Source organism: Chanos chanos, chromosome 4 (assembly GCF_902362185.1).
Source record: "Chanos chanos chromosome 4, fChaCha1.1, whole genome shotgun sequence".
Classification (NCBI taxonomy): domain Eukaryota; kingdom Metazoa; phylum Chordata; class Actinopteri; order Gonorynchiformes; family Chanidae; genus Chanos; species Chanos chanos.
The window spans coordinates 50,038,829-50,099,776 of NC_044498.1; the positions used below are offsets into that span (position 1 = coordinate 50,038,829).

Genomic DNA, 60,948 nt, shown 5'->3' on the forward strand with positions numbered 1-60,948 from the left:
AAGGATTATCAGTGTGAGTGAGTTGAATGGCAAGTGAAATCATTGGCAAAAGTTTCCTTAGGGATTGCAAATAGGTGTAATAGGTTGAGTTTACTGTGTCATTTTTTTTTGGTATTTGTGATCTGTATTGAAAATGTACTGTGTACTGTGGTATGTACAGTGCTGCTTGACTCCTAAGCATCTCTTCAGAAGTGTGCTACTTCAGTGGCACCTGTCTTCAATCTTTTTAAAAATACTTCGTGGCAGTACTCATGCTGCTCGTGTTCTCTGTTTTGTCGGGTTGATTGGGGGCTCTCATATGAGGTGTGGTAAAATTATTTGACCTTCATTTGCCCTTACAGTGATGAGATACGGTATGATTTGCTAGTTATGGGGTTTTAGTTTTAGTTTAGTTTTAATTCTAGCTTTAACACAGAGCTCTAATATTTAACATCACACAAGACTTCCACCACACAACTGAACCAGTATTTACAAAGTCACAAACAAATGTAGTTAAAGCCAAACTTAAAGTTGACAAAGATAAGAGAATGCAAGTAACAGTAATTGTTAGTTGTCTCTAATAAGTAGCGTGTAAAAACACATCATCCTTTCATGACTTTTATGAGGATTTTTATATTGCTATACGAGTTGTCACAGGTCATAGACCTGGGATCTTCTATCCAAATATTGCTGACTACATAAAATCGTGTTGTGCTGTGCTTCCTTATTATAACCACAAAGTGGCGGCATTCTCAAAATAGACAATACTTTCTACTTGGTTGGAACCTGAGGCACACTGGGTTGATCTGATATGCTGTCAATACAGAATATTCTTACTTAAAACATTAACATATGCACAGACTTCTCAGCAATTTGCGCAACACTTCTCTCCATTTCCCTGTCCACCTCTCAGATCTCAAACAAAAATCCGTCAGTATAACAAACATGAGAAAACATCGATCGGTAAAGTTCACATTTGGATGCACTACAAGATTTAATAGCACGACGGTGGAAAAACCGTGAGATTAAAAACGAACTCCCCAAACAAGTTAAAAGTACTGGAAATTAAACCCGATGAATTTACGAGGAAGGAATCGTCTTAATACTTTGCTGTTGCTACCAAGTCTTTTTTCCTCGGATGGTAATGCACTTGTAAAGCTCTGATATACAGTATTTTACTCATGTTAGCAGGATTCTCACGCATTTATACTTTTCATCATGATCCAGGCACCTTCGCGCGGACCTTAATACATGATACCATGACAACACTTTTATACTGTCTATCAGGTAAGCTGACAACTATATGGAAACATACAGTAGTATTGAAGTTATCCACAGTTAATCGAATTATTAGTGATATAGATGTAAATTTATACTTTTTTTGGCGCATGAACTAGGTCATGGTCAAAATGATGGTCTGCAACAATTAGGTAACATCCCACCACAAAGGGTGAAGGTTAATGTGTTATTGTGAATCGTCAACATGTTAAATATATCGTTTGCCTTCCATATATTTTCCGTATGAGGCCAAGGAGTCAACGCCTAGTGAGCATCTTGCACACGAGCGTGTAACGATACCTGAATGAATTGGCTTGTGACCTTTGAACCGTTAGTGACACTAAAATCTAAGACTACTGCTAATGCTGTACGTTATTCGTCTGACAGGAATGGCCACCTTCATGTGTTAATTGTAAGTTAGTTATGAAATAATGTTGATCTGCAGGTTTATATACTGAGCCCAAAAAAGCACTCTGAAATTCTTTACGAAAATATGTACGATGAAATACGATTATATAAACACGAAATATGGTATATTTAGTAAACAAACATAACAATTAACGACACAGTGCAACAATACAGTAAACAGGTCACTGTGTATTTTTCATAAAGAATGTTTGAAAGGAGAGCACTCCTAAAGATTTGAGAGACTTGTTATCTTTATAATAGTCAGTATAGTTGCACTAGAATTTCTTTCGTGGTAGTGAAATGTTGGATGTCTATACATTTGCAGGGCACTTCCTGTCTATCAAATGCTGTGCACGATTGGCATGACTTAGTCTTTTTAATATAGGTCTATGTAGTGTAGCACGGCGCACACATAAGTATTCAACAATTGCTTCTGCATTGGTTTTCGACGTTCCCAAGAAGAAAAGTGTCAAGATCAAGTAGACAAGTACAGATCAAGTAGACAAGTAGCTAGTTTGCGCAGGGTGTGGTTTACTTTTACTTCTACTTTTATCTGGCCATGCTTTTACAACAATTGCTGAACCATTTAAATGTTCACACAAAACATTTTTTTATACTAACTTTAAGTATGGGAAAACCACAAATGTATTGTCATATGTGTGTATGTTGGTGTATTTGAATTCCGTTTTTTCTTAACATGAATTGTATGAGTGCGTTGGAGCATGTAATCTTTTTTTCCCCTATCGTGTCTGCCAAGTAATTCTCGCGGTGTGGGACATGGATTGTTTATGTTTTGCCATCTTCCTGTCACAGCTGAGCGCAATGATAAACAGATATGATATGCCTTTGTTGTCCTATCGTGTTCTCTTTCTCAGGCAGTGTACAAAGTTCGTCCAAACATGTTGCGTAATGAATGGATCACTGAAATGTTTTATTTTAATTTGAGTTTGGGGAACTGGATCATTTTAAATAAATTTGTAATGAAGCCATAATAACGGTGTTGCTAATCCTCAAAGTCAGTCAAGGTTATACGCCCATTTTCTTTTGGGTTTTCCGTTGGCCTCAGTCTAAAACGATGATGGTGCGTGTGTGTGTAGGCGGGCGTAAGTGTGACTCGCTGTGATCAGTTAGGTTTTTCTTCAGAAAGTTCTTTACAAAATTAAATTCAGCCAGTATTAGTTCAGAATAGTTTATCATTTCACTGTTACACAAATGAGATCTGTTGTGGTGTTTTATTTTTAAATGTAGCACACAGTACAGGACAGTAATAATGATTTTGGAAAATAGAGAAAATAGAGTATAATGATTATCTAAGGTTGTTCAAGGTCAAAGAGAATTGTTCTGTGTCTGAGCAGATATAATCCTGCTGTAGTTGGAATTTTTCCCTGGTTTGGGAAAAGATGGATATAATGTGATTTAACTGATGTGAATCTTATCTCAATATCTTTATAGATAAATGTACATTTTTCTTCATGTGAGAAACAATAAAGAAAAAAAATAGATACATCAAGCATAGAATGACAGAAAAAAGAGGGTCCCATGCGCTTGTTTACTATGTTTAATAAAAGTTAACTGAGAGGAAGGTCGAATGAAAACAACATGCCTTTGCTGTCACATCATTTTTCTTCTCTTTCTCAGATTTTTTATCTTTTTAATCTGCGACAGACACATTAAACCTTTGTCTTGTCAGATTATTTTAAGCCAGTGAATAGCTAGCAAGTTATGAGCACATCCAAAATATTTTTCAATCGCTTTCCATCCCTGAAGCCTTAAAGCAGTTAGCATTTTGTATTGTCAGCTAGCAGGAAACTCTAGATTAAGTTGTCCAACACCCTTCCAATACTTGAAATGAAAGTATTTGCTCAACAATCCAGCAGATTGATGGATAAAAAAAAATCAACTGTTCACATTCTTCAGGCTGTGTCAGTGGTGGACTAAAGCTAGACAATCAGCCTGTAAGATGGAATGTTCTAGCAATAATTTCTAGGTCTTAAACAGGGACAGGTGCAGACCACAGAAATTACTATACAAATTTTGTGTGTCCTTTTAAGCGTCACTTTTAAAAAAAGGCCCAACGTTAAATCATCTTAAAATAGCCCTTCATCAGAGTAAAAGCTTTAATGTTGACACTGTTTATAGAGGAAAATAAATTGTTTTATGACTTTTCCTAAACTCTGGGACTTGTCTGTACTTGTCGGTACACTTTGTATGTATGATAAACATTGTTTTCCCCACTCTAATTTCTGTGAATGCAGCGGAAGTAGGAGTATTGTGAAATGTCTTTGATAGATAAGGTTATAACTAGTCACAGGTCTATGGGTGAAGAAGAGAAAATGAAACTGCCTGTCAGCAGAGATTTAAGATGAAGGCTATCAGTATATGTATTTATCAGGTCCTTATGAACAAGTGATAATGTCATACATTGGACATGGTTAACATTTTGAAAAGCAGGAAGCATTTTGGAAGCATCCATTCTTCTTCAGATGTACATTAATATTTTTTTTTTACATGGTAGCAGCTGCAGCGACAGCCAGTGGCTTTTATAGAGATGTTTTAATTGATCATTTATACCCCTTCCGTCTATAATTGTTGTTCACTTTGGGGAGGTTATCTCAGTTATGGAAGTGGTAACTTCCAGTTTGTTTAACTGGATGACCAAGAAGCTCATTGGCCTCTTCTGTATGTTCATGGTATTTCTGGTGACCCCACCTAGCGATCTTTTTATACATGCACTGTGTTGATTTTCAGTAAAGTAACACAAACACATCGCTACTGCTTGCCGCTCAAGTAAGAACATACTTTGTTATTCACATGCAACTGTGAAGTTTGGGCAGGGTTTGGATATATACTGCTAATGTAGACTTTTTGTTGTTGTTATTGTTAAATGTATTAGTATTTGACTGAGCAGAGGAGGAATCTGTTTGTCTATGCCTACGTTACCTGCCTCTTTAATATGACTGCTGCGTAAAAAGTCTGGAGGTGCTGATTCTTTTGTGGCAAACATGAGAGACACCTTTCACAAGGTGATACTACTACTTGTGTAGAGGGCAGACCCATCAGTTCTTATGCTTTGCAGACAATGTTGATCTCCTTGGAGGGAGCAACAATTAGTCCCAGGGGCTCACGAACAGACTCGTTGATAAAGCAGCAGATAAGTGTAGTTAGCAAAAATCTAATGTTGTCATTCTGTAGGTTACTAGACATCTAGCTACATAGCCTACAAACTAAAGATAGTGTAACATCGGTAAACGGAATATAACCATGCTAAGCTGGCAGCACTGAAATGAATAGATATGTCTCTCGCTACTCTTTTTGAGATAACCAGGCTTGGCACAAACATAAAATTGTGTGTTGCTAAGCTGTTAGTGTTGCTGAATTCGTTGCCTCTGACAAGAATGAGGCAGGAGAGGTGTCTGTGAGGGCAAGCTGCTTCAGGTAGATGAGGAAAATCAAGAGGCCACACAACTTGAGTGCAGGGGAATGAGAGCAGGTTCAATGTAATGATGTTAAAAGTCTCTACTTTCTGGAAATGAAAACGTCATTTGCCAGTGTATTATAGGCTAGTGAACAGATAGTGACCGTAATTCTGTTTTTACCTACAGCTTACTGTTGCTGTCAGGGCAATAGAACCATGTACCAACTGCACTCTGTATTTCTAACAAATATTTTACTCAATAGCACATAGTACCCTATCGACGTTTAGTGTGTGGTAGACATATGGGACACAGGTCGAGATTCCCAGAGAGTAGAGACAGTTAGGCTGCCAGCATTTGGCATTGTGTGAACGTAACTGTATGGATGTATGACCTGTCTATAGGTCAGGTTTTGGTAAGGGAAGGGCTTGGTGACAAGCTTAATGCAGGAGAGAGCGTCCACTGAAGAATAGAGATACCAGTTAACTGGATGGTGAGCCAACCTACAGGTCCTGAGAGAGAGCAACTGGGCATAGTGTTACCTTTTGAAATTGGGTTCCCTTCCACGTTTCCTGAGGTGCGTTCAAATTAGCAAACAAAGGCAAAGATTTGCAAACAATTTCGAACTGTTTTCCATTTGCTTTGAGTTCACTGTGAATGTTTGCGAACACACACAAATGGTCTGAGGAGGTAGTACTCAACAAACAGACATAGACGCTGGTTTATTCCCTGAAAAGGTGAAACTTTAAAAGAGAGAAAAAAGTACAGATCCCTCAGTGTGAAGTGTAGAGCTATAAATCTATCATCTTTATGAGTGAATCCATGTAACAATAGCAGAATCTAACATTAGTGAAATTCAGAGGCACGCAACCACATAGAGCCAGATGAGCTAGTAGAGATGAGTTTGAATAGATATAGTGGAAGTTTTGTAATTAAAGCTTTATACACAAATAGAATGCCATGTTATTTCCTCCAGAGCTCAGGGGATGGCTACGCATTATTTTGTTTTGTTTTCCAAGACTGATTATAATGCTTATTTCACAGCCATCCAAAACAAATGTACCTGTGACCTGAAACGGGACCAGAGCACCTCCCTAGTCTACTCCACCTTGCCTCTGCTCTCCCCCTCCTCCTCATGGGTGATGTTAAAGGCACCTGCAGGGTCATCCAGGTAATCATGGAGCTGGGCCAGAGATGAGCCTTGGAGGTGTGCGTCACCTGCACCTCTGATGGTCCTCAGGCAAGCCATTGTCACTGGGATGTAATGAAGGCAGTTGCACAATGCTTAGCTTTTTTCTTGAATGCAATCAGTAATGATTGAATAGGCTATGATTGGTTCTATTACTTTCGAATTATGAGAGAAACATGTTAAAAGTGATAGATTCTTAGAATGTACCTGCTCTTTGATGGCCAGGAAGTTAACATTTTCTTTCTGATGTGGCAGTACATCAGCCTGCAGATAGACTGCTGTGACAAAGTAGTGGGTGCAGCCGAATCTATACGGGCCCTTGGCTACTGGGCACTTATTGACGACAGTCTCCTCAGCCAATCAGCCAGACTGAACTGAGGTTCTTTTGCAAAGTGATGACTGCCAGGTGCTGAGAAGGCGTGTCCTTCACTTGCTGAAAAAATATTTCAGTCATGAGATAAAAGATTGATAATGACACAGAAAATACATCTGTAGTATACAATAATGGCCACAATTGCTGTTAAAAGCTACAAGTATGTTTTTCTGTGATCTCACCTTCCCTTTTCAGTCCTCAAGGCCCAAGGACTCTGCTGCAGCTTTCAGAACAGCCATTCTTTTTGGCGTTGTGAAAGTAGAGATGGAGCTGGAGGTGGTCCCGGAAGGTAGCCACATAGGGGACCTCAGATGAGGCGTCCCTAGATGCCAGGGTAAGGCCATGGGCAGAACACTTAACTGGCAGCAACCAGGGGAAGTCATCCTGCAGCTGCTTCGCTAGACCATTCAACCTCCCTGTTACAAGAAAAAGAAAAAGAAAATCTAATCAAAACATGCATTCATGTTCAGGTCTTTGACTGAGCAAGTGAATACAAAAACATGCATTTAAAAAAATCATTCCTCTTGCTTATCTTGCGAGTTCATACCAGTCATTACAGCAGCTCCATCCATTCCTAATCCATAGAGCTTTGGGGTTGGAACTTTCTTTTTGTGCAGCACTTCCTTTATAGCACGACAGTAGCTGCCCTCCCATCAGTGACATTCATCAGGTTGAGGAACTGGCTGAAGAGCTGCCCTTCATTGTCCATATGTCTGAAAAACATAAAAAAGACATCTTAAACACAGATGTATTACTCAGATTCAGTCATTAGTCACTGTCCTCTCAGTTGAATAGTATAGGACATGCAGATCCAGCTGCTTCTTCACAGAGACATCTGTGCTTTCATCCACCTCCAGCCTAATAGCAGTGGAGGAGTTGATGTCTCAGAGGATTGGCTCCTCAACCACTGTGGCCAAAATCTCCAACATCTCATCAATTATTAAATGAGACCAGTAGTTGGTCTTCTCCAATCTAAAGGTAAATGAGAGTAAATGTAGATTGAGTATTATGAGATTTTGACATGAGCTGATTTGCAGTGATGGAATGCAAATATGAGCGATAACACAGTAGCGTGTTAATTATTTACCTTCAGGTTTTTAAAGTAGTCACACCCCAGCAACTCAGCTAGATCGATAATTTGTATGGTGTGCTTGCTCTCTCTTCATTAAGTAGAAGAGGCATTTGAACCCACCCGCCACCCCTCCCATGATTGCCTCACGTTGTAAAATTATGACCAGGTCAAAGGCAACCACAACTGAAGAGCCTATGCAAAGCACGTACAAATATCTGTTATCCTTGATGGTTATTGCAACAAAAAGCAGGTTATACCTGAGACATTTTTATCAATTAAAATAACTTTTCCTATTGTGATAACTGATTGAGGGAACTTCACCATGTGCCAGTAAGGCACATGACCTCACACTATGCGGTGCTCCGTCGCCATATGCTTATGTAAATAGTCAACTCTGTAGAGCTGGCAGCCTGTCTCGATGAATGGCCACTTGGCCCCTCCCTCTCTTTGGTGGCTGCTTATGCTGCTGACATAAGTGGCAGAACTTTCCTGTAGGGACAGATTAAAGTGACAACCCTAATGTGCGTCATTGGTTTGTGTTTCTGTTTGGATAATGTCAACCTGCCCCTTTAATTAATTTACGTTGATTAGCAGCTCACCTGAGTTGGAATGCCTCTGCGCCTATAAAAGGTTGCCTGGGATTTTTTTTTTTGGGGGGGGGGGGGGTGTTCTTTAGGTTAGAGGAAGGTGCCACCTCACTTTGTTTAGTTGGTTTCTTATCTTTTTCCTTTATGCCACTCTACATACACCATCTGTACACATGCACATACATTACACCACTGACTTTACTGATTTTCCACGGTTACTCAGCATTTTATCTGTTATATGTATTTTGCGTTATATAAATCCTTGAGCTTTCCTCCTGAATGGTGTGTGCCCTTCTCTTTTTGTTGCACCCCTTGAGTTGGGGTCGTAACGTTGGTCATTGTTCATATATTGAAATATACTGAATTGCATAATATGGTCACCATTGGTATAATGCTGAATACTCACAATGATCACTGAGGTAGAGCCATGGGTGGAACCTTGTCTTGTCCAGCCATGTAGGGTCCCAGCCTGATAGCCTGTGTTTAGTTTTCGTTTTCTCTCCTCTCTCCTCTTCTACTCCACTCTCCTCTCTTTCTGCCCTCTCTCCTGCTTCACTCTGCTCTCCTGCTCCAGTCGCCTCCACTACTCCTGCCTGTCTACTTGTCTAATAAGGCTGCATTTGAGAATGAGTAACGTTAGATAATTCTCTCACATCACAAATATTTGATCATGCAGCCAGTAAGAACATTAAAATATTGCAGTAGCCACTACTAACGTTACGTATTTTAGAACCAGAAGGAATTTCTTTCCCTTTAAAACTTCGGGGCATAGCTAAGAACCTTGAGCCCCTCCCGAGCAAAAGTAACGTTACCTGAATAGCTTCCTCATCGACATCGGGCATCTTTCTCTTCTTGGAGAAATATTTTAACAAACTCATCTAAAAATGCAATCAGTTATATTTTAACACATAACTTATATAAACATTGTTGACAATTATTTACCGACGTTTACTGAAGTAATGTTACCGATATTATGATTCACTGAGTTCGCTAAAGTTATCATTACCTAGCTAACGTTGGCTGGGCCATTATTTCATGATATATTGTTAATATTAATAATAATTAGTTGACCACGAACCTCAATAGAGAATACATTGTAAATGTTTATTTAAACTGTAAAATCTATCTAACTTAACGTTAGGTAGTTACATCTACCTTTCTCTCTCTTTTCTTTCATTTTCTCCTCTTTCTCACTCTCCCTCTTGCCACGGCTGGGTGTCGCCATGTGTCTCCACTGTCTGTATCCATTGTTTCAAATGAAAAGCCCTTTGCAGAGTCGTGTAATTACGACTTCATGACGTTTCATAAAATTCTATGTATATAATGGAGGTGCAGAGGAGGAAGCTAGTGTAGTTTAGCCATGACACATGCCATAATTCCCTTACCCAGACAGCCCTGCATGGTGCCATGGATGACATCAGAGAGGCAGATGGAAGAGGGCCTAGATGGGGGTTTGTCACCACAAATCAGGAGTGGACCCTAACACTAGTAACTATTGCATTCTACCACCATGAAGAGCCCTGTAAAAGCCCTACAAGTCAATCCACCGTACATCAGAACCTAGGCCATCCTCATGGTCTTAAAATACAGGGGCATATTTCTGTATCAAAAGTTCTGCAGAGAGAAGACGTTTGTTATCCTTGACACCATAAATCTTGTGTTTTAAACACATTTCAGCGACTCCTGCAGTGTTCATCTCAGTGGAGCCCAGAGTCTCGAGGGCCCTCTCCTGACCTGTGAAAGGATCTAAACTGCCATTGGCCGATTAGAGGGTTAGGATCTTTGCGCCTATGGATAGGAAGACTGAGAGAAAGCTGGACTGGCCTGAGAAGAATCTTTTCCACTATCACATTCAGGAGCAAATGGCCCGGTTGTTGGCATCTCCAGCAAACAACTGGGCTGTTATCATTAGATGGTGGCCTTTAGGAGGATTCTGAATGAGGGCAACACTGACTTGGTTAAACTGCTGCTATTGCTTTCTCAAAATCTCTTTCAACCACAAGAGACTGAATAGCTTCTGCTCTTCCCACCCATCTAGCATGCCTGCCTGGTCCTATGTAATACCCCCCGCCCCACCCCCCAAACATCCAAAAGGGTGTCAGGTGCTTGGTGGTGTACAAGTTTCTGATTTTCTGACATTAACATACTACAAACTGATATCATAATCCAGCGAAAGATGCAGGATGAAATCAAGTTAATCTAATTATATGTATTGTTTGTTGTATTAACAATCTCTTTTTAGTTAAATATATTGAAACAGCAACCTTGTACATTGAAAGAAAATGGACCAACACCACCTTAATATACAGAGTACAAACGTGGATCAGTTTCAGCCTTAGGAAAACAGGTGGGAAGCAAGCTGGCAGGAGGGAAGTATACAAACTTCTCGGGACAAAACTGCCCAAACAGGAAGAGTGGCCTCGAAGCCCACAGGCAGATAGAAAAAAAGGACAGCACAGGGAAAGACGAGGCATTACCACCTCTATAGAAGTATATGTAATGGGATAGGTTCTCTCAGCTAGGACATAACCACACCCCTTAGCACTAGGTTCCATTACCAATAAAATAACAGACCTCAGCCTGCATCCTGAGTCACACAAGCTATTTAAGGATTTCTTTACTGACAGAAGCCTCTCTTAAGATTGCTGTAAAAAATGAATCTGCCAAAATGTCTCAAGGTGTTGTTTATAATGGGTTTCGTTTCTGTGCTCTGTTTCATCACTATGTTCTGGACTGAAGAAGAGAGCAGCATAATCTCTACAGAGTTGCATAATCAATCTTTGGAGTCACAAATATGGGACAAGAGATATGATTGGAAAAATCACACAAATCCAGTTCCTCTGGAGCTAAAACAGAGACAGTATGCTAGGAAAAAGCTGATTCGTGACTTCTGCGACCGCAAGGATGCCTTGAGTGTTCCTGGGATGAACAGAACCCTAGATGACATTCCTAACAGTGAACTGGAGAACTTAATCGTGGATGATCGCCATGGAATCATCTACTGTTATATCCCAAAAGTTGGATGCACAGAGTGGAAACGTATCATGATTGTGCTGAGCGAGAGCCTGAAGGTAAATGGGGTTCCTGTTAAAAACCCTCTGGATATTTCACATGATGACACCCACAAAAGAACAAGTGTTGTTTTCCTCAACAGATTTTCAAAGCAAGTGATGAAAGAAAAGCTTGAGAAGTACAAAAAGTTCATTTTTGTCCGACATCCATATGTTAGACTCATCTCTGCGTACAGGGACAAGTTTGTTAAGGAAAACCAGGAATTCTATACAAGGTATGGTCTTCACATGTTGAGGAAATATGGCAATAACTCCAGGCCCCCTGCTAACGTAAAGGTTGCCCATGCTGCTGGTATTCTTCCATCTTTCTCAAACTTCATCCAGTATGTAACAGATCCTGAAACTTTGAAGCATGGACTTTTTGATGAACACTGGAGACAGATGTATCGCCTGTGTCACCCTTGTCAAATAAACTATGATTTTATCGGAAAGATGGAGACTATGGAGGAAGATGCTGCATTTTTGCTTCATATCCTACATGTAGATAATATTGTGAAGTTCCCACCAAGTAACATCAACAGAACAGCAGAATCCTGGGTGAGAGAGTGGTATGCAAACATTCCTGATGAATGGAAGAGAAAGCTGTCAAAAATCTATGAAAGAGACTTCAAACTGTTTGGATACTCTGCTCCTTGGCAGCTGTAAAGTTCTCAGGAGAATTTGTAATTACCTTAAAGGCAGCACAGTTAGGACAGTCAGGGGAGTAACCATCAACTGGTTTGTATTACCACCTCATGAAATATGTTCATTAAAGTAGAAATATGTAGGCAAAGGTGGTTACAACAGTGAAAATCCCCTTGATGATTGTAAATATCCATGCATTTAAAAAAGATTCTTGAAGTCATTATTTCAAAGTCTGTTCTGCTTTTCAATATAAATTCTAATATGAATGTTAGTGAATGTGTGAGTGTAAAATTTGTTTTCCTTGGTCAGGAGGCACATTAAATCTCTATCTATATTGACGATATTGTTAACAACCTGAAATTAAAATGTAACGTAAAACCTTTCAGCATTATCTGTTCATTCTTTTTGCTTGATTATGTATTGTACTTGTTCATACAATCGAATTTGACTGCTTGATGTAACATGAGTAGAGAGTGCTTAGTGATATATTTCCCATATGTGCTCCTCCTATAGAGACTGCCAGCAGGTGTTTTATTTGTTCTTGTGTCAGTGCACTCAATTTTTCAAAGCCTTTGTTGGCGTGCAAATTTTGAGTTTTCATGTCTTTTTCATGTACTGTTGAACATGATGTGAGATGGAATATGAGCTGAGATTGTTTAGTGACATATATTACTTGGACTCCAAGTTGACATACTATAGCATAATTGAACTGACGTGGCATAAGAGATGATCTTTAGGTCCTCTTCCTGAACTTTTGTGTAGAGCTGCTCACAGACTTTGCCATGGGATAAAGAAGGAAAAAAAAACAGGAAAAACAACAGGGTGTGAAGCTCTCACAGGTACAGCACCTCAGAACAGCTACTCAGTTTCTAAACACAGTATTTTCACAAAATAATTCATTTCTTGAGGTCTTGTACTTTTGTAGTAAAATGTATTGTTCTGAGGAAAAGAAAAAAATTCTTGCTTAACCTTATTTTGATGTTGTTACTGGTGTTGATATTCATACCTGTTTTGCTTTGGTAATCACTTATAAAGCAGACTAGCATATTAGTGTTTGGACCTATTTCAATTTTTCAGTATTCAGTATTTCTATTCATCAATACTTTGCACAGAATTCATGTAAAATGCAGTTTAGATTCGGTTTAATTAACACTAACATTTAGATTCATTATGACAAACTGTTATGTGAGGGGAGTTAGCATTCACGTAAATAAACAAATTGCTGTGCAACCCCCCCCCCCCCCCCCCCCCCCCCACACACACACACACACACACACACATACACATACTCATAAACACTGCTGAACCTCCTCACACATACAAATAAACACAGAATACCTACAAAACATTGATAATTACACACAAAAATATGAAATATTCCATTCATGCTTGATCATGTGGAATCCATCTCATGGTTCCCGCGGATCCTTAAAAAGCCTTAAAAGGCATTGAATTCATTAATTTAAAAATAAGGCCTTAATTAGTATAAGGTCTTAAATCAATCTTAAAAATCTCAAAAGTCTTAAAAATGCTAAGACATGGGAAGTAGGATTTTATTTATTGTTTTTTGCTGACATTGCAATTTAAAATCTTAAAATAATTGGCAACATCTATTTTTTAAATACTTTACCGAATGCCTCTTGAATTAATGGAACACAGATCAGGATAGCGGAACGAACAACACACACATTTTGTTTGTGGCCTGGATGCTCAGAGCAGATGCACTGTCTGCTAGCTAGCGACGACATCATGTGGGGAAGTGCAAATTCATTGAAAATTGAGTATTCAGCCAAGATTGTTCAGCATGGCTGAAACCTCTACCAGGCAACAACCATTAACAAACTTTATATTAAAGGGACACATTGGTACAGCCATGTTGTCCATTTGTGTACAAATGAAATGAATATTTACTTCCTTTAGAGGACAAGATACACATATCACGTTCTAAATTATTCAGGTATTATCAATATGATCAAATCGTTGAGAAATCAAATTCATGATGTGTTTCAAGTATTTTTCGTACATTAACTATAGCTACAACCTGTATGAACTGATACTATTGACCTGATCTCAAATGCGCTCTATTGTAAACTAGGGTGCTTATCATTTACACACAGAGGTGTAAGAATGCACAGACTGCCTTTTGGCTGCTCACTGATGTGTCCAGATCTTGAATAATATGAATGCTGTATATTTTGAATAGCCACTATAACATTTCAACAGTGTTGCAATATTTCTCAGATTGATAAATTCGTATAAAAGATTGACTAATTGACGACAACTCATTTTCGAAGACTTTCCATTTTTCCTCAGAGGGATGGTCATAAATTGGTCCATTTCTGCTGCTTTTATCAATGAGAGGGACGTTATCTTTACTGGATGGTATCAAGCCATTAAGACAGGAATGAGAATCAGACTACACACGGGAAAAAAAAAAGAACTTTGTTCTACAAGTTTTTGTCGGACCTGTTAAGAGCCTATGCAAATTAGTTATACCGCACAAAACACACTAATATTTTAAACTTAAGTATGAAGAATACACTTTATTCATATTTTAGCTGTTGTAAAGTTGGTCTTAAATTTCATTCCAGGTGGCATTAAAAAAGTCTTAAAAAGTCTAGCTTGCATTAAGCTGTAGGAATCCTGGCATATACACATGTTGTACCGTGTACTCACATACACACATATATTTTAGAAATTCACACATATTAGAGTGAAAGTTATCACATACTTGTGTGTAAGGGATCTTGTGCTGGACAATATTGAGTGAAAGCATTTCATTACTTGCAGAGGAAATGGGCCTACACGCTGAAAGGTTAAAGGTGTCAATTTTCAGTATTTGGTTATCTGATTCAAATCAATACCATGTAACATAACTATGTTTCTAATGCATCTTAGCCTGATTCAGTTCCAAGTCAAACAAAGTGGTATTTAAGGGAATACAATTATTAAGTGATTTGCAGGTCAGGATTGTTCCAGGAAGTAAAAGCTTGCAATGTCGTAATAACACTGGTCATAGATTTGGTAAGAACACAAGCTGTGGAGACTAATTGCAATATTGTTGGCGTGTGAATGATTGTGGAGTGCAGAGAGTTTTAGTGGCATGTGTTATTTGTGGCATGTGTTACTTGGGCCCTGCAATAAGCAAAAATATCATTGTCCCTCTTAGTTTTTCATGTGTTTCTCTTAGCAAAACTGAAAACTCTTGTGTCAAGTGTATTGTCATAAAACTTGCTATCAGTGCTTAATGCCAAACTTTTAACATGATCAGATCAAGTGGCTATGTAGACTCTGCCCTGTTGGGCTGCTTGGTCCCCACATCGCTGCTTGCAGCTATATATTATCTAGTGTGTTTGTAGTTTTTGTGAAACGGTTTTACAGTGTGCATTGTGTTTGTATTGGTTGTAGGGTGTTGTTAGCTCTGATACACTAGACTTATTAATAGTGGATAAAGTTATTTTATACTTTATGGCTTGGGTTCTTTTGAACAGTTGGTTCCCCATTGTGATTCGTGTGTCATCAGAGGAATGTTTGTCGTAAGAACAGGGTAACAATCTATTTTTCTGTCTACCAACCGGTTTGATTTCCACGATTTTGTAAGATTAAATGATTTGAATAACATGTTGCCAGATGCCATTCCAGGAAATGGAGAAGGGCCTACATGCTGAAGGGTTAAAGGTGTCAACTTTCAGTATTTGTTTATCTGATTCAAATTAATACCATGTAACATGTTTCTATGTTTCTGTGTTTCTATTTTTCTGTCTACCAACTGGTTTGATTTCCATGACTTTGTGCATTTATAAGATTAAATGACTTGAATAACATGTTGCCAGATGCCATTCCAGGCATCTTGTTTGTGTTTAGAAATTGTGTGAGTATTGTGTGTTTTTCTCATGCACTATGCAGCATTTGCATTTCTTGTAGTCAGAATATTAAAGAGGGGATGAGTGGATGACACCAGGATAATTGATCCCCCTTAGCTGTGAGTAGTAACCCCACATTGCATACACTTGGACTCATTACATTCTGCCATACTCAGCAAGAAATTACAGTTTTTACGATTGCGTACACACTTGTTGCAGAATTTGGATCATTGTGTCAAAACTCTACACACAAGCCAAATAAGACTTGGAGATAAACATCTCACTTCCATGTCAAAATGTAACTCTGCAGTCAAAACCTAACAATCCTTTTTCAAAATGGCATTTTTGCAACAAAATGATACACGCATGCACCATTTGAAATCCTCTTTGAAAGCAGCAACAACACACTGATATACTTTATACAAAACACTGCAGTATACCTTTTTAATTTTCTCATACAGGCCTCTGTGAAAGATTGTTCCAGTAAAGTACATCTACTCATATTTCAACATTCACATTGCCATTGCAGGCTTTTACAACAACAACAACAACAACAACAAAAAAGAAATAAAATGACAGTAATCAACATAGTACAATATGCTACTGTGAACTCACAGAAACTAAAGTAATTACAGCAAAATTACAGTGCAATGGTAAACAAAAATGATATTGTAAGGGATGGGATGGATGGTTTATGGATCCCGCCTTCTGTTAGGGCCTGGCAGCGTCACCTTGTTCACATCACAAGCAATGTTGACTTCGGGGAAAATATTGCCTTGCGTGCCGTGTCCAACCCTGGATTGATCCCACCTCAGTGTCTCTGCATGCCTCTTCCATTGCTTGCAGAAGAGGCAGGCGGGCATGTGGTGGGTGGTCATACACTTTACAACGCCAAGCCGAAAAGAATTCCTCAGTAGGACTGAGAAATGGGGAGTAAGGGGGCAAGTATACAACTGTGAAGTTATTGTGGTTGGTGAACCAGTCTCGGACCAGAGCAGCCTGGTGGAAACTAACATTATCCCAGATCACAACAAACCTGGGATGCTCTGGTCTGACCAGTACAAGTATGTAGTGCATCCAGAAATGTGATTATGTGTGCTGTGTTGTAGCGACTCAGGGTGGCATGGTGATGGAGAACACCTTGCACAGATACCCCACCCCCACCAAAAGCTTACCTGAGGTCTATTTGTAGTGCTAAGGCTCAGACTGATTGGAGTTCAATTAATGTATAAGTGTTTTATTATGTGTGTTTGGGTGCTGCCAATTTCAGGTATGTTTTTCATTTCTAATAGAAGTGTTTTCCCAATGATTGCAAGAGGTTTCATTCATGAACAATGTGTCTATTGTAAGAAACAGTGTGTAGTGTTTTGCAAACAGTGTGTTGCAGGATTGCAAACAAAGTGCAGAGCAGAAGTTTTGGTGTTTGTAGTTTTGGTGCCTTTGCTTACAAAAGTTAAGGTTTTGGTGCTTTTGTCTAGGCATTCTAGTGTGTAATCAATCAGCAAAAACTGTAAGATTCCGGCCCAACGCCTGGTTTTAGCTAGATTGAATCCAGCTTCATCAATGAAAATGAACTCATGAGGCTGTGCAGCTGCATCTGAGTCCAGGACTCTCTGTTACAGAAAATGCATACACTGTACCATTACTGTATTAGAGTATAGTACAGTGACACTTACTTGTACGTAGTCATAATGAAGGTCTTTGACGCTAACACTGTTCCTCTCAAATGGAACCCTGTACAGCTGCTTCATCGAGAGTTAGTGTTGACGCAAGATACGGCAGAGTGTCGACATACTGACGCGGTTGATGTTATGGAATGTTGTGTTATCAGTGATGATTTGTTCTTGTAGTTGATATAGGCGGATGGTGTTGTTTGCCAACACCAGACTGACAATGGCCAGTTACTGTTCATGGGTGAACAGATGTTGCCTTCCACCCGTGGGAAGTCGCCTGGTAGCCACACTATGTCATAGATTAGGTTCTTTTTTACATACTGTACTGTCATACTGTACACAGTAACATCAAAACTGTATTACATATACTTCACAGCACTAGACTTATTTTTTTGTTCACTGAGGAGCATAGACCTAATATTGTAGGACTACATTATATTGGACTGTGATGCAGAATGATGTGCAACAATTACATAGGCACAGTCTAGTGTAGAAAGTTGAAGATTTACCTGTTCTCCAGTCTAAATGTCCGTATTATGGATGCTACCGTGTAGTGACTCAGGTTGGGCTGGACTCTGCGAAACCTCCCTCATCGTCAGGCCATGATTGATGACATGGCCCACCAAAGTGGCCCTAATGTGATCAGAAATGTGTCTCCGTCTATTGCCTGGTCCCCTTCTTTGTTCTTGTCCTCGTTGTCCTCACTCTACCCCACTCTCTCTTCCTCTACCTCTTCCTCTTCCTCTCGCTTTCACTGCCTCCCTGTTTGCAGAGTTCTCACAAAAGAGGTGAGCTTACCTGAGGTCTATTTGTAGTGCTAAGGCTCAGACTGATTGGGGTTCAATTTATGTATATGCCTAAGTGTTTTCATGTGTGTGTTTGGGTGTTGCCAATTTCAGGTATGTTTTTCATTTCTAATAGAAGTGTTTTCCCAATGATTACAAGAGGTTTCACTTATGAACATTGTGTCTAACATAAGTAAAAGTGTGTAGTGTTTTGCAAACAGTCTGTTGCAGAATTGCAAACAAAGTGCAAAGCAGAAAATGTGTTTATAATTTTGGTGCCTTTGTTTAAGGCAGGGTCACAAAAGTTAAGGTTTTGGTGCTTTTGTCTAAGCATTCACTTCCAGTGTGTAGGCAATCGGTAAAAACTGTAAAAGTAGATTTGCTTTTGAACCATTAAGTTACTTTCTTTGCCAGTTTGTTTATTATATTGTAATTTGTAACTAAGGGATCTGCTCTTGTTGTTCTGTAGAAATAGACATAAAACAGTAGATAGCACCCTGTAGAAGGAGGAGTGCAGTGCTGAAGGACCTTCCAGTTCTGGATTCAAAACAGCCCTCTCTGCATTCTAATCTGTCCTTCCTTTCTTTGCTCTGCAGTGGCTGCAGGCCACCATGCAAGAGGAGCTGCATCGAGTTGGAGAACTCTTTCTTGACAACAAGCATCCACTGCAGAGGTAAACAGTAGATTCTGCTGTAGTATCCCCTACTTCTATGACCCTGGGGGTGCATTTTCATAGACCTGGTTTATATCCATAGAGAGAGAAAGGGTCCTGTATTTGGAAATCAAACTAGTTAAAAAACAAAGTTTTTTGTATGAGCAATTAAAAGAGAAAGCTTGAAATAAAGTACCCCAAGAGGACTGTCAGGATGCTGAGAGGATAATTGTTATTTTGTTGGATTTCTATTGGTGCTTTGTGTCTCACAAATTTACAATTACAATTTAGTTATTATATAAAGCTTTACAGGAGAATTCCTTCTCTTGGAAACAGTGAGAAACAGAAACATTATAAGAAATTTTGCATGCTTTACTGTGTCTAAAAGAAAGGGTTCTTAAAAATGTGCCCAGTTGTAAGCTGGAGTTCGAGTTTTTGTCATGGGATCAGTTTTACGAGTATATACATGACTGTGCTCCTCACAAGGAGTAGAAGTAGCTTGTCTGCTGCCACCAAGCTGCCATCTGGTTGGATGTACAGGAAAAATTTATCAGAAGGGTGCGGTAAAGCATGCCAGTGTGGGAGGAGCATTCTGTTCCCTCCACTGGTGTGTTACAGTATGGGGTTTGCTGGATACCATCAACTTCCTCAGGTAATAGTAGTTCCACTCTAAATGGGCAGAGTTGAAGGAAGTCACAGGAATGGCTTAACCGGATCACTGAGTGTTGCCTTCATACAGAACCTCCCTTGACAGGCCCCAGTTTCATTCAAATACTAACGTTATTTAAAGGAGATGTTGACAATTAGGTAATTTTGCCATTGAATATGCTGGTATCATGTTTCTTCACTGCTGAGGCTGCTTTCTCTCAATCGTCCTAGCCTCAGGCCCAAAGATCCCAACCCTCTAATCAACCAATAGGAAAGTGAGGTGTTAAGGCAGCTTTAACAGGAACATTAGAGCACTAAGGCATCAAATGCTGGAGCTGGTGAGGCAGAGTTATTTCTGATCAAGTGTCCCCTCTGAAGTTAAACTGTGGTGTCAGAAGTATTGCACACTTGAGATTAAATGCATCTGGAATATATTCTGTTCTGGGAGGTTTTGCGGTTATCGAGAATTTTACCAACCTGTCCTTTACACTTGCCCCGTTAGGCTACAGGAGATACATTACCATGACACGTGTTGGCAATCTGGAAACTGTTAACACAGCTAGCAGCATTAAAGGCATTGAAAATTATAACACTTTTGAGTTCATTAAAGGCATGTATTGAAAATGAGAGTTTGTGATAAACAAACAGACAAACAAAGGAACAATCTTTTAAAAATATCCAATGCCTAAGAAAGGGTTATAAAGTGTCAAAATGAGTGAACCCCCCCTTTTAAGTTAAGAGATAATATATAGTAAGCCAGCAATCTTGCCATTTCTGTACAATTTTGAAGTCTCTTACACTCTTACTGAAGTGTCTTACACCCCCATCCCTCTTTCTTGTTCTCACGACATTATATAATGGATGACTGTCTACTTCTGTAAACTGAACTATGAAAAATCATGAGACTTTCTCTGTCAACAGTCTGAACTAGGCAAACAGGATATACATACACAGAATCTGATAACAATTAAACAGACACTGTTCAGTCCTCTTGTATCTTAATATATGTAGTCAGTTTTGGCATGCCCATGCAAAGAGACAATGGCAGTCAACTTATGTATCAGACCTTATGCGGGCCAATGTCCTGTTTACATGGTCATGTTCTTGTAAGTAGAGATAAAAGCCTAGTGTGGCCAAGCAAGTTGACTCTCTTGCTTAAATAATAGTAGTGATAAAAATCAAGTTCAGATGTTGATCACTTGTGTATAAGACAGTGTACTCCTGTTGAGGAAAGAAAAGCTCCACTGAATACCACCTGCATGAAGTACCAAAGGAGATTCTGTTGGCTCACCTCTTAGGAGAGCCTGTAGATAATATCAGTGCCTGTCTGAGGAACTGGCTCTCCTACTGGCTTCCCTCAAGGTATGTTCTCTCCTCACTCTTATTCATTCTGACAACTCTTGTAGTCATTTTAAAGATCACTATTTTCTGAAGGTTGTAAATCCAGGTTTCCCAAAGTGTGGTGTGAATGCCCCTAGGGGTTGTGCAAGACAAAAAAACTGTAATGGCGGAAATTAAAAATAATAATTTTTAAAAATCTAAAATAAGATAATAAGATAAAAATAAAATAATAATTTCATATCTGTTTCTGTATGGCCCAAGTTTCCTTGCCCCCCTCATGCGTTCTCTTTGCTCCATGACTCATGCCATGCATGACTTTGTTGCAATTTGTCGAAACATTGTTGCAGTGCTAAATGTCAGTCAAGTGGATTTTGTTGCATTCTCTCTTAATTGAATTTGTCAGCCTTCGAGTGTTCTAATGATTACAAATAATGATAAATTATTTTATGCATTATTAAACTCGATGCAAATATTCAGTGTCACTGTAAATCTGTCGCTGTGGAACCTAACCCTCTCCTTGCCCTCAAAAATTCTTTGCTCTGTGGCTTGGGCTGTGCATTTTTTTTTTTTTTGGCTTTTTTTTTTAAACATTGTTGATTGGTTTCATATGAATGTTGAGCACGACGCAGCTCGATGCAGATATTTTAATGTCACTGTACATATACACATGTATTGCCCCCTTTTGATAATAATGTCTCAGAGCCTGCGTGTGTTCCTCACCCCCAGTAACTCTTTAAATGACCAGTGCGTAACTTTGCTGCAATCTGTAAATGCATTTGAATGTTGATCTATTTACATTATATTGTTGATCTCCTCAACACTGTTATGGCTGTTCCAATTATTACATTCGCAAGGAGGTTGTGTTTTCGGTGCAGTTTGTTGGTTGGTTTCTTTGTTTGTCAGCATGATTACGGAAAAACTACCGGCCGATTTTCATGAAACATGATGGAAGGGTGAAGCGTGGGCCAATGAAGAACCCATTAAATTTTGGAGCAGATCCAAGTTATTATTTTTCACTTTCATTAACATCTTGAGATCAGGTAAAAATGAACTGAATGTGTCGCGCATGCATGAACCTGTCGTAATTACATTGAATGGTGTGCCGCGACTAGACACACAACAAAATAAAACATAACAGCCACCTTAAACATCACTGTAGAAACAAATGCAGCACGTATGTAAGCAATAAGCAATGTCTAGAGCATTCTTACTGTTTTTTCCAAATCAGTATGACCAAAATAAGCCTTTTTAAAGAGTATTGTGGGCTTGCATAATGTGCATTATTGCTAATTGTTTTGTGCAATAAATTTGCTTTCACAATCATACATTCTGATTGTTTGGTCCTAATAGTTTTGGAAACATGTCCAGACATGTATAGTGGTTGCGGTTGCAGATTTGAATATCATAGAGGAGTGAAGTATTGGCCTTGGCAGAGGTCTGTGCCCACTGTGTGCCCTCCTGGTCATCCATTCTTTTGCGTATGAACATTAAACTTGATGCCTTCATGCAGCTGTAAATGTGCTATGTTGCAGCTTTTTTGGGGGGGGTGGGGGGATGCATCAACTTGGTCAGGATGTAGAAGGGGGTGTGTGATCTAAAAAGTTTGGAAACCGCTGTTGTAGATGGTAGAGTTTTCGTAAGCTTCCTTGAGGCTGAGGAAACAAGTCATGGCTCTGTTGTTGATGATGTTGCTGACTGGTGTGGCCAAGCCTTTCTTCAGTTAAACGTGAAAAAAACAAAGGCATTAGCATTGAGTTCAAGCATTTCCCACCTGTATCCGAGCTCACAGTCATCAAGGATGAGAAGGCCCAATTTGTAGCATCTGACAGGTATCTAGGAACAGTGATAGATCATAAATTGAAACTGAAATTTGAGAGCAACACAGTAGACCTCTACAAGAAGGGCCAGCAATAGCTCTTCTGTTTGAGGAAATTGAGTAGGTTTCAAATAGATAAGACCCTGGTGATTTTTATGAAGCATAAATAGAGGTGTCACATCAAGAAATCTCTTGGTTAGTGAACAAGGCAGAGTATACTCTGATATTACTTACCCTTACCCTTAACCTTGACAAAGCCCAGGAGGCAATGTAGTTCTTTTATTGTGCTGGGCTCTGGACCTTCAGTGACTGCGCTGATCTTCTTTTCCTCCGTTCTCACTGCCTCAGGACTGATCACGTATCCTAAGAAGGAGACTGTGGTTTCATGGAATATGCACTTCTCTGCTTCACACAGAGTTGGTGCTTCAGGAGGCGTGACAGAACCAGGTGAACATGTGCAATGTGACTGGAGAGCGTAGCAGAATGGACAAAGATGTCATCAATGTATGCGATGACAAACCTTCCCAGCATCTCTTTCAGCACGTCATTCCTCATCATTCCATGGCCTGGAAGACAGGTGCATTTACAAGACCAGAAGGCATTACCAAATACTCTTAATGACCTAAAGTTGTGCAGGATGCCACTTTCCACTTGTCGCCCTTCCGGATACAGATCAAATTGTGAGCACTCCGAAGATCCAATTTAGTAAAAAATTGGGACCCCCAGAGTTGCTCTATAGCGGCTGCAAATAGAGGGATTTGGTACCAATACTTCACCATGATGGAAATGAGCTCTCGGCAGTCCATACAGGGACGCAGGTCAAATACTGGGTAGGAGGTCTATGGCACAGTCCCATGGTTGATGAGGAGGGAGACAGGTGGTATGTTGTTTACTGAAAACCTCTTTCAGGCCTAAATACTGACAAGGTATCTCAGAAGGTGCAAGTGCTGGAGGGCTTTCCACGGATGTGATGGCACAGAACACTCATAGACAACATTGGTCACAGGACGGGACCAGGCAATGATTTCTCTCTCTGTCCAAGAGATGCTGGGGTTGTGAACCTGAAGCCATGGAAGTCTGAGGATTAGAGGGTGTGTAGACGACGGGAGAACTAGGAGTTTCAGGTCCTCTCAGTGGAGGGCCCCCAAGGTGAGTTGGACTGGTGAGGTGATGTGGGTGACCACGCCGTTTCCTACAGGGAGACCATCAAGGGCTTGTTCGGATACGGGAGTTGACAAGCAGTGTAGGGGAATTTGTAGAGTCTGAGCCAGGGAGAAGCTGATGAAATTCCCTGCCACCCCTGAATCTAGCAAGGCTGAGAGAGAAAGAGAAGGATCACCAGAGCGTACTGTCACAGGGAGTAAAAGTGGCTAGGTAGTCATGACGAAGGAGGAAGCACTTGCCTCCTTATGGGGGGTTGTGTCTCAGACGAGCGCTTCCCTCCCGATGTCTCAAGGGCGAACAGGCTTCACTGGACATCTCAACACCAAGTGACCCCCCATACCGCAGTATAGACATAAGCCTTTCTCAATTTGGCAACAACGTTCCCGTTTTGAAAGACGAGTGTTGCCGACCTCCATGGGCTCAGGCTCAGGGTGTGGACAGGTAGAGATGGGCAGTCTGGTGAATCTTAACATACGACAATGCACTTGAAGTCCTCGCAGGTAGATCAAGCAGAGAGTGGACTGGTTTAGTTGAAGCAACCGCTCTCCAGCCTCCTTCCCCTAAGCAGGATAGTCAAAAACCGTATAGAAGAGATTCTCAGAGCGCTCGTAGGTAGACACCTCCTCTCCTCCTTGCTCCCAGACAGCAGTTGCCCATTGCAGAGCCCTCCCCATCAGGACATTGATGATGGTCGAAATTTTGGTCTGGTCTGAAAGAGAGGGGTGTTGAACAAAATATAATGGACATTGAGTAATGAAAGCGCGACAACCTGAAGGTATTCCATCATAATGTAATGGAAGTTTCTCGGGGGAGTCATTGAGATGGGGCGGCTTGACCGATGGCACTGGAAGAGGTACCGGACAGGAGGAGGAGGGTGCAAGACGGTCAGTCTTTCTATGTGGCGCATCATCTCTCCCAGGGTTGTGTGGAGATGGGCAAGCTCGCGCTGTTGGTTTGCCACCACTTGACCCAGGGTTGGCTCTGGCGAGGATGCTCCGCAGGGGTCTGGACTCTCATCCATGGGAATGGGAATCTCTGCTGCATCCATGGTAGTGGCGAAGTCTTCTGTCAGACAAATCACCAATGGGCTGGACACAAGTGCAGAGACGTGAAGTCTTTATTCATGGATGGATGAGTAAACACAAAACTGGAGTAAGCAGGCAGAGTTACAGGACTTGGATCAGCAAACAAACCGGATACAGACGGAACAGGAAGATGATGCAAACAAACAGGTCAGAATGTACTTAATCACAGAAACGCTCAACATATACCTCTGACAAATGTAGACTTCGCAAAGTGCCAGTAAAACAGAGGGGATTATGTAGAGAGGTGAGTGAAAGCAATGGAGTGAGAACAGGTGAGGGAGATGATGAGTGAGCAGGCCGGTGATTAGTAAACTGGTGACACTGACCGCTGAGTGGCTGAAGCTGGCGAGGGAGGAGATGAGGTCGTTACAGTCACCTTTGCGCAAAAAACTTTATCAGAAAGATGGAAACTGTGAGAAAGATGGAAACCGGAGAAGATGCTGTGCACATGTTTCATATTTTACATGTAGATGATATTGTTGAGTTCCCACAAAGGAATATTAACAGAACAGCAAAGTCCTGGGTGAGCATGTGGTATGAAAACATTCACTTTGAGCGAAAGAGAAAGCTGTGTAAACTGTACAAAACAGATTTCAAACTGTTTAGATAGTCTGACCCTTGGCATCTGTTAAACTTCAGACAGAATATGTCATTGCTTGTATAGCAGTGGCGGCTGGTGAGCTGGAAACAGAGGAGGAACAAACCTCCCCTTTAGGTTAATCATTAGTTTCAACCTGTTCCCATTAATCTGCCTTGATTAACAATAAAGCGAACGACTCGCAGAATAATTAACACCAATCACATAAATAGAGTAAATGATTATCAGTGTCATTTTGTGATAGTATTATTTCTCTTTACTGAACTGTGTAGCATTTGTTATTCCCACACGTTCTTGTAATTTGTGGATAACTGTACTTTTCACTCTCTGCCCGACATCAGGAAATATTAATGTCAAATGCGCTTGTCTGATTTACAAGATTCTGTTGTTTAAATGCTCACGAAACACCGTGGATTGTCTGAAGCTATGTGCTAAAGTGAAAACTATGGCATGAAATTGTTTAACAAGGATGGCAATTATCTGAATAAGTATTGGAAAACTAATCCCTCAGTGTGTTTTACATTGTAGCTTTCTTGTGTTATGAAAATCAAATTTAAAAAAATGGAGGAGAAGTTATTGAAATCGATCTCAATTTCTGAGAATAAACTTTTAGGTTAGAAAAAACAGGATCTTTTATTTGTATAATGCATCAGCGTTGAGTGCAATTCACGATACAGTTTGGCACCCAGGCCTCAACTAGTTTGCAAAAAACAGTAGCTCTATCACAAAAAGACATGGATAATCATTTACTCTATTTGTACGATTGGTGTTGATTAGTTTTATCACTAATCAAGGTGGATTAATGGGAACAGGTTGAAATTAATGATAGATTTAAAGGGGAGGTTTGTTCCTCCTCTGTTTCCAGCTCATCAACTGCCACTGTTGTATAGGTACCATTGAACAATAAGGGAATAGCAATTAGCTTATGGTCTGTATTTAGACCTTTCCATATATGCTCATTGAAGGAGAAATATGTAGACAAGGTGGATTTAACAGACAACATCCATTTAAATTCATGAGTTTTCAAAGGACTCCTAAAGTCATTATTTCAAAATACCACACAGCACAGAAGTCTGCACAGTCTAAACAGCTGTTGCTACTTTCTCAACCTCAGAATGGTGTTCCTACTTGTGTTGAATTTGGGAAACAATTTTTAACGACATAGACAGACACATTCTTCATTAAGGACTCCAGTAAATCAATGCTTGGCCTAACTTGCTTTTACCTTCAATACTTCTGTGTCTGTGGTCTGTGGTCTTTGTACTTGTACTGCTGAAGTGATTAAGAGATATATTACTTTAAACCTCAGGCAAGCTCATATCTCCAGTTAGATCTGCATTCCTCAGGTCGGTGTGTCACATTCATGGGCTAGAATATCTGTTGTTACTTTGTGAGAGTGTGTACAATTGATACAAGTCAATGGAAAAGCACAGCTTTCATGAAGCGTATCGCTTCTTTTGTCCATGAATATTCACATGAAAAGCAAAAACAAATAGCCTAGCAGACAGTGTTGAATGTGGGCAAGATAGATTAGATAACAGTCTGGTTGCCAACAGCACAGAGTGCAGACTTTGGGGAACAGTCCCTAACATTTCCCTGTATATGAGGACTAGAATGAAATTAGGGGGTGCTTAAGTGGAGACAGGTATAACAGTGACTTGCAGTTGCTCTACATCTCCTACCACAACCTAATTGCCTGCAAATATCTGGCATCCACCCCACAGGCACTACAAAAGAACTGACAGTTTCCCTGGGTGCAGATTCCTGTGTGCAACCCACTATGTGTTAGTAGCTTGTCCAAACAATGTGCTTCTGGTTTTCTTTCTGGATTTCACACTGCAGCCAGAGGCTCCCTTCCACGAGTAAAGCCCTTTGGTGTCTTCCCAGTATCAGTTGCTTACTTCTACACCATGGCCTGCATGGCCTGCATAATGGCCTCATCACCTGACTTGCTAACTAGAATGTGCACCAGATGGTTTCATCTTAAAAAAAAGAAAAAGAAATACCCAGCCCTCATTTGTTTGTGTTTTTGTGCCCTGATCAACATTTGGTCCACAGCCAAGTCCATAACCACTTATTTGACATAGTCTCTGCCAACAGATTGTCAGTTGTCAGGAAGAGTGTCAATGTTGTAAACAAGGGAAAGTTGGTAAATAGTGTGAGGTAGTCCAAGAGCACACAAAAAGTCATTGTAACGACACATTATGTAATAACACCGCATTATGTAATAATCTGCCACATTTTGCAATAAACAGCCTGAACACAATACATAATAAATTTCCCCGCATTTCGTAATAAATTATTACATATTGTGGTGATTATTACAAAATGTGAGAGTTAGACTTTTTTGTTAATGAAAATGGAATAGTATAATATAATTTTAGCATTATGTAATATCCAACCAAAATGGATGTCTTCATGAAAATCATTATAACATAGCAGCAGTGTTTATTTTATGCATTCTAACATGAATCATATTGACTCAAAATTCATTTTAAAAGCTGCAATTAGTTCAGTAGATTAGTAGTATCTTTCATTGGCCAAAACTGCATCAAGTGACACTGTATTCCTTAACTTAATAGAAAATGTAGTTGAGGGTTTCTTAGAGACATAGAAACTGCACGACACTGAGTGTTATACTGACACAAACATCTAAAAGCTGAATTATGTCTCTGCGTAGGCTCTACACAGAGCTTAGGCCGTAGCCTACACTGTTGTGAGCATTTATACTTGCGCTGGTGTGTCTGTGTTGCTCTGCAATTACACCACCAAAACGCTATGCCACCATGTTGAGTTTCTTTGTGTACTTCAAACAATGGTGACTGAAACTGAGCGGATAATGTTGGAGTTAGAGCTAGTAAATATTGAACAAACGTTAATTTTACTGAAATTGCTGAAACACAGTAACTCCTACATAATAAATAATAGCATTAAAGAAGCCAGTACAATAATACTCTTTGAATTCAATACCTCTAGTTCCTGGATCATCACATTCAGTAACTTAGAAATAATTTATCACAGACTCAAAGAGTAGGAATACTAATGTACACGTTTATTACAACAATCAAATTCAAACGGTACTGAATAGGCGCTTTCGCACCGGAGGAACTTTTCATAGTTCTTAGAACTGTTGGAGAAAGTACCCCCTTTTTGGCGTGTTCGCACCGCAGGAACTTAGAACGATTTTAGTTCTAAGAACGCTGTTTTGAGGGGCTTTTTTAGCCCCTACTCCAGGGTAGGTACTTTTGCAGCACGATAGGAACCTTGTGACGTAGGTGTACAGCCATTGGTCCAGACGCAGGTATACGATGATTGCAACCGCCATTTTTAAAGATCCGTGCAAAATATAAAGTCTTAGAACGTATTTCATTTAGCTTTTGATATTCATGTCTCAAAATGTCTGGAATTGTAGGAGGGGGCACAACGTTTTTATGTTTTATTTTACCGGTATTTTATATCCCCCAACAATGACCATTTTGCAACGTCCAATGTATATTTGTACATTGAAGAGGTAGCATACACTCCGCTTCGGTAGGTGCTTGTGTGTCCGCTTGTGTGGCTGTGATCCGCATTTGAACCTAAAATAAGAATGTGTTTATCCAGCTTACGATTTTAGGGCTGCGGCGGGGAAAAAGGGGAAAAAAACCACGATGCCGCGAGCAAGGGTCAGGCACAAGCGCTATGCTAGCACCCGAAAAGTACTATGCCCATCAAGTCATTCACTGCTGCTGCGGTGGTAAATGCATAAATGCATTCGGAAATTATTTTCTCCATTGGACTGGGTCTATCGCCATACAGTTTTATTTTCGTTAATGAGAAGGCAGTTATAGGTTATCTAATGTGCAATCAATATTTCTGTCATTCAAATTCAATAAAACTCATTGCGTATACTGTAGTCTAGTTTGTCGATTTCTTTTGCCGCAGTAATGGTTCTTTTTTTCCTTTTGGAGGTATTTAAAAGGTCTTAAAAGTCATTAAATTTGTACTTCAAAATGTGCAGCTATCCTGGTTAGTCGTAAACAACAGCTCTTAGCTGCTATACCGTCGGCCGGCTTACGTCACTTCAGCGTTCCTACTGGCGGTGCGAAAGCAAACAGAAAAAAGGCTCTAGAACGAATGTAGTTCTAGGGGAAGCTCCACAGGGGGTAGTTCCTATCGAATTAGACCCTAGAACTGTTCGGTGCGAAAGCGCCTAATGATGTTGAAGTGTAGACGCAAGCGGCAATGGCGGGCCCTCACACCAATTAATCAACCATACATATTGTGTTCATTTGAGACAGTGGTGTTTTATATTGAAATATGGTGAAAATAGATCCACAAGTGCATCATGACATTAGGGTACATGGTCACAGCTGCAGCAGAAAGCATTCTGGTTTATCAACAGAATAGGCGCTTTCGCACCGAACAGTTCTAGGGTCTAATTCGATAGGAACTACCCCCTGTGGAGCTTCCCCTAGAACTACATTCGTTCTAGGGCCTTTTTTCTGTTTGCTTTCGCACCGCCAGTAGGAACGCTGAAGTGACGTAAGCCGGCCGACGGTATAGCAGCTAAGAGCTGTTGTTTACGACTAACCAGGATAGCTGCACATTTTGAAGTACAAATTTAATGACTTTTAAGACCTTTTAAATACCTCCAAAAGGAAAAAAAGAACCATTACTGCGGCAAAAGAAATCGACAAACTAGACTACAGTATACGCAATGAGTTTTATTGAATTTGAATGACAGAAATATTGATTGCACATTAGATAACCTATAACTGCCTTCTCATTAACGAAAATAAAACTGTATGGCGATAGACCCAGTCCAATGGAGAAAATAATTTCCGAATGCATTTATGCATTTACCACCGCAGTAGCAGTGAATGACTTGATGGGCATAGTACTTTTCGGGTGCTAGCATAGCGCTTGTGCCTGACCCTTGCTCGCGGCATCGTGGTTTTTTTCCCCTTTTTCCCCGCCGCAGCCCTAAAATCGTAAGCTGGATAAACACATTCTTATTTTAGGTTCAAATGCGGATCACAGCCACACAAGCGGACACACAAGCACCTACCGAAGCGGAGTGTACGCTACCTCTTCAATGTACAAATATACATTGGACGTTGCAAAATGGTCATTGTTGGGGGATATAAAATACCGGTAAAATAAAACATAAAAACGTTGTGCCCCCTCCTACAATTCCAGACATTTTGAGACATGAATATCAAAAGCTAAATGAAATACGTTCTAAGACTTTATATTTTGCACGGATCTTTAAAAATGGCGGTTGCAATCATCGTATACCTGCGTCTGGACCAATGGCTGTACACCTACGTCACAAGGTTCCTATCGTGCTGCAAAAGTACCTACCCTGGAGTAGGGGCTAAAAAAGCCCCTCAAAACAGCGTTCTTAGAACTAAAATCGTTCTAAGTTCCTGCGGTGCGAACACGCCAAAAAGGGGGTACTTTCTCCAACAGTTCTAAGAACTATGAAAAGTTCCTCCGGTGCGAAAGCGCCTAATCATTTCTAAATGAACCAAGCAATCTGTCAAAGGTGGTACCACGAACAGATGGGCTTTTTTTAGATTAACCGTAACATTTCCTTTGTATGCACGCAGGCATAAATGCATAGGCTTAAATGTGTAGCGAAATGCACTGGCAGAGCTAATTCCACGACTTGAGGCGGAATTTCCCAGCGCCACGTCCAATATTTCGACAGTTCGTCAGACTACATCCCAATCACGTAATTAACACAACACCACAATTAACCAAGGTAACAATATATGATGTATGCTTCTCTTACTCTTAAAAGGCCACTCAGAGCTTGTTACTTAGTAAGCATGTGAAATGCCTTCGGCCACGGGTGAGATCGCAACACAGCAACTTGAAGCTGAGTTTGCCTGCGACTCGTTCAAAAATGTTCATACTGGGACAGCTTGTCTGCCGTTATCCCTGACTTAATCACCAAATGAACACAACACCACAAGGAAAAGAGTTTGTTCTTTACTAAAGCAAAATGCCTGCAAAATGCCTCAAGACATGGACTTTAACATAGCTGAACCTCTAGTTTAGCTGAGCCAAAAGTTGAACTCAAGCTGGGAGTCTGGCATTTTATCTGATTTGCAGATTGGGGGTGGGGTAGCTGCTATCCTTTTGGGGGTGTCTCTGCCTGAAGGGAGAAGACACTCCTTGGAATTTGGAAATAATTAATTTGAGCTCGGTTGAAATAATTTTACATAACTTTTTCCCATTAAAGAATAGTAAAATTACATCCACGTACTCATATCTGCCACATTTTATGCTTCCAAACAAGACCAAATATGGTTTCTTTATCATTAAAAACAGCACAGTTACACCGATGGTCCTGAAATTGGCTGCTTGTGATTTGGCTCCTGGTTATTTTTAAGTTTTACCGTGCATTTATGACTATAGGAACAGTTATGACCCGATATGCGTATTTAATTGATAATATCGTATGGTTAGTTTCATTTTTCTTTTGTTCTACATAGTTTGCGCCCGACTAGAGCAATGCAGATGGGGCCTGTGGCAGGGTCTGAATTCCATTCGCACAGGGAAACTAACCTCCCGAGGTGATCTAGTCTCCCTCGAATTGATCGCTATCAACTTTTGACCAGATGGTATGGGGGTTCCATCTGGTCAAAAGCCTGGTGTCTGTTAGGTGTTGAAGCGAGTGGTTTCTGCTTTGGTGTGCATAGGTCCTGAATGCAGGGAGGCCTGGGCCATAAAACAGAGAACTAGGATCAAAGCAGATGGGGATAGAGAGGCTAAGTGAGAGTAATAGAAATGAATAAGGAGGGGTGGAAAAAGAGGGAGAGTTTACACAACTGCAACTTTAATTACTAAGTAACACTACAGGTTAGCAAATGTCCTTTTTCTTTCTGAAAGCTGCACAGTGTCCGTCTGACAGTATCAATGATGAAAGTTAAAATGTTGTCATAAAAGATTCTAGAGCGTGAGCCTTTGCGGCACCCTTTGATTTAAGTTGTCAGCTTGTCATGACATAGAGAAAATAGTAAAAAATATAGAAAGTTAAACATTTTGATTTCTTTTTCTTCCCTCATCTGGGGCGCCCCTATGGATGGATGGCACCCCTAGCATTTGCCTATACTGCCTATGTGACGGGCTGGCTCTTGTGCCACAGACGTATTAACGACTGTGCCGTGCTTACAGAAATTTCCAGGATAAACAAAGGAATCTTTGTATTATTTCCTTTTAAGTGTGGAACATGGATTGTTTTTTTCTCTGGATTTTCTCTTTTCAAGATTGAGTACGTTAATCACATTTATAGATTTTTTTTCTCTTTCCTTTTTAGCTTTTTGCTTTCTTTTTTCCTTCTTTTGCTTATTTCTTGATGTGGTTTTTTTTTTTATTTCTGGTGTGTATTTAACAAAGATTATTTTTTTCTCTCTCTCCTCCACAATCTTTAAAAGACTTCTTTTCTGGAGATAGTTTTAGTTTGCATCATGTTTCATATCTTTACATCTGACAAACATGGTAACGACTGTGCCATGCTCACAGATATTTCCATGACAAACAAAGGGTGTTTCCTTGTATAGTATGTCTCTACCCCTGCTTGTGGAAATTTCCATCACAAACACAGGAACACCATTCATTTAGCAGTTCAAAAAATGCAACTTACATATTAGGCAAAATATTTTGTATTATATTGTAAATAGCTGCCTCTGGTACCGTTTAGGGTTAATGTCAAACTTTATCTTGTTCAGTGAGGTTTTCCCACCAGGAAAAAAGGTTACTCTGTTTCTTTCACCTAATCTTAATCATTTGCCTTAAGGATAAACATTAGGTAGCCTACATGATAGAATACACAAACTACACACAACTACACAACTTGTGTACACCAAACAAAGTGCAAAGTATGCATGTGTGCACACCATATGAGAAGGTTTCTAGAACATTGATATAGTAACCATTCATCAGGGCCTGAGCCATCACATGTCTGCCCCTCTCCATTATAAAAAGTCTGTTAGAGTCCGCAAACGTAACCACACTGTGCAGACCAAAAATGCTATACACACAGTCCACAGACACTCTGAAACACTCCATTATTGTCAAAAATACTACTCACTTCTCACAACAGATACAGTAAAGTCACTCAGCTAACCTAAATACATTACATGTACGTGTGTACACAAAAACTTTAACGGCTGAATGCTGAAAGTTCCGTCTTGGAATGTTGCACTACTACACGTTTAACAAATGTGTCTATATGTATGAGCACGTCAACATCCGTCAGACAGACCTGATGATCCTGTAGTTTTAGCCGTTGCCTCCTATTGTACTGTTTATCAGATCAAATTTAAATTCAACCCTGGGTATTAATAAGATAAAGATGGAGAAGCAAAAATGACACAATTAAAATACACATCAAGCCTCTTAGAGAAAGAGCTCACAACATATGGTAAAATGACAGTATTAAAGTGAGCACTTGATTTCTATATGGAAAACTGGCCCTAGTTACACTTTTCAAATCTCAACCCCTGTGTAGTTTTGACTGCAAGCAAGATAGTCATAGGGGTGTTAGTCATTTACAAGGAGACTGTTTAATAAATAAGTTAGGTGTCTAGATGTTTGATTTGACGAACATTATTCAAAAGTGATTTCATTTCATGAATTTAATTACAGCACTTTTATCTCATGGAAAATGTATCCTTTGGAAAATGTAATTCATTTTTCTTATCAGGGATATTTTGTTCAAAATATGCATGAAAACATGCTTCAAACATTTCCAAACACTTCACAAAGATATGCCACAGTTTCTATTTCAGTCTCTGATAAACCATGACTGAATTCAGATGATAAAGTTTGTCATAATGAACTTTAATGATTGCGTCAACCACAAGAGAAAGAGCTCATTATAAGAAAAAAAAAAAACAAAACCTGAATCTAACATGCATTTCTAAAATTTAAATTTTCAAATGATGACTCCTATTGCTCTCTCATGGAAATGTTCATATGAATGAGCAATTTACAATTTGTTATTTGGCAGACGCTTTTAGCCAAAACGACTTAAAATCAGTGCATCAGTCAGATTTCTAATACCTCATGAGCAGAGATCACAATAAGACTGAGTATCAATTTACCCCTTCGTATTGCGCCCCTGGAATACTTTGACAAACACAGATACAAGACAAGGGGTTTTTTTTGTTTGTTTGTTTGTTTTTTTATGTAAGGAAAGGGAGGTTAGGCAGTGGGGGACATGTATGAGATCGTTTGAGGTTTTTTTAATTTACTTGCACCATTACCACGCCTCTTTGATCCTAAAATACACAGATTAGAAAAAAGAAATGGAATAATGGAGCTACAATTGCATCCATGAAAAGAAATCACCTGTGAATACTCTCAGTGAAATCAGAAATCATCTTGGTGGGTTGCGTACTACTCAAATTCTCAAATGTGTATTATCGGACAACAGAACTGCAATATGGTTACGTTCGTTTGTTGTTTCCCCCTTTTGTCTTGTTTTGTTTTTCTTGTCTTTTTCATTTTGTTCTGTAATACATGCTTGCGTATTGAATTTCTATTAATGTAAGCCAGCATACAAGTCAATAGATCAAGCCCTGTGGTTGCTAGAAATATTATGAGCTCAAGTGGTAAGTTGCTTATTGTCTTTCTGCTTTTGGAGGCTGCTTTTTACACATAAAGGTTGATGTTTTGTTAACCAAAGTTGATTTTTCCAATGAAAATGAGGTTTATATATTTAAAACCAGGCTAATTTACCTGATTTTTCACATTCTGAAACTACTTTGGGAGAGTTTGAGGGATTCTTCAGATTATGCTATGCTACTGTTAAATACATGGAACATTAGATGTTTTTTCAGATTGTTTCTTTGGAAGAAAAATTTCATGTTAAGGTCATTTCAAGTCTTTCTCCTCTTTTTTCCTTTCCCTCTTTTGCTTTAAAAATTTTCCCTGCTTATTTTGTGGTGATGTTTTTTGCATCCTGGTGTGTTTTTAATACAACAGACTTTTTCCCTCTCCTCTCCAATTTTAAAGGCTTTCTTTCTCAGGGGATAGTTTATAAATATGTCCCAAGCCATAATACTGTTGAATAATTTCAAAATGCAGTTGGGTAAAGTTTTTTCGTTTTCAATGCAATGTCACTGTTGAAAGAGGTGGTTTTACTGACACATGAGTTTATGACATTAGACATAGGCTTGAAAATGCTGTGAAACATCTGCAGTCCTTGAAAAATATTTCAGAGTCAATAACACCATGTTAAATCAATGGCAATTTCCATCAGCAATCCATTGTCCCTCGGGTCCTGCTGAATCCTATCTCACATCTACTATTCTGCATCCCTTAGGTCTAACCTTCACTATCGTTGTTTGGATCATGTTTCATATCTTTACATCGGACAAACATGGTAACGACTATGCCATGCTCACGGGGATTTCCATGACAAACAAAGGGATCTTTGTACTATTTCCTTTAAATGTGTGGAACACATTTAAAGGAAATTTAAATGGATTTTCTCTTTTTGAGACTGAGTACATGTTAATCACATTTATAGAAAGAGTTCATTATAAGAAAAAAAAAACACAAAACCTGAATCTAACACGCATTTCTAAAATGAAAGCTTTCAAATAATGACTTTGATTTTTTCCAAAGTGCGAACAAAGAGATAAATATGATATGCTTTCCTATTGCTCTCTCATGGAAATGTTCTTATGAATGAGCAGGCATGTATGAGAACGTTTGAGGTTTTTTTAATTGACTTGCACCAGCACCATGCCTATTTATCTTCTCTGTCACATCATGTTGATTTACAGTTACAGCTTGGCTGGCATGTGTATATGTTATAATACTCTGGGGTTCTGGCGGATACTCAAAATTTGTCACCAGACATAGTCAGCTCACATTCAATCATCCTCAAACTAGAACCAAGCGACATATATTCAGTAAAAGCAACAAGTAGAAAAAGCTGATATTTTCAATCAGCTTTTCTTTGTTGAATATAAACAATGTCAGTGTTTGATCTCAGTTTAATATATGTTTCCTCAGTGAACACACAAAAACATTTCGCTTACAATTGCACTAATATAGTTTTATTTGCAAAATGTTCCTCAGGTGCGTGCCAAAGTTTGACATTATCACAATGTATCATGACACGAATGAAGGAACAGGTTTGTCAGTGAAACATTCCAGTTTCTGATGAAAATTTCAAGAGGCATGGGTAGAGACAATTTAGACAATAAGGAATATAGACAAGGACACACTAAAGAATGGGAGCAACGGAAGAAGTGTCAGTCTCTAAAAAGTCCTTTCTAGCGTTTTAGTGATTGTTATATATATATAACTTCAGTTGACTGGATAATATAACAGTAAGATATAACAGTGACATATATTGCATATTTGCATATCCAGGTTGACATACTGTACCATAATTTAGCTAATGTGAAAATCTACAGTTGGGTTTGAATGTGAGGGTTAAATTTTCATAGTGTTACCTCTGACAACAGAACCGGTGGTACAACTTTTTGGAAACTGTGGAAATGTTTTGAACAAGTTGTTGTTCCTAAAATACACGGATTAGAAAAAAATCATCTTGGTGGGTTCCATCCTTCTCAAATTCTCAAATGTGTAATATCCAACAACAGAACCTGCAATCATGCTGCTTTTGTTTTGTCGTTAAGTTTTGCAAACGTTAATTACTCTTCATGTTTTTGGGGTAGTGTTTTTTTTTTCCATGAGCACCATTCCTCTCCTCTCTCTTGGCGTGGCCTTTTCCCAGTTTGGGTGTGTGACTCAGCCAACTCTGAGCCATCCTTTGGTTACAGGGCAAACAGTGTTCTCATGCTGTAATCTGCGGTCTGCCTCTTTAACTGCTGATTTGGCTGATCTTTTCTGGTGCGGACTTCTAGTCGTGCTGCTCTAACTTTATTCCACTTGCAATCCCGCAGAAACAGCAGCTGTCTTGCCTTGGTTACTTGGAACTTCCCTGGAGCCTGGATCTCACCAGGAGATTGACCAGGCCCCTAAGAGGGAGCTGAGGGCCCCTAAGAGGGAGCTCATATATACTGGTTAAACTAAGAGGGAGGTAGTTACTTCTAAACAGTTTTGGAAGTAACGTGTTAAAAAGTAACACCTTACTGTAACTCCACTACTTTTGGCAGTAACCAGTGATGTAACTTATTACCTTTCAAATTAAATAACGCAATTAAAATGACTGAAATTTAAATTGTCTCATTACTCGTTACTTTTGTCTTGAGTGAAAATATTAACGGACAACTGCAGACTATAACAGACAAATGCAGCCTATTCCCCCAGTCTCCTGTTTATGATCTAATGTCACCCAACCTTATGGTGGCGTAATAAATGAGTGAATCCACAATGATTCATATCATTGCGGATGGCCACAAGATAAAAATGCCCATACTGTTTGCAACATAGGACTTTGATTTCACTTACCAGTCGTTTCATTTACAACACATTACTGAAAATGAATGCAATACCACACCCATCAGTAGCAGGATCCATTTCCTATTTAAGTAACAGCCTGACATGAAGCTGCTCTACCAGTCACAACAGCTGCACAAGGATTTCTTTGTCTGGTGCTGGTTCCTTTATCTTTGGATTACTGCTAAATATGAATCAATCAAGATATGTCCAGTTATTTTTTATACTGGCATCTGTTGCCATTATTTGTTTCTTTGTTCAGTTCTGGACCACAGCTTCAAAAGAAGAGGAGAATAGCATCATTTCTGAAGAGTTTGAAAATCAATTTTTAGACTCAAAGATGGGGAACAAGAGTCCTGAGTGGAAAAATCAAACAAATCCAATTTCCCTGGACCTGGGACAGAGACAATATATCAGGAGGAAGCTGGTTCATGACTTCTGCCACATCAATGGCACCCTGAGTTCCCTTGAAAAGAACAGAACATTTTACGATATTCCTAAGCATGAACTGGAAAACTTAATTGTGGATGACCGCCACGGAATTATCTACTGTTATGTTCCAAAAGTTGGATGCACACAGTGGAAACGTGTCATGATTGTGCTGAGTGAGACCCTGAAGGTAAATGGGGTTCCCTACAAAAATCCTTTGGATATTTCATATGATGACACCCACGTCAGAACAAACCTTGTTTTCCTCAACAGATTTTCAAAGCAAGTGATGAAAGAAAAGCTTGAGAAGTACAAAAAGTTCATTTTTGTCCGACATCCATATGTTAGACTCATCTCTGCGTACAGGGACAAGTTTGTTAAGGAAAACCAGGAATTCTACACGAGGTATGGTGTTCACATGTTGAGGAAATATGGCAATAACTCCAGCCCCCCTGCTAAAGTAAAGGTCGCCCATGCTGCTGGTATTCTTCCATCTTTCTCAAACTTCATCCAGTATGTAACAGATCCTGAAACTTTGAAGCATGGACTTTTTGATGAACACTGGAGACAGATGTATCACCTGTGTCACCCTTGTCAAATAAACTATGATTTTATCGGAAAGATGGAGACTATGGAGGAAGATGCTGCATTTTTGCTTCATATCCTACATGTAGATAATATTGTGAAGTTGCCACCGGGTTACACCAACAGAACAGCAGAATCCTGGGTGAGAGAGTGGTATGCAAACATTCCTGATGAGTGGAAGAGAAAGCTGTACAAAATCTATGAAAGTGACTTCAAACTGTTTGGATACTCCGATCTCGGGCATTAGTGAGGCTACAGAAAAAAATTTAGTCATATAGGTAGTCTTGTGCATGACTGTGGTGCTTATTTAGGTAGAGATTTTTAATCAGGGGTGGCTTTAACAGACAAATTCAGCTTGATACCTGTAAAGATATGCTAGTTCTAAAAAGTTTCTTGAAGTTACTTTGAAAATTGCTTAAGTCTTAAACATATGACTCATTATATGATTGGGGGTAACATTTTGTTCAAACCACATGGAATGTTGACCATTTTGTTTACATGGTGAAAATAAAATATAATGTAGGTGTTGTACTGTAAACATTAATAGTTTCTTGGGTTAGTTAGGGCAGTAGGAGGGCTGCTCAAAACCAAGTTAATGTGGCAGGACATAAATTATCTAGTGTAATCTTGTAGTCATCATTCTAATTCTTTACTCAGATTACTGTCTATTCACTTAAATATACTAATAAACAGGAGAAGACGCAATACAATTTTACTTACAAGTACAATGTCATTATGTTGTGAATACTTTCACTCAAGTGACAACACTACACTTTTTACTCCACAGTATTTCCCTGAGAAAAATGCTTCTTTTTCTGTTTTGAAACTGTTTGTGATCTTACACATAGAAATCAGTCGCTCTATATCTATATCTATCCTTATGTGATTTGGTTTATATGTTCTCATTATGTGAGTCTGATTCTTCTTGTAGAGACTGGGTGACATAGTGTGCAATTACTGTAAGTGGATCAGTGGGAAAAAAAATAAATTGTCCATAGAAAGCATGTCTCTGCCTGTGCATATGAAAAGGTTGTGTCACATATATATCTATTCATTGTCATACATATTCTCTCTGCACATTCTCTGAAAAACATAGATTATTTTTTTAATCTGAAAACATAAACATTTAAAATGACACACACATATCAGTGCAGCAAGCGTGGTTAACTGTGCTATTATGCATTACTTTTATGTAGCTCTTACCATTTTCATGCTGATCAAGCCCCAATATTACCTTGTTGCCCTTAATGGTTAAAGTTTAGAATTGGATTGGCAGATCTCTTCCTATACTTAGGGAAATTCTACCTTAAGCTTTCTTTTCTGAAGACTGTGACATACAAACTGGCTACTTCAGCATGACAGTTGGAGAGTATGTTTTAGCCATTCAGTTTTGGTTATGCCAGACTATTATTAATGAATTTATGGAAGATTATAGATTAATTATTTTAAACACCATGTTTCTCCCTGATATTAAACACCTCCATGGGCTCTATCCTGCAAGATACTGAGTAAGTTCTTTCTTAGGGACTGTGTGCTGTTTGTGATGTGTTATTACACTATGGGAAGTAACCCCTGCCAAAATTAAAATAAAAACGGTTAAATGAAATTTCAAACCCCATTTTGCTATTTCTTTTTCAATACTTGCTCACACATATCCTGCCAAAATGAAATTAGATAATTTGATTTTCATTTTAATTTTCATGACTAACACAAGTCTTTTCTGACAAAAGTAAACAAGCAATGTTATCATTTCCCACTTTGCCTTTTCGTTTTCAAGTTTGCCCACATGTAAACATATGTAAATAAATGTTAATTAGATAAAGCTGTTGCCTAAGACACGGAAGGTAACAATGGCAGACACATTCTCAGAGACTACACGCTTCCATAGCAGCAAATTTCGCTTCGCTCTCTTTTATAGGTTGTATGGGGGCAAACTTCACACTGATTGGGCGAAATCGAAGCAAATTCGCCGAAGCAAGCCAAACTGAGATGATGAATTTCCAACTTTACGCAAATGAGAACCACATGAGAACCAATCATTTCATGTTTGGTATGTGACATTCTCTAGAGAGGCGGGAGTAACAAAAAAGTCTGACCAAGATGGCGGAGGCTAAAGGCTACATGTACCATGAAAACATGAATATGATTAAAGGATATATGGACAATCTTATTGGATACATTAACACAAATTGTTGTTCATATGTTACATGAACTTAGTCGGGGCCAGAGTGGTAGAAAATACACTGTTGAGAGGAAAAGTCTAACTAATGAAGTGAAATGACAAAAACAACATTTTAATTTTATTTTTATTTTTGTCAGAAACGACTGCTGTTTGTCATGAAAATTGAAATGAATATTGAGTTATCTCATTTAATTTTTCATTTTGGCAGGATATGTGCGCACAGGTATTGAAAAAGAAATGGCAAAACAAGGTTTGAACTTTCATTTTACTCTTTTCATTTTCATTTTAATTTTGGCAGGGATGACCGTACATATTACACAGCCCAGGAACATGCAACAAGCAGAAAGAACCCCGAATGGCACCTCTTGCTACTGCAGCCTGAGGGTGCACACAGTCCCTCATATACCGCCTCCATTGCCTCTGCTGTATTTTATAGGCATTTCAAAGACTGAAGTGCATTTTGTAATAACTGGATATAGACTATCTCCAAGTCATGTGGGTTACCTGATGTTTATCATTACTGCAAATTATTCAGAGTAAGTGGATAAAACGAGGGCAGCACGGTGGGTAAGGCTGTTGCCTCACAGTTGGATCCCCGGCCCAGCAGCCAGGGTCCTTCTGTGTAGAGTTTTCATGTTCTGTCTGTGTCTGACTGGGTTTCCTCCGGGAGCTGCGGTTTCCTCCCACAGTCCAAAGACATGGAAGTCAGGCGAATTGGAGATACTAAATTGCCCCTTTATGGGAATGTGTGTGAGTGTGTTTGTTTGTGTGTCTGTCCTGCGATGCTCTGGTGACCTATCCAGGGTGTCTCCCTGCCTTTCACCCAGGGAGCACTGGGATAGGCTCCAGCACCCCGTGGGACCATAATTAGGATAAGCAGCTTAGAAAATGAATGAATGAATGAATGAATGATTTGGATAAAGCAGAACTACAAGGTTCATAAGAGAAAGATGTAGACCTGAACAGGGTAGTTGGGGCTTTTATTGCTGCAGGTGACTTCAGTTACTCCAACCTTAAAACTGTACCCCCCAAGTTGTTTTTATTAATTAATTAATTAATTAATTAATTAATTAATTAATTAATTAATTTAAACAAACAAATACAAAAGTTTTGTTTGAGGTCCTTGTTCCATGTCTGCCCAGTCCTATCTCACATCTTGTAACGACCTCGCCTCCCCCCTTGTCTGCCTCAACCACTCAGCGTTCAGCGTCACCGGTCTACTGATCACCAGTCTGATCATCACTCACCACCTTCACCTGTTCACTCGTTAATTTCATTAACTCTCCTCCCTATTTATACTCCTTTGTTGTGCACTTTCACTGTGAAGTCTACTCTTGGTTATACACCACAGACCTTTGCCTCATACCACTTTGAGACGCAGCCTGTTGAACGAACTCGAGACTAACCTGTTTGTATATTCTGTGAGAAGGACCTTGTTGAACTCTCTAAGTCCCTTGTTTACTTCTGCCTTTTTGTTTGAATAAATCCTGTGTTGCGCACTTGCGTCCTGCGACAGTTTTGGTTCTTGACACATCTACTATTCTGCATTCCTTCGGTCTCACCTTCACTATCATTGTTTGGATCATATCTTTACATCTCATACCATGCTTACAGACTTTTCAATGATAATCAAAGGAATCTTTGTACTACTTTCTTTAACAGTTGCTGTTAAAACTGCCTTTCTGTCCATGGAAATCAGCCTGTTCAAGGTCACACAATATAATGGACAAGCCTACAATACAATACATTTACTCAGGTAATGCACATACATACTATAACCAACACTAACCACAATCCAAAACCACCATCACACTACATACACACACACACACACACACACACACACACACACTGTACAAAAGTTCCATTCTAGAACTTTCTTAAATATCTGAACTTATCTGAACTTAGCACAGAACTTTCTTAAATATCAGTTACTTAACAACAAATGCTGTTAAATATTTAAGTGAACTAGCAAATGATATTAGTAAATTAAGTGCTTTTTTCACTTCAGCACACTTACAATTCATGTCACAATGAGAAACAAGCAACATCATATCTGAATTTTATAGCATATTTTGTTTTTATGTATGGCATTATATATTATATTTTTCATTTTCTCTCCTTGTTTTTACTGTATTTACTTGCCGCACATATCTTCTAAATGGATGAGTATCGATATATATGACACATGCTTGTTCCTATTTACATTGGCTACTAATGTGAAAGCAGAGATGTGCCTTTTATGAGAAAGTTTGTGTTTGTCATTGATGAGTTGTATATTGTTACTGAAATGGTTCCGTAATAATAAATCATAAACCAAACCATGAATATGATGGTCACAAAGACAAGATGGTGGTCCTATTAGGTCCCTGGGTACAAGTGTCTCTGACGATGTTTTTAGATTGTGTGAATGGAAAGCACAGATGTAGGTGATGTGCCCAATGAACTTTTACACATTATAGACAGAATTGTCTGACATCTAATCACCCGATCACATGTTTTGTTTCTCTTCTAGTCTCTATCTGCAATGAAGACATATGCCAGGTATATCAGGTGATTGTAAATGACTGTATAAATGAGCACGTCAACACTCACCAGGCAGACCTGATGATCCTGTACTTCGAGCCATTGTGTGTGTTTGTTTTTCATCAGATTAAATGTAAAGTCTACTCTGGGTTTTCATAAGGTAAAGATGGAGAAGCAGTCACAGGATAGACAGACGTATTAGTCATTTATGAGGAGACTGTTTCATTATTAAGTCAGGCATGACTAGGCATGACTAAAATTATTCAAAAGTAATTTCATTTCATTAATTTAATTACAGCATTTTTATTCCATGGAAAATGTATGGAAAATGTAGGGTTCGGCCGAATACTGAATCCAGCGCTCAAGATTCAGCCGAATCCAAAACCAAATACCGAATTCCATGTAAGTTACACACACATAAATGCAGTAAAACACCAGGAACAACCGTAGAATAAATAATCACCAATAAATGTTTGTTGCAGTTATCATTTATCATTAATTAAGATTTAAAAAAGAGCGGGCTACCTATAAATTTTGCTAGGATTTTGCATTTACCTACCAAAAACAGCTGAACGCTAACACTCAGAAACACCATAGTGTTTCATCTTGAAAGCAAAGTCGTCATTATGAGATGGAAACTGTTGAGGAAGATACTACACACTTGCTTCTTATGCTACATGTAGATAATATTGTGAAGTTCCAACCAAGTAACAATAACAGAACAGCAGAGTCCTGGGTGAGAAGGTGGTATGCAAATATTTCTGATGAGTGAAAAAGAAAGCTGTCCAAAATCCATGAAAATCCATCCACTTCAGACTGTTTGGATACTGTAATTAGTGGCATCAGTGAAGTCACAGAGTATGTTCTTTGGTTGTATAGGTAATCTCGTTCATGACTGTTGTCTCTGTATGTACAGGTCATCACAGGTCCGTAATAAAGTAGAGATATTTAATCAAGGGTGGTTTAAACAGACAAATTCAACTTGATACCTGCAAAGATATGCAAATTCTAAAAAAGTTTCTTGATGTCACCTTGAAAATATTTCAAGTCTTAAAAATATAACTCATTTTATTTTAAGTGTGTACATTTTTGTTCAGTCCACATGGAATGTTGACAATTTTGTTTACATGGTGGACGTGAAAAGCAACGTACCTGTTGTACTGTAAACACTAAGTTTCTTACATGGGCACGACGTGGTAGGACAAATTTTATAGTGTAACCTTCTAGTCATCCTCCAAATACTTCACTCAGATTTGTATGTATTACCTCAAATAAGCTAGGAAATGAAAGCATGAAAAACTAAACTTAAACTAGAAAGAAAAACCATAATGCGGCTCTAAAATGTAATAGTTTTGCATTTGCTTAATAAAAACAATTTCACTTATAATTCTATTATTTAGTAGTAGTATAATTCTATTACGTCCGGAATTCTGTCTTTGATTTAGGAAACCTCTGTGCGTCATTGATGGTTATATCAAAGATAGTTATTTTTAACACCATGCTTTTCTGAAATGTTTCCCTGCTTCGTGTGCTTTATCCTGCTGGTAGGATATTGAATCAGTTCTTCCTCAGGGAAAGTGTTTGTTTGTGGCATGTTATTACACAACCCAGGAACATAAAACAGGTAGAAAGAGCCTGAAGGTGTACACAGTCCCCCATAGGCTTGCTCCACTGCCAAGATACAGTTGTCACGCTTTGTAAAAGAGACTGGATGCATGTGCAGGTCAGCATTCGCTTTATTTAAACCAAATATAACAAAAGACTTCAAAACTTACAGTGAGCAGGTTTAGGACAGGCAGAAAAAAAAACAAAATGACATGGGGTAGACACCAAACGAAGCAAAACTAAGAAACAGAGAGAACCAAGGAGTATTTATACAAGACTAAACAAGGCTGAACTAACTAAAGACAGGTGTGGTTAATGATAAACTAACAAGACTAAACCAAGAAACCAGGAAGTAACACAGGGTGTATGGGGACTACTTGAACTGCAAAAACAATTATACAAATTAATTTAAAGCAAATTTCCTTCTTTCTCTAGGTCTTGATGAAGACCTAGACTTGATATTACACTGTATATTCAGTTTAAAAGTGTTTTAACTTGTAGGACAGATCATGCTATTTTGGGATCTATATTAACACTCACTCACTCACTCTCTAAGCCGCTTATCCTAACTAGGGTCGCGGGGGTTGCTGGAGCCTATCCCAGCGGTCACAGGGCGAAAGGCGGGGAAACACCCTGGACAGGTCGCCAGTCCATCGCAGGGCAGACACACAGACAATCACACTCACACACACAATCATACCTAGGGACAATTTAGTGTCTCCAATTCACCTAACCTGCATGTCTTTGGACTGTGGGAGGAAACCGGAGCTCCCGGAGGAAACCCACGCAGACACGGGGAGAACATGCAAACTCCACACAGAAAGGACTCTGGCCGCCCGGCCGGGAATCGAACCCGAGACCTTCTTGCTGTGAGGCGACAGCGCTATCCACTGCGCCACCGTGCCGCCCTCTATATTAACAGTTATTTGAAACTGTGAGAAAATCATGCCAAGTGTTGACCTTCTCTGGATAGACCTCCTAACAGAAGAGCCCTATGGCTTTTTTTTGCTAGGAGAATGAAGCCATAGGGGCTCTTCTATTGGGAGGTTTACTACTTACTCTGAGTTCACTAACTCTGAGTTTTTACTAAATCCGATTTCTGGAATACCCCTAGGGTTGACAGGATTACACAGGGCAGGAGTCACGCTTAGTGAAAACGAGGCTAAACAAAACAGAAACAGGTGCAAATAGTAAATTATTAAGGTGATCAGACTGGTGATTATTATTATTATTATTATTATTACTACAGTTGTTGTTTTGTGTTTGTTCATTCATTCCAATTTGTTCTGCTAAATCATCAGTAACTCACCCAGTTATTGATGATTAGCAGAACAAAGTGGATGATTAGAGAAGTGGATCAGTGCAACTAGAGAAAAGTTCAAGAACAAATGAATAACATCTAAGGCTAAATGGGAAGCTTGACCCTGACCAAAAGGTATCGTACTTTATACTGTACATTCCCACTGACCCACTGGTTCCCATTGACACCATTGTTACTTTCTTACCTTTAATTGTTAGGCAAAAAACAGGTCAAGATTTCAAAATCACAGAAGGCAAAAACTCACACAGCCAGGCGTGGAGAACTATCAGTCACAATCTGACAAAGAACAGGTACAAACAGAGGACTTAAATGCACAGAGCAATTAACAGCAGAGACAGACTATTGGAGGAAACAAACCAGGTAATGACAGGGATCAGGTGGGGGTCGGACAGAATTAAACAAACAAGGCAAGGATGTCAGGGCAAGATGGACTGTGCCATCACATGTCTGCCCCTCTCCATTATAAAAAGTCTATTAGAGTCTGCAAACATTGCCACACTGCACAGGCCAAAAATGCTATACACACAGTCCACAGACACTCTGAAACACTCCATTATTGTCAAAAATACTACTCACTTCTCACAACAGATACAGTAAAGTCACTCAGCTAACCTAAATACATTACATGTACGTGTGTACACAAAAACTTTAATGGCTGAATGCTGAAAGTTCCATCTTGGAATGTTGCACTACTACACGTTTAACGAATGTGTCTATATGTATGAGCACATCAACATCCGTCAGACAGACCTGATGATCCTGTAGTTTTAGCCGTTGCCTCCTATTGTACTGTTTATCAGATGAAGATGGAGAAGCAAAAATGACAGAATTACAATACACGTCACGCATCTCAGGGAAAGAACTCACAACATATGGTAAAATGACAGGATTAAAGTGAGCACCTGACTTCTATATGGGTAACTGGCTCCAGTTACACTTAGCAAATCTCAACCCCTGTACAGTTTTAACTGCAAGCAAGATAGTCAGAGAGGTGTTAGTCATTTACAAGAAGACTGTTTAATATGTAAGTTAAGCATCTAGATGTTTGATGAACATTATTCAAAAGTGATTTCATTTCATGAATTTAACTACAGCACTTATATCCTGTGGAAAATGTATTTCATTTTTCTTATAAGGGATATTTTGTTCAAAATAAACTATTTTAGAACATAAAACTATGCATGAAAACATGCTTCAAACATTTCCAGGGTCTTCACAAAGACATGGCACAGTTTCTGTTTCTGTCTCTGGTAAAACCATGACTGAATTCAGATGATAATGTCTGTCACAATGAACTTTAATGGTTGAGTTAACCACAAGTGAAAGAGCTCATTATAAAAAAAAACACACACACACACAAAGCTTGAATCTAATATGCATTTTTAAAATGAAAATTTTCAAATGATGACTTTTATTTTTTCCAAAGTGTGAACAAAGAGATATACAACAACATCAGCAACAACAGCAACAAGAAGGTTTATTTAGAGGTCAATATCACTTTTAATGTCTCAAAGAGCTTTACATCTGAACGAGTACAAATTAAACTAAATTATTACAGGAGAGCCTACAGGGATAGTCTTAGACTCCTTAGTAGTCGAATTGAAATTATATTATTCTAAAGTTCTAAAAAATAGATGTCTTTAGTTTGTTTTTTAAAGTTATTCGGTGAGTTTGCCTCCCTAATTTCTAAAGGTAGACTATTCCAGAGGAAGGGAGAGGGGTAGGAAAAAGCTCGGTAGCCAGCAGTCAACTTTTTAACTCTTGGAATGACTAATAGCTCAGTATCTTGAGAGCGCAGGGTACAAAGAGGGTTATAGGTTGTAATTAAGTCTGAAAGCTAAGCCGCCACAAGCCCATGTTGAATTTTGTATGTAAATAAGAGGACCTTAAAATCTGCCCTTGCATGAATTGGGAGCCAATGAAGGGAAGCAAGGACCGATGTAATGTGGTCAAACTTCCTTGTTCGGGTCAGGATTCTGGCAGCAGCGTTCTGGCCGAGCTGAAGACTTTTGATACTAGAGGCTAGTAGACCGGAGTACAGAACATTGCAATAATTGAAGCGACACGTTACAAATGTGTGAACAATAGTTTCTGTGTCAGCCATACATAGCATGGCCCTAATTTTAGCAATATTACGGAGGTGATAAAAGGCAGTTTTGGTGGTGTTTTTGATGTGAGTGACAAACGAGTGACTAGACTCAAAAATCACACCAAGGTTTTTAGTTGTAGAGTTTTGAGAGATGATTCAGTTGTCAAGATTTAGGGTAAGATCACAAAAAAGATGCTTATGCGTAGGGGGACCAATGACCAGCATTTCAGTTTTGCCTGAATTAAGCATCAGGAAATTTGAAGACATCCAACCCTTAACAGCACAAAGACATGATTGAAGGTTAGCCAATTCAGAGCAGACATTGTGCTTCACAGCTAAGAAAATCGGAGTATCGTCAACATAAAAATAGAAGTCAGTGTTATAACTACGAATAGTGTCGCCAAGGGGGAGCATGTAAATAGTGAAAAAGAGAGGGCCAAGGGCCGACCCCTGAGGTACACCATAGATGATATGCTTTCCTATTGCTCTCTCACGGAAATGTTCATATCAGTGAGCGTGTATGAGAACGTTTCAGGTTTTTCTAATTTACTTGCACCATCAACACGCCTCTTTGTTATTTTCTGTCACATCATGTTGATTTACAGTTACAGCTTGGCTGGCATGTGGATATGTTGTAATACTTTGGGGTTCTGGTAGATACTCCAAATGTGCAACAAGTAAAAACAGCTGATATTTTGAATTAACTTTTATTTGTTGAATATAAACAATGTCCATGTTTAATGTCAAGTTAATATATGTTTCCTCAGCAAACGCAACAAAATTTACACTTACAAATGCACTAATATTAATAGTAGATTTAATTATTAATACCAATCAGAAGACGTTCAAGTACTGGCCTCATTTTTTTTTAAATCAGATTAATGGATATTTGCAGTCATCAGTCTGATGCTGTCTGTTTGAGCCACCATAACCAAAATATTTCTAGTTTAATGAATATATATGAGGAGACAGAAATACAGTCTACTGAGGTCTCATAGGACCATGACCTGTTTCTGTTCCTGTTTGTGTTAGTGCTTCACATTTTTATTTGCAAAATGTTCCGCATGTGCGTGCCAAAGTTTGACATTCTCATGATCTATCATGACACGAATGAAGGAACAGGTTTGTCAGTTAAACATGCCTGTTTCTAACGAAAATTCCCAGAAGCATGGGTAGAGACAAATTAGACAAGAAGGAATACAGACAAGGGCACACTAAAGAATGGAAGAAGTGTCAGTCTCTCAAAGTCCTTTCTAGTGATTATTAACATGTATGTATATAATATATCACTTCAGTTGACTGAATAATATAACAGTAAAATATAGTAGTGACATATATTGCATATTTGACATGGACTCCAGGTTGACATACTGTGCCATAATTTAACTATTGTAAAAATCCTCAGATGGGTTTGAATGTGAGGGTTAAGTTTCCAAAGTGTTACCTCTGACAACAGAACCTGGGGTACAGCTTTATGGAAACTGTGGAAATGTTTTGAACAAGTTGTTGTTCCTAACATATGTGGATTAGAAAACAATTCATGGAATAATGGAGCTGTGATTGCATTCATGAAAAGAAATCACCTGTAAATACTCTCAGTGAAATCAGAAATCATCTTGGTGGGTTGCGTACTACTCAAATTCTCATATGTGTATTATCGGACAACAGATCTGCAATCATGCTGCTTTTGTTTTGTCGTTAAGTTTTGCAAACGTTAATTACTCTTCATGTTTTTGGGGTTGTGTTTTTTCACCAGCACCATTCCTCTCCTCTCTCTTGGTGTGGCCTTTTCCCAGTTTGGCTGTGTGACTCAGCCAACTTTGAGCCATCCTTTGGTTACAGCCCAAACAGTGTTCTCATGCTGTAATCTGCGGTCTGCCTCTTTAACTGCTTATTTGGCTGATCTTTTCTGGTGCAGACTTCTAGTCGTGCTGCTCTAACTTAGGTCCACTTGCAATCCCGTAGAAATAGCATCTGTTACTTGGAACCAAGGGTAGTTACTTCTAAACAGTTTTGGAAGTAACACATTGCAAAATAATGCCTTACTGTAATTCCACTACTTTTGGTGGTAACTAGTAATGTAACTGATTACCTTTTCAAATTAAATAACGCAGTTACAATGACTGAAATTTAAAATGTCTCGTTCCTTGTTACTTTTGTCTTGCGTGAAAATATTAATGGACAAATGCAGACTATAGCAGACAAATACAGCCTATTCCCCCAGTTTCCTATTTATGATCTAACGTCACCCAACCTTACGGTGGAGCAATGAATGAGTAAATCAATCAGTCAGCATTAGCCCACACAATGGTCAACAGTTCGGACAATGTGAGCTTGCTGTCCTGGAAATATGGACATAAGTTTTCCCTCCTTGAAATGGACAAAAATATACTGGTGAGTTGTAGTCTATGTGCATTGCGTGAGAACTTTATCCATATCAGAGAATAGTAATTCAAATTTTCTGAGGCACCTGGTAAAACAACTCGTTTCCACAAAGCTAATCATGAAAGACCCCAGTATTGGCGCAACACTAAAATAATATAGCCACATATGCATTCATAAGAGGATTGAAGCAAACATTTAGAAGTAACGCAAAAGTTACTTTCCCTAGTAACTAATTACATTCATATGCAGTAATTGGTAAAGTAATTAAATTGCTTTTGAAAGAAGTAAATAGTAACTGTCCCAACAACATTGCTTCTAAATCCCTTTTGGTACCCATAGCCATGCTCTTGTGTCCCAGCAGTCTTAAGGTGAATCTGTAGGGGTTTGATGGTTCCACTCTCACTGAAGACTGCAGAGCGGCCTCCTTAGTGGCTCTCTCAGCTCCAGATTTGCTAACTGACCTGGCTATATGCATGTCACAGTATGTCATGCCTATCTGCTGTGTTGCCAGGCCTCTTTAAGCTGGACGGTCTGCCTGCTGATTTTGTAATCATTGTGCTTAGTGCTCCTTTTAAAGGTGCTGAAGCACAAAGCTGAGCAGTATGGTATGAGTGGCACTTAGCGGCGGGACTTATGTCACTGACAGCTCCTCAATGGCTACATGCTTGGGTTGTATTCTGCCTGTTTTGGAAGTTTCTTTGGATAAATGTCTCTGCCAGTTGAATAAATGTAATGTAAGCGAGTGTGTTTGTGCATCTCAGGCATGTGATGTTTTTAAGGTATTTGCTAGTCTTGAGTTTCAGTGGGATTCTGTGGTGTTACTTTCTTTCCTTTTGGATTCTCACACACAGACATATATATATTGCACTGAATGCTTATATACTAGCTCAAATATCTGAGTATTTTCATTCTCTGAGTTCTAACATACACGCACATACACACATACACAAAAAAAGCTGACACTGACAGTTCTGCTTAAACAGGAGCTTCAGAAGGTCAAGGGTGCATAGAAAAAAGAGCTCAGGTCAACAGCAGAGGCACTATAACTGTACTGGGATGGTTGCTGCAAATTAATGCAATACCACACCCATCAGTAGCAGGTTCCATTTCCTATTTAAGTAACAGCCTGACATGAAGCTGCTCTACCAGTCACAAAAACTGCACAAGGATTTCTTTGTCTGGTGCTGGTTCCTTTATCTTTGGATTACTGCTAAAAATGAATCAATCAAGATATGTCCAGTCATTTTTAATACTGGCATCTGTTGCCATTATTTGTTTCTTTGCTCAGTTCTGGACCACAGCTTCAAAAGAAGAGGAGAATAGCATAATTTCTACAGAGATAGACGATCTATTTGTAGAGTCAAACATGGGGAGGAAGAGATGTGAGTGGAAAATTCACGCAGATCCAATTTCCCCGGAGCTGAAACAGAGACAGTATGCCAGGAAGAAGCTCGTTGGTGACTTCTGCAACAACAGTGATGCCCTGAGTTTCCTTGGAAAGAACAGAACATTTTACGATATTCCTAAGCATGAACTGGAAAACTTAATCGTGGATGACCGTCACGGAATTATCTACTGTTATGTTCCAAAAGTTGGATGCACACAGTGGAAACGTGTCATGATTGTGCTGAGTGAGAGCCTGAAGGTAAATGGGGTTCCCTACAAAAATCCTTTGGATATTTCACATCGTGACACCCACGCCAGAACAAACGTTGTTTTCCTCAACAGATTTTCAAAGCAAGTGATGAAAGAAAAGCTTGAGAAGTACACAAAGTTCATTTTTGTCCGACATCCATATGTTAGACTCATCTCTGCATACAGGGACAAGTTTGTTCGGGGGGAGCAGTATTTTTATACGTCGTATGGTGTTCATATGCTGAAGAAATATGGCAATAACTCCAGGCCCCCTGCTAACGTAAAGGTTGCCCATGATGCTGGTATTCTTCCATCTTTCTCAAACTTCATCCAGTATGTAACAGATCCTGAAACTTTGAAGCATGGACTTTTTGATGAACACTGGAGACAGATGTATCGCCTGTGTCACCCTTGTCAAATAAACTATGATTTCATCGGAAAGATGGAAACTATGGAGGAAGATGCTGAACATTTGCTTCGTATCCTACATGTAGATAATATTGTGAAGTTGCCACCAGGTTACACCAACAGAACAACAGAATCCTGGGTGAGAGAGTGGTATGCAAACATTCCTGATGAGTGGAAGAGAAAGCTGTCAAAAATCTATGAAAGTGACTTCAAACTGTTTGGATACTCTGATCACGGGCATTATTGAAGTTACAGACAGAAATGTATTCGTATAGGTAGTCCTGTGCATGACTGTGGTGCTTATTTAGGTAGAGATTTTTAATCAAGGGTGGCTTTAACAGACAAATTCAACTTGATACCTGTGATACCTTCACTAGTTCTAAAAAGTTTGAAGTCTTAAACATATGACTCATTTTGTGATTGGGGGTAACATTTTGTTCAAACCACATGGAATGTTGACCATTTTGTTTACATGGGGAAAATAAAATATAACGTAGGTGTTGTACTGTAAACATTAATAGTTTCTTGGGTTAGTTAGGGCAGTAGGATGGTTGCTCAAAACCAAGTTGATTTGGCAGGACACAAATTATCTAGTGTAATCTTGTAGTCATCCTTCTAATGCTTCACTCAGATTTCTGTCTGTTCATTTAAATATACTAAAAAACAGGAGAAGACGAAATACAATTTTACTTACAAGTACAATGCAATTATGTTGTGAATACTTTCAAGTGCAACTGTCTGACAACACTACACTTTTTACTCCACAATATTTCCCTGAGAAAAATGCTTCTTTTTCTGTTTTGAAACTGTTTGTGATCTTACACATAGAAATCAGTCGCTCTATATCTATATCTATCCTTATGTGATTTGATTTATATGTTCTCATTACGTGATTCTGATTCTTCTTGTAGAGACAGTGTGACACAGTGTGCAATTACTGTAAGTGGGAAAAAATAAATTGTCTATAGAAAGCATGTCTCTGCCTGTGCATATGAAAAGGTTTTGTCACATATATATCTATTCATTGTCATACGTATCTTCTCTGCACATTCTCTGAAAAACATAGATTATTTTTTTAATCTGAAAACATAAACATTTAAAATGACACACATATATCAGTACAACAAGCGTGGTTAACTGTGCTAAAATCTGTGCTATGCTATGCATTCCTTTTATGTAGCCATTTTGTGCTGAGCCCCAATGTTACCTTGTTGCCCTCAATGGTTAAAGTTTAGAATTAGATTGGCAGATCTATTCCTATACTTAGGGCTCTATCCTGCAAGATACTGAATCAGTTCTTTCTTAGGGAATGTGTTCTGTTTGTGATGTGTTATTACACTATGGGAGGTAATCCCTGCCAAAATTAAAATAAAAACGGTTAAATGAAATTTCAAAACCCATTTTGCTATTTCTTTTTCAATACTTGTTCACACATATCCTGCCAAAATGAAAAATGAAATTAGATATCTTGATTTTCATTTTTATTTTCATGACAAGTCTTTTCTGACAAGAGTAAACAAGCAATGCGTTATCGTTTCCCACTTTGCCTTTTCGTTTTCAAGTTTGCCCACATGTAAACATATGTAAATATATGTTAATTAGATAAAGCTGTTGCCTAAGACACGGAAGATAACAATGGCAGACACATTCTCAGAGACTACACGCTTTCATTGCAGCATATTTCGCTTCGCTCTCTTTTATAGGTTGTATGGGGGAAACTTTACACTGATTGGGCGAAATTGAAGCGAATTCACCAAAGAAAGCGAAATTGAGATGGTGAATTTCCAACTTTACGCAAATGAGAACCACATGAGAACCAATCAGTTCAGCTTGTGATATGTTTGGTATGTGACGTTCTCTAGAGAGGCGGGAGTAACAAAAAAAATCTGACCAAGATGGCAGAGGCTAAAGGCTACATGTAGCATGAAACCATGCATATGATTAAAGGATATACGGGCGACCTTATTGGATACATTAACACAATTTTGTTTATATGCTACATGAACTTAGTCGGGGCCGGAGCGGTAGAAAAAACTCTCTCAACGGCTCTGGTTGGGGCAAATGGACCACTGTAGACCTTCATTTAAGCATTCCAACTTTTGAGCTAGGTGACTTGCTTGCTGTTTTAGCGACTGCACCCCCAGAGCGAAATTTCGTAGGGTGAAATTCGCAAAGTGATTTGCTGTTCTGTGTGCTTTTAGGCTTTCATGCACTTTTGTGATCACGTAGCTTCCTTTATTCTGCCCATTTCTAATGAACATATATTTACATATATTTACATGTAGGCGAACTCGAAAACAAAAAGTGGGAAATGATAACGCAATGCCCTTTTGCATTTGCCTTTTCATATTATCACATACAGCACGTTGATGGCAAAAATTAAATCGCAAACTGGGACTTTGCTATAGGTTTACCAACTTTGTCTTTTCATTTGCATTTCACATGATTTGTACCGCAAAATCTGTTGAGAGAAAAAGTCTAACTAATGAAGTGAAATGACAAAAAAGATATTTTAATTTTATTTTTATTTTTGTCAGAAAAGAAAATTAAAATGAAAAACTGAGTTATCTAATTTCATTTTTCATTTTGGCAATGCATTGTTACTTCATCTGGTTTTAGATTTAATATGCCATTTTCTTTTTATTTTCTGTTTTCTTTATTATTTATTTCCTTCACATTAAGGAAATAAGGAAATCTTTTAGAATTTATAAAGCATCAGTCATAAAGAAATTCATGTCAATCACACAGAAATCTTTTAAAAACATGTTAAGTTTGTATTTGTTTGTTTATTTGTTTGTGTGTCTGTCTATGTTTTTATTTCTTTCTTTCTTTCTTTCTTTCTTTATTTAAACAAACAAATAAAAAGGTTTTGTTTGAGGTCCTTGTTCCATGTCTGCCCAGTCCTATCTCACATGTACTATTCTGCATTCCTTCGGTCTCACCTTCACTATCATTGTTTGGATCATATCTTTACTTCTCATGCCATGCTTACAGAAATTTCAGTGATAATCAAAGGAATCTTTGTACTACTTTCTTTAACAGTTGCTGTCAAAACTGCCTTTCTGTCCATGGAAATCAGCCTGTTCAAGGTCACACAATATAATGGACAAGCCTACAATACAATACATTTACTCAGGTAATGCACATACATACTATAACCAACACTAGCCACAATCCAAAACCACCATCACACTACATACACACACACACACACACACACACACTGTACAAAAGTTCCATTCTAGAACTTTCTTAAATATCTGAACTTATCTGAACTTAGCACTGAACTTTCTTAAATATCAGTTACTGAACAGCAAACGCTTTTAAATATTGAAGTGAACTAGCAAATGATATTAGTAAATTAAGTACTTTTTTCACTTCAGCACACTTAAAATTCATGTCACAATGAGAAACAAGCAACATCATATCTGAATTTTATAGCATATTTTGTTTTTATGTATGGCATTATATATTATATTTTTCATTTTCTCTCCTTGTTTTTACTGTATTTACTTGCCGCACATATCTTCTAAATGGATGAGTATCGATATATATGACACATGCTTGTTCCTATTTACTTTGGCTACTAATGTGAAAGCAGAGATATGCCTTTTATGAGAAAGTTTGTGTTTGTCATTGATGAGTTGTATATTGTTACTGAAATGGTTCTGTAATAATAAATCATAAACCAAACCATGAATATGATGGTCACAAAGACAAGATGGCGGTCCTATTAGGTCCCTGGGTACAAGTGTCTCTGACGATGTTTTTAGATTGTGTGAATGGAAAGCACAGATGTAGGTGATGTGCCCAATGAACTTTTACACATTATAGACAGAATTGTCTGACATCTAATCACCCGATCACATGTTTTGTTTCTCTTCTAGTCTCTATCTGCAATGAAGACATATGCCAGGTATATCAGGTGATTGTAAATGTCTGCATAAATGAGCACGTCAGCATTCACCAGGCAGACCTGATGATCCTGTACTTCGAGCCGTTTTGTGTGTTTGTTTTTCATCAGATTAAATGTAAAGTCTACTCTGGGTTTTCATAAGGTAAAGATTGAGGAGCAGTCACAGGATAGACAGAGGTATTAGTCATTTATGATGAGACTGTTTAATAATTAAGTTAGGCATGGTGGGACAATGTCCGGAATTCTGTCTTTGATTTAGGAAACCTCTGTGCGCCATTGATGGTTATACCAAAGATAGTTATTTTTAACACCATGCTTTTCTGAAATGTTTCCCTGCTTCGTGTGCTTTATCCTGCTGGTAGGATATTGAATCAGTTCTTCCTCAGGGAAAGTGTTTGTTTGTGGCATGTTATTACACAACCCAGGAACATAAAACAGGTAGAAAGAGCCCGAAGGTGTACGCAGTCCCTCATAGGCTTGCTCCATTACTTCTGCTGCCTTTTACTTGAGTCACCTCCCCCAAGATACAGTTGTCACGCTTTGTAAAAGAGACTGGATACATGTGCAGGTCAGCATTCGCTTTATTTAAGCCAAATATAACAAAAGACTTCAAAACTTATAGTGAGCAGGTTTAGAACAGGCAGAAAAACCAAAATGACATGGGGTAGACACCAAATGAAGCAAGGCTAAGAAATAGAGAGAACCAAGGAGTATTTATACAAGACTAAACAAGGCTGAACTAACTAAAGACAGGTGGGGTTAATGATAAACTAACAAGACTAAACCAAGAAACCAGGAAGTAACACAGGGCTCAACCAAAACTGACCACTAGAGGGGAAAATGAGAGGACCAGGAAGACAGAACGAAAACTGACCACTAGAGGGGGAAACGAGAGGAACAGGGTGTGACAGTAACCGCCCCCCCTACCCCCAGGGGGTCATGAAGCAGGCGATGGCAGGTCCAGAGCTGCAGGAGGAGGATTTGAGACAACGGGAACAGGAGCCTGGCGGCCCGGAGGTAGAGCAGGAGATGGAACGAGGCAATCTGGAGGCTCTAGAGGTGGAGCAGCCGACGGCGGGTCCAGAGCCGGAGGAGGAGCCCTTGAGGCGATGGTGACAGGAGCCGGGGGCGGAGCCTCAGTGGCGACTGGAACGGGGACAGGAGCCGAGGACATTTGAAACCTATATTGGTAATGTAGCTAGAATGCCCTTCCTTCCTTTCCATAATATAGCCAAGATAAGGAGCATGCTGTTCTTGCATGATGCAAAGAAATTTGTTCATGCATTTATAACTTCAAGATTAAATGACTGAAATGCAGTGCTAGCTGGATGCCCGGCCATGTACATATACAAGCTTCAGTTGAGTCAAAATGGTTCTTCCAATAGTTCAGGGTTCTTCCAAGAACTAGGAAGTAGGAAAATATTACTCTGATTTTATCCAATCTAGATTGGTTACCTGTTAGATTTTTTATTGATTACAAAATTCTGTTACCGACATACAAGGTTCTAACCATCCTAGGTCCCCAACACCTTACCAGCCAATTAATAATTTATAGTTCACCTCCACGCCAAGATCACAAAATGCATACCGTCATTCCCTACCCAAAATAACAAAACCCAGCAGGTGTCATTAAGTGTTTTGGTGAACTGAGTGTCGGTACTGTCTCCCTTTTACTCAAATGCAATTACTCACGTTTGTTGACAATGGAATAAAAAGTAGTCAATGTCTCAGGGACCCCTTATGACTATGCAGCCCATGATTTTTCCCCTTTTTGGGTTTCACGCTGCTTTAATCAGGCTTGATAGAACACTAGTGCTGTACTCAAACCATTTTAACCCTATGAAGTCCATGTCACCGCCAACCATGATGAGCGGTTTACCTGACTTACTCCAGAAAAATTCCACCCTGGAAGCACCTGATGACAAGGGGTAAACACTTGTCCAATGTGTTTACAGCCGCTTTCCACTGGTGTCTGTTTATTTTACTGGAACAACCGGAACTGGAGGTATTAAAATGTGAATTTTATATAAAATTACTTCTGGGAACAAAATCTTTGGCTACTTTGAAATTCCAAAGGCAAGTTTTTTCATTTTTTCTTGTATTTTGCGCTGTTGACAGTTATGTAGATACCTAGCATGAGGGGAAAGTCCATTCCCTATGTTGTAAACAAAGGCAAAACTAAATCTATGCCAAAAAAGCACAGACAAAATTACATCAGACTCCAAAGGGTTAAAAAACTGGGTCGAGTTCTTCAACGTATTTAACAACCTTGCTCCTTTTCTTTTCTTTTCTTTTCTTTTCTTTTCTTTTCTTTTCTTTTCTTTCTGCCCCAACATTGGGGTACCTATCCTGAGGTCTACAAAGCACCACTCCCAAGCCTCCACTCCCAACATGAGGCCTATGTAATTCTGCTTCATGCAAGTTCCTGTGCTAAGCCTGTGGTCCACCTGTGATGCTGACTCCCAAGCTGACTGTGAAACCAAGACCGATCTGTCATAATCCCAGTATTAACTATAGTGGTGCTAACCATCATTTAGTCATTATACAGTTTGTCTTAATGACAATCTAATCAATATGAAAACTGTTTGGTTATTAAATGAATCCATATCAAACAGCAACTACAACTCCTAGAACCTTGTATATCGTAAATATTTTTTACTATAAACTCAAATGATATTCTATAAATACTTTGTGGGCCATTGAATCTGGTATGCCTGAGCTCATTCTATACTGTGAATATCTTTATTCTGCTTGCTGGGCAGAGGACAATGGACTCCCCTTGTTGAGTCTTGGTTCTAGCCAAGGTTTTGTCCTCCTATTCATTTCATTTAGGGGATTTTGCCTTGCCAATATTGCCTAGGACTTCATCACTGGTGGTTTAGGCACTGATCTCTGTACAGCTGCTTTGAGACAACTTGAACTGCAAAAACAATTATTCAAATTAATTTAAAGCAAATTTCTTTCTTTCTTTCTTTCTTTCTTTCTTTGTCTAGGTCTTGCTATTTTGCGATCTGTATTAACAGTTATTTGAAACTGAGAGAAAATCATGCCAAGTGTTGAGCTTTCTCATTACAACCACATGGTGTTGACCTTCTCTGGATAGACCTCCTAACAGAAGAGCCCTATGGCTTTTTTTTTTGCTAGGAGAATGAAGCCATGGGGCTCTTCTATTGGGAGGTTTACTACTTACTCTGAGTTCACTAACTCTGAGTTTTTACTAAATCCGATTTCTGGAATACCCCCAGGGTTGACAGGATTACACAGGGCAGGAGTCACGCTTAGTGAAAACGAGGCTAAACAAAACAGAAACAGGTACAAATAGTAAATTATTAAGGTGATCAGACCGGTGATTATTATTATTATTGTTATTATTATTATTATTATTATTACTACAGTTGTTGTTTTGTGTTTGTTCATTCATTCCAATTTGTTCTGCTAATCATCAATAACTCACCCAGTTATTGATGATTAGCAGAACAAAGTGGATGATGACTATTTAAAGAAGTGGATCAGTGCAGCTAGAGAACAGTTCAAGAACAAATTATAGGAATAACATCTAAGGCTAAGTGGGAAGCTTGACACTGACCAAAAGGCATTGTACTTTACACTGTACATTCCCACTGACCCACTGATTCCTACTGACACCATTGTTACTTTCTTACCTTTACTATTATCGTTTGGATTACGTATGACATCCTTGTATCTGACAGATGCATTAATGTTGGCTGTGTATGTGAAACTTTCATTTTAAAAACGTCCATGCCAGGCTTACGGAAAATTCCATAACAAATAGAAGAATCACTGTATTATTTTCTTGAAATATGTGGAACCTGG

General features: G+C 39.0%; 3 protein-coding genes across 3 annotated transcripts; all 3 read left to right on the forward strand.

Annotated features, from left to right (window-relative positions):
* Positions 1-11,022: 11,022 nt before the first annotated feature.
* LOC115810485 (carbohydrate sulfotransferase 12-like) lies at positions 11,023-12,015 on the forward strand. The gene has a single exon (XM_030772417.1). The coding sequence runs from the start codon at positions 11,023-11,025 to the stop codon at positions 12,013-12,015; it is 993 nt and encodes a 330-aa protein (XP_030628277.1).
* A 24,724-nt stretch (positions 12,016-36,739) lies between these two features.
* On the forward strand, positions 36,740-39,294 carry LOC115810486 (carbohydrate sulfotransferase 12-like). The gene is made up of 2 exons (XM_030772419.1): positions 36,740-36,760; positions 38,296-39,294. Exons 1-2 carry the CDS (start codon positions 36,740-36,742, stop codon positions 39,292-39,294), a joined length of 1,020 nt encoding a protein of 339 aa, XP_030628279.1.
* Positions 39,295-52,521: 13,227 nt separating this feature from the next.
* Positions 52,522-55,680, forward strand: LOC115810487 (carbohydrate sulfotransferase 12-like). Its single transcript, XM_030772420.1, has 2 exons — positions 52,522-53,429; positions 55,650-55,680. The coding sequence occupies exons 1-2, from the start codon at positions 52,522-52,524 to the stop codon at positions 55,678-55,680; spliced, it is 939 nt and encodes a 312-aa protein (XP_030628280.1).
* The last annotated feature ends 5,268 nt before the right edge of the window (positions 55,681-60,948 follow it).

Excerpts from the sequence above, each read along its gene's own strand:
- LOC115810487 (XM_030772420.1), top strand. The coding sequence starts at position 52,522 with ATGGGGAGGAAGAGATGTGAGTGGAAAATTCACGCAGATCCAATTTCC. Across the intron at positions 53,430-55,649 it reads AAACTGTTTGGATACTCTGA|ACCGCAAAATCTGTTGAGAG; the intron begins TCACGGGCATTA and ends CACATGATTTGT.
- LOC115810486 (XM_030772419.1), top strand. The coding sequence starts at position 36,740 with ATGACACGAATGAAGGAACAG. Across the intron at positions 36,761-38,295 it reads TGACACGAATGAAGGAACAG|TTCTGGACCACAGCTTCAAA; the intron begins GTTTGTCAGTGA and ends TTCTTTGTTCAG.
- LOC115810485 (XM_030772417.1), top strand. The coding sequence starts at position 11,023 with ATGTTCTGGACTGAAGAAGAGAGCAGCATAATCTCTACAGAGTTGCAT.